Here is a 72,089-nt window from a genome sequence, read left to right as displayed (position 1 = left end):
CTTTTTAAACAATGTCATATAGTTGGAATCAAACAGGCTTAGTCTGAGGAGGGAACCTGAGAAAATAAGTTACTTTGTGATTTTGATTTTTCCTCACATTGTTGAAATTTCAAACTATTTTTTCTTAGTATAGTAATGTCAGATGAAACAGAGAAATAGGAAGTTATCAGTTGAAAAATAATGAGTCAGTGAATCAAGAATATTTGAAAATCACTGATAGGAACATTCCAGGTGAAATAAATTCATCAAACCAACAATGTTCTTTTCAATAAAATAACTGAGTTCTACAGTAGAAGTTCATTATGTTGCACATCTGAAATATATATATCAATTATATCAATTATACCCCAATGAAAATGAATCAAATGCTACATTTGTCTCTGAGTATAGTTTGGGCAGCAAGTTAATTAATAAAAATTCTCCCAATTCTAAGTGATGGACCCCCAAAATTTTGTTGTTTCTTAGTCTTATTCTGGGTACAAAAAATTGCTAAATGCTTTTGGTCCAAACAGAAATGTTCCAGGGCAAAGTCATAGCTACTTCTTAACATAAAAGTGCAAAAGAGCTTCTAAAATTGTTTGCAGGGCTATTTTCCCAGTGAGGGAAAGGGTACAGGTGACATTTAGTTGGTGATGACAGAACAATCCATTGTTGTCATCCTGTCTCTTCCCAGAGACAGGGGTCCAGGAACTAATCGATACAGAAAGACATGGTGATATTTTTGACATGCAGAGAAAATGGTTCAAGTACTGAATGCAAAGGGAGGCCTGACTCTCTAAAGTTTTGTGTCTTGGGTTCTAATCTGATTTATTGATTCAACTGCAGTGACTATACCTGACTCTTTTTCAAATCATGGAGACAGCATGGTCTCTTCCTGCCTCCAGAGTCTTAGTCCCTAATCATGCGGAAAGGGTTTTATATTGCTGAGCATAAGGACTATGTTTCCTAATGAAAAAAGTAACTCTCCTTTGCTACTCTTTATCTGGCTACCGGTTTCTTTCTCCCTGCTGAATATAAAGTATATTTTCCACTTTAAAATCACCCTTTAGAAATTTTGTTCTTATTCACCGTGGCAGAGAGGATAAAAAGTGATTAGAGTTTCCATCCGGAGCCTTGGATCCTGGTACAGCTGACAAGTCTATACTATGGTAGGAATAAAATCTTAAATGATTGCTATCATGCTGGCTTCCTATACAATACAAAGACAAGCTGTGAACCGAATCCTTTTGAAAAATGGAAATATTTCATTAAGTCTCTCCAAGTTACACTCTTGGCGATGCAAAATCATTCTGTCACCAAACCAGTACATTTCTACTCCTTTCTAAGCCCTTGGCTATGTGGAGGTGATAAGCAAACCTTTCTTCTGATCTTGGTTCCAAATGAATAATATGAGAGATGGCATCTCATTATTCACTTGGAACTGATGATACCATCTGTTTTTTGTTTCCAAAACCATGAGGCTGTAACAAAAAAGTTAGGCACTGATGACTTCACTGATGTGTCCCTTTTGATTGACATTGAGGTTGCTTCTAAAATTTTTCCTCAGAGAAAGTTTTTCTTAAGGTGTTGGAACATTGAAAGATCCCAGGTTATGGTTTACAACCACATTCATTCTTTAACAGTGTCCATGGCTGTTTTCATGCTACAATAGCAAAACTGAATAACTACAATAGTCAAGACACACAAAGCTTAAAATATTTACTAACTACCAGGGCACCTGGGTGGCTCAGTTGGTTAAGCATCTGCCTTCAGCTCAGGTCATGATCCCAGGGTCCTGGGATCAAGCCGCATTTTGGGCTCCCTGCTCAGTGGGGAGTCTGCTTCTCCCTCTCCCTCCGCCTGATGCTCTGCCCTCTTGTGCTCCTCTCTCTCTCTCTCTCTTTCTAGAATAAATAAATAAAATTGTAAAAATATATATTTACCAGAAAAGTTTGCTGGCCCCTGGTTTAGAGTCCTGACACTATTTAGGACTTTCTCTTACATTTTGTGTGAACTTTCTATGGCTCAACTTTCTCATCTATAAAATGGGGAGAGAAATAGGAACTTTCTCATGAGGGTTCTTATGAGGATGAAATCAGATAATGTACTTGAAGCACTTAGCACAGGGTCTAGGGAAGCAATCAGCTTCTTGTTTGAAGTTATCAGTTTGTACTATTTATTGTAAAGCAGTTTGTATAAAGGACAAGAGCATCAAACCCAGGCTCAATTTGTATGGCACAAGTTTTTATGCTGTCTTAAGCAACTTATTGTACCTTTATTTCTTATCTAGATAATGAGAATAAAGAAAGCTACCTCAGAGGGTAATTGTACCACGATCTACCAAGGAAGATAGGAGACCAAATACATGCCCCCTGTAAGGTCTCCCAATGTTCAACTAAAAAAGACAATAATAGAGTAAAAAGCCCAAATTCTGCAAAATCTACGGATGCTGGTGAAGAGATGAAGCAGATAAGAAATGTTACCATATATTTACAAGCCAGGAAGCAGATCATGAAGTATGAATGATTAGAGGAAGCTGAAAGCTAAATGTGGATTGTGGGGGGCGGGGGGGGGGTGTGCAGATAAAAAGCAATTCAAGCCCACTTCAAACAATGGAAAGGCTGAAAAATAAGACGAAGAAAGACTTTCAGGAAATAGATGAGCATTTGTATAAGAAGCTATTAGGGAGATCCCTATCAAGATGGCATAATAGAAGGAGCCTGAGCTCACTGTGGGACCCAAGAAAAGAAAAATTTAACTTAACAAAAATCCCCTGCCCCTGGACAAGCAGAGCAAAACTAACTCCATTTCGTGCTACACCCGCCTTCTCATGTAAAACTCCCCACACGACCTGCCTATTGCTTAAGGCACTCCCTCACCCTAGTCTAGCTGCTAAGCGCACCCTTATCGGAAACCAGCCCACATAGGAATGCGGAACCTCTAACCACCAAAAAATGTAAACCCCGTCTTTTGCCCGCCAAACCTGTGCACCAATTCTAACCAGAATGATAGGCTAGTTCAAACGGTCACTATAGGGTAAATTATAATTCAATTGGCCACCTGCGTATCGACCGACATGACCATGCAACTTTCTTTGTGTGTTACAATCTCATTGGCCACTGGCCCCTATAAAACTGCTGTGCTTCTTAGTCTCGGGGTCCAAGTCCCTGCTCCGCTGTGTCAGGTATACTTGGACCCAAGCTCGAGCTTGTGAATAAACCCTCGTGTGATTACATCGGTGTTGGCTCCTTGGTGGTTTCTCGGATTTGCATTCTTGGCCATGACACTCACCTCCTCCCATGGACACACCAAAGCTACAACGAAATGCAGAGCAAACACAACAATGATCTAAAGACTAGCACGACAGCTCTTCCACAGCTGAAGTGTAGCAGGGGTAGGGACCCACACCTCTAGCCTGGTGACCCACAAATAGAAGGAGTATCACAGGCATGGAGGTCCTCCTGAGGAGCAAGCAAGCACCCCCCCCCAACTACCACTTATTAAGCTAGTATAAAGTTAAAAGACAAGAGTAGTACAATCAGTTATATATCTAAAAGTAGTTAAGGAATACACAAAATAAAAAGATGTAAAATTTGATGTCAAAAACATAAAACCCTAGAGGGGGGGTTAAAATTTAGTGCTTTTAGAATGTGCTCATACTTAAGTGACCACTGACTTAAAATAGTCTGTTTTATACATAGGGTGTTATATACGAACATCAGTGGTAACCACAAATCAAAAACCTACACAAAATACACAGAAAATGAAAAGAAAGAAATCAAACATAACACTAGAAAAAGTCATCAATCACAAGAGAAGAGACCAAGAGAATAAATATGAAAACAACCAGGAAATAATTAACAAAATAGCAATAAGTATATACCTATGAATAATTACTTTAAAATGCAAACTGACTAAATGCTCTGATAAAAAAACATAGGGTGACTGAACAGATAAAAGAAGAACCATTTATATGCCACCTATAAGACACCCTTCACACCAAAAAACATATACAAACTGAAAGTGAGGGAGAGAAAAAGATATTCCATGCAAATGGAAATGAAAAATGGTTGGGGTGGCAATACTTCTATGTCACAAAATAGATTTTAAAACAGGTTGTAACAAGAGACAAAGAAGGGCATTTCATAATGATGAAAGGATCAGTCCAACAAGAAGATATAACAAATGTAAACATCTATGCACTCAACACAGGAGCACCTAAATATATAAGCAAATATTAGCAGACATAAAGGAAGAAATTGACAGTGATACCATAATACTGGGGGGCTTAAAAACCACATTTACATCAGTGGAGAGATCGTCCACACAGAAAATCCTTAAGGAAACAGTAGCTTTGAATGGCATATTAGATCAGGTAGGCTTAACAGATAGATACAGAACATTCCATCCAGCAGAATACAAAGTTTCAAAGGCACATGGAACATTGGCAGGAAAGATGGCATGCGAGGCCACCAGACAAGTCTCGAAAAACTTAAGGAGATTAAAATTATATCAAGCCAACTTTTCCAACCACAACAGTATGAAACTAAAAATCAATTACAAGGGAAAAACCTGGGACACCTGGGTGGCTCAGCCATTGAGTGTTTGCCTTCGGCAGGGGGCATGATCCTAGGGTCCTGGGATGGAGTACGCGTCGGGCTCCCAGCCTGGAGGCTGCTTCTCTCCCTGCCTGCGTCTCTACCTCTCTCTCTGTGTCTCTCATGAATAAATAAATAAAATCTTTGGGGGGGGGAGGGGAACAAGGAAAAAAACCTGGGAAACCACAAACATGTGGATGCTAAACAAAACACTACTCAAAAATCAATAGGTCAACAAAGAAATCAAAGAAAAAATTTTTTAAAATACATGGAGGCAAATGAAAATGTTAACACAACAGTTCAAAATCTCTGGGGTGTAGCAAAAGCAGTTTTAAGAGTGAATTATATATGGGTAGCCCGGGTGGCTTGGAGGTTTAGCGCCACCTTCAGCCCAGGGCCTGATCCTGGAGACCCGGGATTGAGTACCCTCTCTGGCTCCCTGCATGGAGCCTGCTTCTCCCTCTGCCTGTGTCTCTGCCTCTCTCTCTCTCTGTGTGTGTCTCTCATGAATGAATAAGCAAAATCTTTAATTTAAAAAAAGAGTGAATTATATATATAATGACACATGCCTACCTCAAGAAGAAAATATCAAATAAACATTCTTACTTTATAAGGACTAGGAAAAAAAGAAACAGAATCCAAAGTTGATAGAAAGAAAATAAAAATAAAGATCAGAGAGGAAATAAATAGGGACCAAAATGAATAGTAAAGATTGATGAAACCAAGTACTGGTATTTTGAAAAGAAGCAAACTTGATAAACCTTTAACCAGGCTCATAAAGAAAAAAAAAAAGGAACCATATAAATCATATCAGAAATGAAAGACAACAGATACCACAGGATAACAAAAGTTTATAAGAGACTAACAACACACTGGACAATTTAGAAGAAATGGATAAATTCCTAGAAACATGCAATCTTCCAAACCAAATCGGAAAGAAAGAGAGAATCTGAATCAAACAATTAATAGTAATGAAATTGAATTGGTAATAAAAAATCTCCCAACAAACAGGTGTAATCCAAGATGGCTTCAGAGGTGAATTCTACCAAACATATAAAGAAGAGTTAAGACCTATACTTAAACTATTCCAAAAACTGGAGAGGAAGGAACACCTCCAAATTTATTCTATGAGGAAAGAATTACCCTGATAATCAAAAAATGAACACTACAAAAAAATAAAAAATTACAGGCCAATATCTTTGATAAACACAGATTCAAAACTTTTAACAGCATATTAGAAAACTGAACTTAATATTGCATTTCAATGAATCATACACCATAATTAAGTGGGATTTATTCCAAAGATGTAAGGATGATTTAACATCCTCAAATCAACTAACATGATAGACCTCATTAACAAAATGAAGGGTAAAAATTGTATTATCATCTTAATAGATGCAGAAAAAGCATTTCACAGAATTCAACATCCATTTATGATAAAAACTCTCAACAATGTGGGTGTAGAGGCAACACACCTCAACATAATAAAGTCCATATATGACAAATCCATAGTTCAGATCATAGGTAATGCGATAAGCTGAAGCCTTTCCCTCTAAGATCAGGAACAGGACAAGAATGGCCACTATTGCCAATTTTATACAATATAGTATGGGAAGTTCTACTCACATTAATCAGACAATAAAAAGATTTAGCATCCAAACTGGTAAGGAAGAAATAAAACTGCCACATTTATAGATGACATGATATTATATACAGAAACCCTAAAGATTCCACTACAAATCTATTAGAATAAATAAATTCAGTAAAGTTACAGAATACACAATTAACAAACAAAAATCTTTCATGTTTCTGTATACTGATAACCAACTATCCAGAAAGAGAAATTAGGAAAATAATCCCATTTATATAATTGTATCAAAACAATGTAATACCTAGGAATACATTTAACTGAGGGGATGAAAGACCTGAGCTCTGAAAACTTAACACATTGATGAAAAAAATGAAAGATGACACAAATAGATGTAATACATACCATGCTCATGAATTAAAATAATTAATATTGTTGAAATATCTGTACTACCCAATCTAAAAAGTCAACACAATCCCTATCGAAAATATCAATAGCATTTTCCTTTTTTAAAAAGATTTATTTATTTATGTGAGAGAGAAAGAAAGAGAGCATGAGTAGGGAGAGAGTTAGAGGGAGATGCAAAGGGAAGGAGAATCTCCAGCAGACCCCCTGAGCACAAAGCCTGATGTAGGGCTTGATCCCACCACCCCAAGACCATGACCTGAGCTAAAATCAAGAGCTAGACACCTAACAGATAACTGAGCCACCCAGGCACCCCAGAAAAATATCAATAGCATTTTTACAGAACTAGGACAAATAATCCTAAAATTTGTGTGGAACAACAAAAAGTCCTGAATAACCAAAGCAATATTGAGAAAGAAGAACAAAGGCAGAGGTATCATGCTTTCAGGTTTTAAACTATACCACAAAGCTACAGTAATTCAAACAGTATGATACTGACACGAAAACAGACACACCCATGCTTATATGGTCAATTAATCTATAGCAAAGGAGGCAAGAATACACAATGGGTGAAAGACACCTCCTCAATAAATGGTATTGGGAAAATTGGACAGCTGTATGCAACAGAATGAACCTGGACCACTTTCTCACATCATGCATAAAAATAAACTCAAAATGGATTGAGGACCTAACTTTTAGAACTGAAACCATAAACCTCCTAAAACAAAATATCAGTACTTAACCCTTGGACATCAGTCATTGTACTATTTTCTGGGATCCATCTCCTCAGGCAAGGGCAACAAAAGCTAAAATAAATAATTGGGACTATACCAAACTGAAAGGCTTTTTGCACAATGAAGAAACCATCAACAGAATGAAAAGGAAATTTAGTGAATGGGAAAATATATTTGCAAATGATATATCCAATAAGGGGTTAATGTCCAAACTATATAAAGAACCTCTACAACTGAACACCAAAAAAAATAAGCCAATTTAAAAATGGAGAGAAGTTATGACTAGACATTTTTTCAAAGAAGACATACAGATGGTCAACATACACATGAAAAGAGGCTCAACATCATTCATCATTGGGAAATGCAAATTGAAACCACAATGAGGTATCACCTCACCTGTCAGAATGGCTAAAATCAGAAACACAAAAATCAATAAACGTTGGTGAGGATGTGGAGCAAAAGGAACCCTTATGCACTGTTGGTGGGAATGTAAACTGGCACAGCCACTGTGGAAAACAGTACGGAGTTTCCTGAAATTTTCAAAAATATGATCCACTAATTCCACTACTGGGTATTTATTCAAGGAATGCAAAAACGCTAATTTGAAAAGACATATGCACCTATGTTTATTGCAGCATAACTTATAGCAGCCAAATTTTGGAAGCAGCCCAAGGGTCCATCAATAGATGAATAGATAAAGATGTGGTACATCTAGACAATGGAACATTATTCAGCTATAAAAAAGAATGAAATCTTGCCATTTCCAATGATGTGGTTGGAGCTAGAGAGTACAATGCTAAGTGAAATAAATCAGTCACAGAAAGATGAGTACCACATGATCTCACTTATATCTGGAATTTAAGAAACAAAACAGATGAAGGAAATTGATTTTCAACCAGAATGTTCTCTTTAGCCAAACTATCAACTAAAGATCTATATAAAGTAATTTAAGGAATGCAAATTATAAAAGAAAATAAAAACTCCCATAATCTCGTTCTTGGTTATTTGCTGTAAGAAGTGCTGAACAAGAAAAAAATATTAACCAAAAAAGAAGAGACATCATGGTTTCTGGAGACAATCCAGGAAGATAGAGGGTTGCAGTATAGATTTTAAATATCCCTGAATTAGCCCTAAGGAAATAGCAAATGGGATAAACCAAGCAAAACTAATGAGAAATGTCTCCAACAAAATTGAGTGACAGTGTACCTCCCTACATCATGAAGTATGAGTGATTGGGAAAGAACCACTAGAACAGCAAAGACCTGAATTTTATCAGCAGCCATGTGGGAGGACATATATGGTGCAGGGCAGGGGAGACAAAGGACTTCTGATGGCCTTCTAGCTAGAAGACCTAAACATTTATACATTTTCTATTGGATTCCTGCTCTCAAATTAGTTAACAACCTCCTCTCCCTGCCCTCTTCCCCAGCATCTAATTTAAAGGAAATCCTTTTATCCTCAGGAACACATCAAAGGCAATTATTAGGCTCATGCTAATTTGTATAAACTCATCCAGTGCTCCCCCCATCATTATTAAGTTGTATTATGTATCTGTATTGTTAGATCATATTGCCTTTACACATGCTACGCCTCCCATAACTCAAGGACATTCATATAATTTACTAAGTCAGAAAAGTTTTGAGAGTTAAGGGACCACTATTAATCAGGCCAGGACAAAAGGCATAAACTAGACTCTACTGGCAATTTGCATATGTCATTATCTTACTTATAATAATCATTAAGTCTTAGTACTACAAGTACATGTCTATTTCATGCTTATCACCTGTCCTTACACTGGTATCTCTAGTTATTCTCATCTTTTAAAACCCATTGTCTAGTAAACTCTGCAGGAAAAGCTCACGATGACAATATACCTGAGTCTCTGCCCATTCATGGACATTCTATCCAGCCATTATACTTGAAGTTCAGGTAAAATGAAGATAAAATGTGTTTCATATTTTCTTTCGTTAGTAAAATTTTTATACCAGCTTTATTGAGGTAATTCACCTATAGTACCATTCAACTATTCAAAGTTTACAGTTCAGTGTCTTTTAGTATATTCACAAGGTTGCTCAACCATCATCTCAATTTTAGAACATTTTCATCACTACGGAAGAAGCCCTGTCTCCATTATCCATCATCGCACATTTCCTGTCAATGTTTCCAGCTCTAAGCAACCACTCTTTTCTGTCCCTATGATTCACCTGTGATGGGCATTTCATATAAATGGAATTATGCACTATATGATCTTTTGAGGCTGGTTACTTTTACTTAGCACACTGTTTTCAAGATTTAGCAATGTTACAGCATGTACCAGCACTTTATTCCTTTTTATAGCTGGGTAATATTCCATTGTGTATGTAGAATAAAATGAGCAAAATTAACATTTGAATGTAAATAAGAGCTGACAAAAATTTGTAAGAAATGGTTTGAATCGGAGCATCTGGGTGGCTCAGTGGTTGAGCATCTGCCTTTGGCTCAGGTCATGATCCCAGGATCCTGGGATCGAGTCCCACATCGGACTCACCATGGGGAGCCTGCTTCTCTCTCTGCCTAAGTCTCTGCCTCTTTCTGTGTGTCTCTGATGAATAAATAAGAAAAACTAAATGGTTTGAATGATTTTTTCTTTTATCAGCATTGTCCTTGATATGGTTATCACATTAAGTATAGGGCATATATTCATTTAACATTTAATACATAATTAATAACTATATGATATATTTAATATAATAAAGGACATTTAATATTTTAATAAGAAGTATCTTATACTTTATTTAGTACAAACTAATGCTTATTTTAATACAAATTCAACACTTAATTGAATTAAAATGTTGTGTACCTTATGAAACCAACCACAAATGCAATTATCAATATGGAGGAGTAATAAGCCCTGTTCAAGGTTCAGGCATAGACACAAGAGATGATAGAAATGTGGTTCATGGATTTTTTTTCTGTCTACAGGGGAAATACTCTCAATAAAATCATATTTCAGTATACCAATCACTATCACACCTTAATCATTGCAGTTTTTCCAGAGCAAAGGAACTTCATATTCAGTGAACAAAGCCCTGAGTGGGCTAGGTTTCTAAGTGAGAAATGGTTACAACTTTTGAGGTCAAACATATATGTGAGAAATAGTGAACATATCAATTATAATAACTGAGGCATAAACTATTTACCTCTTTGTGCTTCTTTTCTCACCACCAGTAATAACTATAATTTTGTTCCACTGGTATTTAGAGGCTTCTTAAAATTTAGATTTAAATATTACTGTAGTACTATCATTTTTTTTCACTTTAGTTATATGAATACTAAAATTTACTCAAGTCAGGTATGGTAATCAGGGCATGTATGTGAAGAAGAACATTATACCATGATCATGACTTGATATAGTTGTGTTCTGCAGAGAGGAACAGTTTTCAACACACACAAGATATTTGACTTTGTGGAGTTTTTAGCCTAAGAATGGGTTTCCAAGCCTGGCTGCTCATGGAAGCCTCGCTATATCTAGGGAGCTTTTAAAACATTTTGAAACATGAGCTTCACCCTCGGAGATTCTGGCTTCATTGGCCAGAGGTAGGGCCTGAGCATCAGTTTGGCAAAAGCAGGCCAGCTCATTCTAAAATGCAGCCAAGGGTTGAGATCCACTGTTCTAGAGGGACAGACAGACTGAGCAATACAGTTTAGAGCCATGGAGTAGATCTGGCCCTTCAACACCATCCTCATGTATTTTCAACAGCAATGAATGGGATGGGATGGATGGAAAGGGAGGATTGAGGGGAACTATCACTTAGTGACCTTTATTGTCTCCATGAAGTTAAAGGTAAAAACTTTCACTGAGAGTGAGAAACGGAAGAAAACTTAAGAAAAGGACAAGGGTGTAGACTGGTTTGCCCCAAAGGTTGGGAAGAAATGACAGCTACACAACAAGAATTGAGAACCAGATAGAGAAAGAAATCTTGAATTTATATCAACCTACCTGATTTGTAGCTAGGCTGGACTTTCTGTTCCAGATGATAAGAAGAATCTATGTCTTACTTTACCAACAAAATGTGAATTATTCTCATTTTTATTTTAATATCTGAGCCCATGGGGTGATGTTGGCAATATTATCTGCACAGACTCAGTAAGCAGTATTTAAAGGCCAGGAATCCAGTGACACCTCCAGCATAATGAATTCCCATTGTAGATGCTTGTTCTGACACACACTGCCTATATATCAGCCTCTTCCGGGTCTTACATATATATAAATCACTTCTGACTCAGATGGGGCTTTTGGTTTTTAATGACTAAATTCGCTATTACTTTGATTCTTTGTGATTAGACATTCCCACTCCTTTCTAGCAGGTAAATGACAAGCCTGGGTAAGTTTAGAGTACTGGGTATCACTGGAGAGATGGATACCATTTAAGAAAACTGTCTAATGTTTTCTTTCCTCAAACTGCCCTCCAGAGGTAAACACAAACAGACTTAACGTTCCTGAAAGTCATTCTGAGAGAGACAATGTATTAGGAATGTTCCTGTTTGCCTTTCCTTCAAGCACAAGAAAACATTACAACAGCAAATTAAGAAAGGCAAAGGGAGCAGACATGAACGTCCCCAGACAAGATGTCTAACAAAGGTGCTGAAGATGTTAAAAATGAAGCAACATGCATTTGCTGAGAATTTACCAGTCATTCTGCAAAGATCACTCAATTTAATAGATATGGATATAGAAAGTTGGCCAACAAGGCAGGGCCACTGAAAACAACACATACACCATGACCAGAATCATGGAATTCACCTTGGCCATTCACTATTGTCAATTCCTCCTTTTACAAATGAGGGGGCTGACTCCTACAAAAGGTAAAACCTTATTTAAGGTGTGGTTAGTCCACTCTGACAAACAAGGCACCCGGTAGCCATGTTATTTATGGTGGTGAGAAAGTGAACACAAGGCTGTCTATATGTTCAGAGAACAGTTACTATCAGAGGTCTCCTCAGAGACCCAGGTCATGCTATACGCCAAGCAGGAGCTTGTCACAAGGGAGCTAGGTACAAATACTCTTTCCTAAGGTCCCACCAAGACCAGCTTCCAAGACAGAATCCACCACAGATACCCACTAAATACATATTGAGTGCAGGAAATAGCCTACAAAAATAAAGAGGGGTATGGTGAACAGGCACGTATGCATCTGGCTGGGCACAGCAGAAGAAATTGTAAGTGAGAAATATGGAAGAAAAGGCTCACAATCCAATAGAGCAACTAGGGTCTTGCTGATGGGTCAAAAGACTGGCTTGGCTGGCGTGGAGAGACCCAACTGAGAAGGAGTAGAAAGTGAGAGGAAAAACACAGACTGGGGGCGGACCTGTGTCAATCCTTGAGTCTGAGGCTGGGATCTTTTCATTCTACTGTGTGGGCAAAAGAGAAGAAAGAGGGTATAACAAACAGCTGAAAATCATGGTGACATCAGTATTTGAGGAGGGCTGCTGTGGCCTTATGAAGGATGGACTGCAGTCAGGAGAGGGACACAAGGGGCCCAGTCAAGGAACTGCTATCCCAATGCTGGGTGAGCTGTGATGATGGCTGGGACAGGCTGAGGAGGGTGATGCTGGGGAGGGAAAGCAGGCTATTCAAGAGAAATTCAAAGAAAAGAAGAATGACCTGGATCTGGTGCTGAAGAGATGTGGGTGGAAGGGAAGTAGAGGACAGGAGAAAGAAAGGTGAGTTGGAGAACCAAAGCCTGGGGCAGGAAGAAAGATGGTGTCACTGAGAGAAATAATGGGCTTTGGAGATATGAATGGAGAAAACAGGCAAATTTGGTATTTGACACATCAAATTTTGGTATATCTTCACATCAAAAATGGAAATAAACACAGAAAGGTTGGAGATTAGGAATTAATCTTGGAAGAAGGGAGTATGTCTTGGGGCACCTGGGTGGCTCAGTGATTGTGTGTCTGTCTTTGGCTCAGGGCGTGATCCCGGGGTCCTGGAATCGAGTCCTTAATCGGGCTCCTCGCAGCGAGTCTGTTTCTCCTTCTGCATATGCCTCTGTGCATGTGTCTCTCTCTGTGTCCCTCATGAATAAATAAATAAAATCTTTTAATAGTGGGGGGTGGGGGGAGTATTGAGAGCTCCAGATGTGAAAGTTCATGTATTGGGGGCTGAGAGTCCAAGTCACAGAAACAGGTGTCTTGGTGAGGCAAGTAGGCAAACAGAGTAAGAATATTCTTGTTTCAGATGGAATTGTCTACTTGGTACAAATAGAAACAAAGCAAACAAACAACACAATCAGAGAAGCCAGATTAAAAACCAACTAACTAGCATTTATGAGAATTTTTATAAACTTTGACCTTCAAGTCTTTCCTTTAATTGAACTATAAGGAACAGTTACAGTAGGCAATCACTAGTTGGTACTATTTAGTACATTAACAAGCTTGCTTTTGAAAAATAACACTTTCTCTCTCTGTACCCTATCCAATTATCTGTAGGAGGCAGATGCCTTTGAAAAGGAATGACTTAGCTAATTTTTTAAAACCCTGTAAGTATTATCACTTACAGTTTTTAATATACCGTTGAGAGCAGTGAGAATGTGGATATTTTAAATTAGGTGTAAAATACTGAGAAAGAAGTATTGTCTGTAAAATAGAAACTATCCTTAAGTGAATTATATTTAACTCTTCAATTCATTGGGATTGAAATAAGTTCCCATAGGTCCATTTGGGGGGGCTTCTTTCCAAAACAAGAAATCTTCTGAAAGGTCTTTATTCTGGTGGTTTGTTTTGCTTAATATTCCATTTTCATTTGTGATGATTCTATTGTATTGCTCTCCTTTACTAACCACAGTGACCAAGGCTCATTCCTTTTCATTCATGCTTCTTTTCCTTTTTTTTTTTTATAGGTTATTTAATACTACATAATAAGGTAATTAGGCCACAACCCACTGCATACCAAACAGTGTGGGAATGATCCCAAAAACACAAAATAAAGTTAATATAACATAAAAATGACTGTGCAGCATATAAAGAAATCATATTACTGGTAAATACTTTAGTGTCATTAGAATCCACAATAAAGCCTATTAGCAAACTTAATATCTTTAGTGTCTTCTACATGGGGTGATTTTAACCAGACTCTTTTCAAATGGGTTTTAAAATATTTTTCTAAAAAGACAGAACCTCAAGTTTAAGTGCATTTCCTATTAGCTTTCTGTGCTGCCCAACAACCAAAATTGAGTCCATTTTACCTCTACACAGAGATGGACAGTGTTTTACCAAAAGACAGAAGTGAATTAGAAGGAAAAAACCTGAAGAATCTTCTCAGGCTTTGGGCTCCATTTAAGTTTGCTCTTTCCTGCTACTCCTCAGAGGGCTTAATAGGCATGGTGTTCTCCTTAGTTCACATTATCAAAGAATTCTGCAAATTGCGTTCACAGTGACTCTTCTATGCAACAACGGCTAGAAGTGATCTCTTCTCCTGAGCTTTGGAAATTATATTAAGGACAGAGCAGGCGATGCCGAGGTAACAAACTGACCTTGCAATCTCAGGGGATTAACACAACAGAGTTTTATGACTTTCTCACTCTACCTGTCTAAAACTGGCAAGCCCAGTGATCTGCTCCATAAAGTCACCCAGGCTTTTGGGGGCTCCACTGTAAGGTAACCCTTTGCTGTGGCAAGGAAGGCAGGCCATGATGAATTCTTACCCCAGAAGTGTTGAACATTAAAAACTATCTTTACATCCAGGAAGTTACCTCTCCTGGAAGGTAGCTCCGTGAGCTCAAATAACGACAGGACTTGGAAGCAAGAGACCTGTGGGACTTTGGACAAGTCACTTGGTTTTTCTGGGTCTTGTCCTGAACACTTAGGAACTTAGATGAGATTGTGGGAAGAGGAACATTAAGATGTTAGAACTTTGTCCTGTTACACAAGGCTCAGGGCTTTAGATGCTGAGTTTCAATACAGTTTTTGGGGTTTTTTTAAGGTTTTATTTATTTATTCATGAGAGACACAGAGAGAAAGGCAGAGACACAGGCAGAGGGAGAAGCAGGTTCCATGCAGGGAGCCTGACGTGGACTCAATCCCGGGTCTCCAGGATCAGGCCCTGGGATTGAGCCACCTGGGCTGAGCCACCTGGGCTGCCCTTAGTATAGTTTATGACTCAACTTACAATAATCACAAAAGGTGTGATGCTAAAACAGAATTAGATGTTAAATCCAAGGGAGCCAAAAAATCTGAAACTTTCTTCCCTCCCTCCCTCATCCACTGCTTGAAAATATTTTCCACCCAGTGAAAGAGCCTTGAATAGCAAGCAGGGCAAATATGTAATGGATTTCCTTTCCTGTTAGGTTGGAATTGCTTTGTTAAACCTTTGTCAAACGAGGATGCTTTCAGAGTTTGGACCCAATTAGGTCCTCAGAAAATACACTAGAAAAGATGAAGGTCTCCTCCTTGTTTGTGGTACAATATCTGATACTTATGATTTTTTTTAATGCTAAACAAAAAGTACTATAATGTCCAATAAAACCAGGATTCTTTAATGTTTTTGGTGGAAACTGCTGATTGTAAATTACCAGGAACTCACAATGACAAGATAACTTTTTAGAACTCTCAGAATAAAAAAGAGAAGGGGCCCCATGTTGATAGTGGAGTGGTTCTCTATTCCCTACCACCATGCTTATTGCCATTATGTGGATATGGATAAAGTGTTATATTAGAAAATTATCAGAACTAATAGGAAAGACCTAGAAAATTGGTTTAATTTGGGGCATAATATGATATTTTAAAATACCTCTTTCTCTGAGTCATGATTAGCCTGGTCTTTGCTTGACTCTCATAATATGGGGAAAGCCCCATGTCCAGTGAAATTAATTCTATCATGCAAATTATTTCTGCCTTAATTCCAACCATAGGACCCATGGCTACTGGAGGGAAATATAATTAATACATTATCAAGATTATAAAGCTGTATACTACGTCTGGATTGGGAGTGATATCTCTGCTCCAGTATTAAATCCAGGTAGGAATCAGAGGCCGTTACCGGGTTTGGTCTAAAATTTAATGCCATGTAACAAGACATTGCACAAGCAAACCAAAGGATGTGATGGTTTGCCTGAGTAAGGTTCCAAGATACTGTCCCCAAAGTGCTGTCTGTGGAAGCTCACAGACAATAGTACATCACTGTTATATACGAACCAGAGCAGATTCAGTATAATGTTATCTACAATTTTTATCAGATTCAGACTCCACATAAATCTCAATGAAGCCATCTGTGTTCATGGAATAGCTAAGAACTGGCAGACAGTGAGCCCATAGAGAAGAAGCTATTTATTGAATATACCTCTACAATTCCATTTCAGGTTACTAACACTGAAATGATCTTCTTATAAAAATAAATCATCAAACCAAGAGTGAGACAGGAAATAGAAGGAAGCAAAAAAAAAAAAAAAAAAAAAACAACCATGGTATTTCAGAATCTTTAAAAAGGAAGGAAGGAGCAGGACTTTGCAAATGAAGGAGTAAGGAGCTGGGCGGACTATCTCCCGAGAAAAACAACAATTAGTGCAAATTATAAGAAAACAACGATTAATCATTCATGTGCTCTGGAAATCATCCTAAACGCATACACAGCCAGTAGGGAGCCATTCACCACCACCCCCAAAATCTACTACATCTCACTAAAAAAGAGAAACTGTGGTATTTGAGCTGTGACTCAGTCCCTTATACCCATTCCCCAGCTCCCAGGAAGCTCAGCTCCAGGCATGTGCAGCCAAGAAGACAGGAGCTCCCTTTGTTCTACCAGCTCGCAGTTTGAAGCTCTGGATTCACCACAGGAGGACTAGGTTTCTGGCACTTTTTGTCTCCCCCTCTCACAAGCCTCATGTTGCAGAAGTTCTGTTCCAGGCAGATGAGGCCAGCAGGACTGGGTCTATATTCTCCACCCAGCTGCCACTCGAGGTGAAAGCTCGACCCCAGGCTCTGTTGGCAGAAAGTGAGGGGGCCTGACCCCCCCTGTCTCACTCACTCATAGGCTAGACATTCCACACTGAGAGGGGCAAGGTGAAAAGGAACAGCAGGGAAAAATAGCCAATTCAGCAATGATAGTTGGAAACTTTATTACCTCACTTCCAACAATAGGTGGAACAACCTGGTGGGAGATAAACAAAGAAAGATAAGACTTGATGAATTCTATACTCCAACCAGAACAGCTCTCCCTAGAACATTCTACTGCACAAGAGAACACACAGTCTTCTCAGGCACACACAGAATATTCTCCAGAGCAGACAATATACTCAGCCATTAAAAAAATCTCAATGTATTAAGAATAATTGAAAGAATAGAATGTATGTTTTTTGATCACATAGGAATGAAATCAGAAACCAGTAACTGAAGGAACTTAACCATGCTAAATAACCAACTGGCCAAAGAAGGAATTACAAGGGATACTAGAAAATATTTTGAGATGAAGAAAATGAAAAAAGTCAGCCAAATCAGTGTTCAGGGTGAAACTTATAGCAGTAAATGTCTATGTTTACAAAGAAGAAGGATCTCAGTGAGTAGCATCATGTTCCATCTTAAGAAACTACAAAAAGAAAAGCAAACCAAATGAAAAGACTGAAATTGGGCTAGTTCCTCACATCATATACAAAATTTAACTAAAAACTGACCATAAAGCTAAAATTCTAAAACTCTTAGAAGAAAACAAGGAGTCATCTTGGGCAAGGTAATGGTTTCTTTCTTTTTTTTTTTTATTTATTTATGATAGTCACAGAGAGAGAGAGAGAGAGAGAGAGAGAGAGAGAGGCAGAGACACAGGCAGAGGGAGAAGCAGGCTCCATGCACCAGGAGCCCGAGGTGGGATTCGATCCCAGGTCTCCAGGATCGCGCCCTGGGCCAAAGGCAGGCGCCAAACCGCTGCGCCACCCAGGGATCCCAAGGTAATGGTTTCTTAGATGTGCCACCAAATACCCAAGTGACAAAAGAAAAAAAATACAAAAATTAAACTATACTAAAATTTAAAACTTTCACACGGCAAATAAACAAGGGTTGGGGGAAATGTGGAGAAACTGAAATCTTCATATGCTGGTAGGAATGTAAACATGATATAGTCATTTTGGTGAACAGTTTAGCAGTTCCTCAAATGGTTAAACAGAGTTAGCCTAAGATCCAGCTATTCCACTCCTAGGTATTCCACTCCTAGGTATTTCCAAGAGAAATGAAAACATATGTTCACATAAAAACTTGAATATGAATATTCATAGCAGTATCATTCATACAAACCAAAAAGTGACCAACAGATGAATAGATAAATAAAACATGCTATATTCATATAATGGAATATTATTCAACCATAAGAGGAATAAAATACAGATACATGCTACAACATAGATAAGGCCTGAAAACATGCTAAATGAAAGACGCCAGTTACAAAAGACCAAGTATTGTATGATCCCATTTTTATGGGATTTTTATGGGATTTTTATGAAATCTCCAGAACAGACAAATCTAAAGAGACCAACACCATATTAGTGGTTTCTTAGAGCAGAGTGAGTCAGAAAAAGGGGAGAGATGGGAAGTGACTATTAATGGATATGGATTTCCTTTACAGGGGATGAAAATGTTCTAAAATTATATTATGATGATGGATGCACAACTATAGAAACATTCTAAAAAATATGGGCTTTTACAGTTTAAGTGGGTGAATTGTATCACTTATGCATTATATCTCAATAAAGTTGCTTAAATTTTGAAAAAAAAGAAAAATGTATAATTTTTTTTCTAAGTATAGTCAACATGCATTGTTATATTAGTGAAGGTGTAAAACTCAGTGATTCAACAAATCTACATTTTTTTAAGATTTATTTATTTATTCATGAGAGATATAGACTGAGAGAGAAAGAGAGGCAGAGACACAGGCAGAGGGAGAAGCAAGCTCCTTGCAGGGAGCCCGATAAAGACGCGATGCTGGATCCCGGGATCATGACCTGAGCCAAAGGCAGGTGCCCAACCGCTGAGCCACCCAGGCATCTCAACAAATCTTCATGTTAAACTTTGCTCACCAAACGTGTAGCTACCATTTCTCACCATACAATACTATCACAATACCATTGACTATATTCTCTATGTTGTACCTGTATTTCCATGACTTATTCATTCCATAACTGGAAGTGAGTATCTCCCACTTCTCTTCACCCATTTTGTCTGGACAAAGAAGATGTGGTAGATATATACAATGGAATATTATTCACTGATGAAAAGGGTAAGACCTTGCCATTTGTCACAATATGGATAGATCTAGAGGGTATATGCTAAATGGAATATGTCAGAGAAAGACCAATACCATATTATTTCACTTATATTTGAAATCTAAAAAATGGACAAATAAAAAAACAAAAAGCATAATCAAACCTATAAATACAGAGAGCATAGGACATATTTTTATTTACTAAATTTGTGTCTTTCTTAGCATTTATGTTTGCTAACTATGGCAACTTTAACCTAGTGGATGAAGCTAGTTAATGAAATATCCAGACAATCACTTGGCATTCGTAAAGGCTGGAGAATAAGAGAGAAGCTCCAAGAGATGAAGACTGGGACAGAAGGAGAAGATGGCTGGGGCAAAACCCGGAAGAGCCTATAGCAGTAGCAATTTAGAGGACTTGGTAGCTCCATTTTAAAGCCTTGTGTAAGGAAATTACTAAAGATACATATCTACTATGGATAGAACATGGGATGGTTTGATTTCTTGGCTGCATGTTTAAGCAATATAAGCAATATGAAGATTATTTCCTGGCTAACATGTGACCACTGGTAATAGTTACAAGAACCAGCACTTTCAGGGAATCCCAAATGATGACCCTTTTTTACTGGACCTCTCAAAAGTGTAAAGTCCTATATTCCCATTCCCAATGATCCTGAGACATCTCTAGAGCAGCTACCCTATGAAATCCTCTTCCATGAAAGAAAAATCGAACTCTCACTGCCAGCTGAAATCCTCAGAAACAAGAGAATGAAAAAGGAAAAGCTGTCAAAGTCCACACATACACAGGAATGAGTTGTCCCCAAGAACTTGAAAATAGAGTAGGTACCCTCAGAATTAAACTAGCAAAATCTACCCTAAATCAGTGTGATTTACCACTTGGGGGAGTGAGCGAAGAAATAATGTGTCACCGACACATTAGAAAACAGTCAAAAAATTCAATCAAAGGGATAGGAGTGTGACTTCCAGGAGGCAGACATGGGAGAGGCATCTAGAATGCAAATATAACGGAATTTGTCAAACATACACACCCACATAAATAATTTCAGAAGGCAAAGCTAGTGGTATCCATTAAAGCAATGTTGTAAAAGTACACATCTTGGTTAAGTATACAGAGGTATTAAAATTTGTTTGACTGGAAACTCTCCAGGAACTTTGTTAATAAGTTGAAAATGTACTGGTCAGACTGATCTAAGTACTCAGGTCATTGTAAATCAATAGTCTACATTCTGGCTTGTGTACATTAGGCTCTGTGGGCTTAGTTCAATGTGACTCCATCCCTGAGAGGCAGATCCACTCTCACCACATTACTAAACCAATCTGGTTAGTGTTTCACAATTAATGTTTCATAGTTTGGAACACTCAAAGCCATCTTCCAAGCTGTGGTGAATGGCCCAAGGAAAGCCTTTGGTGTCCTGTGGTCAGCCAGCCAAACTTCACAGGGCAATGCCTCAGGGCTCACTGCCTACTTCCTTTGAACAAAAATGCACAGAATCCCTAAGCCAAAAAACATTCCTTAAGTGATTTTACAGGCTTAAGTTTCCTACTTATTGCAGGCAAACACTCCAAGCCATAAATAAAGCATGGGGATGCTTTGATGGAAAAGCAAATGCCTCAAATAACAGATCACTGCTGACAAAGAGGTAACGTATCTCAGACAGTTTCTAAACTTCCAGCTCTTGATTTTCAGCCTTCATCTAACTTCCAAAGACTTACAGAAGCTTTATGCCTTGTATACAATCTGAAAAATTAAGTCCAAATCTACAAATAACTCAATTCATATAATACTACCAACAACTACCACTGAGCATTTGTAGAGTGACAGATATTCTGCTCCATTCCTTACATCTATGTCTTGCCCTGTTCTTATTGAAAGAATCAAGGACAGTCATCAGGGGTGTGTTTGGAGCATGCTAGCTCCAGTCTGCAATATCAATAAGGTCTGTACTGCTTGCCTCATGATTTCATCCTAAAAGGGTCCAGTTGTCTACTTTGAGAGCCAGAAACCTTGGGTTCCATGAGTACAGAAGGGGCTATAGAAAGTCATAGCTCACTCCCTCTCTTAAATTCTCATCCTTCTCTCATCAATAGCTCATCAAAACCATGACATGCAGATGAAAGAACCATGACTACCCCAGTTTGTCTCTATGGTGCGATTTTTTTTTTTGTATTTTATTTCAATCATTATTTCATAATTATACATGAGTAAAGATGGTTATATTTTTAAAAATCTACATACTTGTTACCCAGAAGTAATAAATGCTAACATTTTACATTTACTCTCATTGAAAAAAAATCACTAGAGTTATAGTAGAAGCTCACAATATATTGTTTCAAGTTTTCTTATATTTCTACATTCTTAAAATTTGTGTGTTAGTAAGTGATATACAAAATGATTTTTTGTGTTTATAAAAGTAGATAAATGATATTTATACCATATGTATGCTCTACAACTTGCTCTTTATCAATTTTTTAAAGATTTTATTTATTTATTCATGAGAGGCAGAGCCATAGGTAGAGGGAGAAGCAGGCTCCCCATGAGGAGCCTGATGTGGGACTTGATCCCAGGACCCCAGGATCACGACTTGAGCCAAAGGTAGACACTCAACCACTGAGCCACCCAGGTGCCCTATCACTCAATATTTTGGAGGGCTGTATCTAGGCTGAGCCATATAGATTAAGCTTATTAATCTCAAAAAATTTCAGTTATCTGAATATGTCGTTACTTATTTATCTTTTCATCAATTTGATTCTTGAGGGTATAGTTCAGGTGCTTTCAATCTTAGGTGATTTCAACAGAGCAGCCATGAAGATATACAAGATTCCCTGTAATGTATCTTTTTAGAAGCAATATGGCTAAGTCATAATGTATGTACATCTTCAGTTTGTTTTGTAAGGAATAACTCAGTTAATATATTCAAATGATTAGCAGTACATGGCAGGGAACAAGCTTGTTTGAGGTACAGGGCCACAGATGTTTTACACTTTGATGTAACTATCAATCCTGGTGGGGTCTTCTGTATCTTGTCTTAGAGAATTCCTTCCCTACCACAGTGTTACAAAGATTTTTTACATTTTTTGGTCAAGTTTCTGAACTTTAGTATTTCACTTTGAGATCTGTAATTCATCTGTAATTTGCTTTGGTATATGTTATGAGCTAAAACAGCAATCATCACAATACCATCTTCTCCCCAACTGACTGGCAATGCTGTCTTCATCATCCTATCCCAAGATTCCGTGTACATGTGGCTATTCCCTGGCTCTCTATTCTATACCACTGGGATAAATATTCAGGTTTCTAACTTTAGTGAGCCTAGTTTCATTTTAAAAATGGAGATAAGGGATCCCTGGGTGGTGCAGCGGTTTAGCGCCTGCCTTTGGCCCAGGGCACGATCCTGGAGACCCGGGATCGAATCCCACGTCGGGCTCCCGGTGCATGGAGCCTGCTTCTCCCTCTGCCTATGTCTCTGCCTCTCTCTCTCTCTCTGTGTGTGACTATCATAAATAAATAAAAATTAAAAAAATAAAATAAAATGGAGATAAAAATCATACCTATTTCATAGGTTACTGTGAAAACTAAATAAATTCACATATGCAGAGTGCTTAGAACAGCACCTGGTAGATTGTGAGTAAAATATACAAGTTACCTATTGTGATGGTTAATTTTAAGTGTCACTTTGACTGGACCATGAGGTGCCCAGATACTCAGTCAAATATTATTCTGGATGAGTCTGTGACAGTGTTGCTGGGGAAGACAAACATTTGATTCTGTAGACTGTATAAGCCAGATGCTCTTCCTAAAGTGCGTGGTCCTGACCTCATCAATTGAAGACATGGATAGAACCAGAAAGCTAAATAAGAAGGAAACTCTGCCTGAGCTGGGGCATTGGTTTTCTGCACTCAGGCAGAAAAGTCATACCATCTGCTCTCCTAATTCTCAGGCCAGGGGATGCAGAATGGGAACTACACCATCAACTCTCCTGGGTCTCAGCCTGCTGACTGCAGATCTTGGCCACTTCTCAGCCTCCATTATTACAAGAACTACTCATTATACTCAATCTTGATCCATCAAAATCTCTCCCTTCCTCTTTCCCTCCCCTCCAGTATTTCCATTTCTCTGGAGAACCTTAAGTTTATATTACTTCTTGATCTTTGGTATTGTGAGTTTTCTTTATTTCTTCAAAGTTTTTCTTCGTTTACTTGGGCCTTCGCTCTTTCATATGACTTTTGGTATCAGCATTTCAAATTCCTCAAAAGGGCGCTAGGGATTTCAATCAGAAATGCACTCGGATCACAGATTCGGGAGAACTGAGATTTCACAAAACTGAGTCTGACCTCATGACTAGCTTCTATCTCTTTCTTTGAGTCTTCTTTTATTTTTCCAATTAAATATTCTGATTTTCCACATGATGAACTTAATATAGGTTTCTATTTTTTTTCAAGATTTTATTTATTTATTTATTCATGAGAGACAGAGAGAGAGAGAGAGAGAGAGAGAGAGGCAGAGACACAGGCAGAGGGAGAAGCAGACTCTCTGCAGGGAGCCAGACATGGGACTCAATCCCGGGTCCCAGGATCAGGCCCTGGGCTGAAGGCGGCACTAAACCACTGAGCCACCTGGGCTGCCCTAATACAGGTTTCTTTTGACTTATTTTTTTTTTTACTGTATATTGTTTTTATTGGAGTTCTATTTGCCAACATATAGCATAACACCCAGTGCTCATCCCATCAAGTGCCCCTCTCAGTGCCCATCACCCAGTCACCCCATCCCCCCACCCGCCTCCCCTTCCACTACCCCTTGTTCGTTTCCCAGAGTTAGGAGTCTTTATGTTCTGTCTCCCTTTCTGATATTTCCCACACATTTCTTCTCCCTTCCCTTCTATTCCCTTTCACTATTTTTTATATTCCCCTAATGAATGAGACCATATAATGTTTGTCCTTCTCTGATTGACTTAATTCACTCAGCATAATACCCTCCAGTTCCATCCACGTTGAAGCAAATGATGGGTATTCGTCCTTTCTAATGGCTGAGTAATATTCCATTGTATACCTAGACCACATCTTCTTTATCCATTCATCTTTCAATGGACACCGAGGCTCCTTCCACAGTGTGGCTATTGTGGACATTGCTGCTATAAAAATGGGGGTGCGGGTGTCCTGCCATTTAACTGCATCTGTATCTTTGGGGTAAATCCCTAGCAGTGCAATTGCTGGGTCGTAGGGCAGGTCTATTTTTAACTATTTGAGGAACCCCCCCCCCCAGTTTTCCAGAGTGGCTGTACCAGGGCACATTCCCACCAACAGTGCAAGAGTGTTCCCCTTTCTCTGCATCCTCTCAACATTTGTTGTTTCCCGTCTTGTTAATTTTCCCCATTCTCACTGGTGTGAGGTGGTATCTCATTGTGGTTTTGATTTGTATTTCTCTGATGGCAAGTGATGTGGAGAATTTTCTCATGTGCTTGTTGGCCATGTCTATGTCTTACTCTGTGAGATTTCTCTTCATGTCTCTGCCCATTTTATGATTGGATTGTTTCTTTGCTGTTGAGTTTAATAAGTTCTTCATAGATCTTGGATACTAGCCCTTCATCTGATATGTCATTTGCAAAGAGATGGAAAAATATTCCATGCTCATGGATGAAGAATAAATATTGTGAAAACGTCTATGCTACCCAGGGAAATTTACACATTCAATGCAATCCCTATCAAAATACCATCGACTTTCTTCAGAGTAGGAACAAATAATCTTAAGATTTGTGTGGAAACAAAAAAGACCCCGAATAGCCAGGGGAATATTGAAAAAGGAAACCAGACGTGGGGGCATCACAATGACAGATTTTAGGTTGTACTACAAAGCTGTGATCATCAAGACAGTGCGGTACTGGCACAAAAGCAGACACATAGATCAATGGAACAGAATAGAGAACCCAGAAATGGGCCCTCAACTCTATGGTCAACTAATATCCGACAAAGCAGGAAAGACTATCCACTGGAAAAAGGACAGTCTCTTCAATAAATGGTGCTGGGAATATCGGACAGCCATGTGCAGAAGAATGAAACTAGACCATTCTCTTACACCAGACACAAAGATGAACTCAAAATGGATGAAAAATCTAAATGTGAGACAAGAATCCATCAAAATCCTAGAGAAGAACACAGGCAACACCCTTTTTGAACTTGGCCACAGCAACTTCTTGCAAGATACATCCACGAAGGCAAAAGAAACAAAAGCAAAAATGAACTATTGGGACTTCATCAAGATAAGAAGCTTTTGCACAGCAAAGGATACAGTCAACAAAACTAAAAGACAACCTACAGAATGGGAGAAGATATTTGCAAATGACATATCAGATAAAGGCCTAATACAGGTTTCTAAAAGATTTATTTCCTAGCTACCAGTTTTTCATTATTACGGATGAAAATATTTTACAAATTCATTTTTATATTGGAGCTGCACAGGATCCTGTCAAGTCTTAGGTACAGATCTTGTGTTCAACAAGCTTGCTGAATTTTTTATTGCTTTTTAAATTTACTTTAGTTTATTTTTTATTTATTTTTATAATTTATTTGAGGGGTACTCTGCATGTTCTGTGTACACACTGTTTAGACTGCAGTATATGCCAGGGCTGTCTTTCTCTTTTTTTTCTTATCCTTTTACATTTTTAGTATTCTTATCTTTTGCATTAAGACTTCCAATAAAACTTCAATACTGGCCTATTATCAATGTCCTAGCCTTCTAAGACACACAAAAAATGTATATGACATAAAGATGATGTTTGCCTTTATGTCATATACATATGTCATATACATGTTTGCCCCTGGAATAGGTTGGCAGGGCATTTGTCGAGTTAACTGCTCTGATCTGAAAGAAACAAGAGGGCCAAGTGGTTATAGCCTGGATGGGTTCCCCAAGCTAGGTCCCACCACAGGGAAGATTGAAGCCCTATCACCCTGAGTATTTACATTTCAACTGGTATGAATGCCAGACCTTGAGCACCTACATCTCTCAGTCTTAAAAGCCGAAACATCAGCCATTTCTCTGGCCCTTGGAAACACATATTTGCATTTCAAAGGTAACACTGAGAATCAAGGTTCCTTTCTATCCTCTCGAATGAGTAAAAATACATTTCTTTTCTTGCTTCAGGGCAGGAGAGTAGCTGTCTCCTGTACATAAAAGGAATACATCCATTGCTCTCCATCTCACACATGAGTCTCAAGGCTACTCGCACAGGAGTTTGTTCCATGTGGGTTTTACTCTGTTACCTTAGGGGCAGAAGGGGAAGCAGAGGTGATGTGCTTATCATTCACTATAAGATAATAAATAATATATCTGTCTCTCATCCAAAACACCTCAGAGGCCATTCAGGATACAACTAATAAATATGGTTATTAAAAATTCACATTAATAGATTTAATAGATTTTTCTAATGTTAAATGTTTCGCCTTCCTGAGCCAAACCCTAATTGATGATGAAATATATATTTCATTTTAAACATTTTTTAAATTTGTTTAAGTAATCTCTACACCCAATGTGGGGCTCGAACTCATGACCCTGAGATCAAGAGTTACATGATCTTCTGAGCCTGCCAGGCACCCCTATTTTAAGTATTTTTAGTTTGGATGAAGCAACATTTTATTTAGAACTTCTACATCAATGTTCATGTACAGAATTTCTTATGAATTTATGTCCTTATTTTATCAAGTTTGGTATTAAGGTTATACTAGCTTTATAAATGGTTGGGTGGCTTTAGCTTCTTTCTCTCTAACACTGCACAGAATAAAAATCACCTGTCCCTTGAAGGATTGTTCTAATATATTCTGTAAAACCACCTGTACTTGGTGTCTTGATGAGGAAGACAGGAAAGGGCATCTCCAGGTTCTAAATCTTTAGTGCATAGTGTTCATTTAAGTCATCTTTTATCATGTGTGGTATCCAAAGAAATTGTGCATTTCATTTATGCTTTCAAAATTACTGTCATAAACTTTTATACTAGGTTCTAAGACCAATATAATTATGCTTGTGAGTTTCCAACTTTGGCACATTAGACACCTTCCTGGATTTGCATTAACTTTGGTATCTGGGATCTTCCTTTCTAGCTTTTGAACTCAGACTGATTGACTAGTTGATTGATTGACTGCCTGACTGGGCTGACTTATTTACCTTCTGTTATATTTTATCCAGCCTCTAATGTGTCTGGAACATGAGTGACATTTCTGGTTTCAGCTCATTCATTCATCTTGACCAGAAAAGTACACTTCATTTTTCTCTCAGTGACTCTGGTTTTAGTCCCATTTCTCAGCTCTTTATTTCAATTTCTGATGAGTTAATGTTTATAAAAGTCTATTTTCAGGGCACCTGAGGGGCTCAGTCAGTTAATCATCTGACTCTTGGTTTCGGCTTAGGTCATGATCTTAGGGTCGTGGGATGGAGCGCCACCTTGGGCTCCATGCTCAGAGTGGAGTCTTCTTGGGATTCTCTCTCTCCCTCTCTCTCTGTCCCTCCACCTGGTCACGTGTACATAAGCTTTCTCCCTCTAAATAAATAAATATATATTTTTAAAAGTATATTTTCTACTATCAAGTACAAAAGTTTTTCATTTGACTTTTCTGGGGTTACACTACTGTAGCCAAATCTAATGATATCAAATTCCTAGGCAAAAAAAAAAAAAGTTTATAAACATGTACTTAATTAGCATAATTAAACCGTAATTTGTCAGTAAGGGACAATGAAGATGGCAGAAATTCCACAATTCCTCAGTCAAGTGAAAGAGGAAGGAAATTGACTTAGATTTGCTAGAAATTGAATAATTGATCAGCAACAAGAAAAGTATAGAAAAGGGAACAATATGAATTATATCGGTTCATATTCTGCCCTAAAATGGCCTCAGCTACTGAATTTATCTGAATTACACGTAAATCAGAATTTTCAACCATCTCTATAATAAAGTCACCATCCTATTTCAGCCTGTTCCCAACACAACAGTCTTCCACCAGGTCAAACCAAAAGTTTTACCCAAACCAGCTGATAAGCACCTCGTAGCAATAATCCTTTCACTTTGGCCCCTCCTTACTGTTAGTCAAATTCCTTGAATTCTGGGCAATCATCCAAATTTTGTTGATGAAAAAGATTCATCTCATCTCCCTACTGAATCAATCACTATCTTATTTTTTCAAGATTGGCATATGGCCTTTAATAATGTTCACATATAAGGATGAACAGAATCTCAGGTCTAGTAATTATAATTAACATTTGTGTTTTTGGAAGAGTATATTAAGGCCAAAAAGGGCTAAATAGGGGATCCCTGGGTGGCTCAGTGGTTTAGCACCTGCCTTTGGCCCAGGGTATGATCCTGGAGCCCAGGATCGAGTCCCACGTCGGACTCCCAGCATGGAGCCTGCCTCTCCCTCTGCCTGTGTCTCTGCTTCTCTCTCTCTCTCTATGTCTATCATAAATAAATAAAATCTTTAAAAAAAAAAAAAAGATTCTCTTTAAAAAAAAAAAAAGGGCTAAATAACTTGCACTGGGACACATCCATGTATACAATGTCAGAGCAGGCCTTGAACTTGGTTCTACTTACTCCTGGTCCTGTACCTTCCCCACTGTATCACATTCCCTCTCCTTTTCCTTTTTCCTTTTTTAAACTGCAGCAATTTGAATCACCTACAAAGTAGTACAAGATGCTCATGAAAATTCAGAGCCATATTTATTTGCCAACAATCAGCCATCTTTTGAAAAACTGAAATAAATGCTTATATTAGCAGCATTTAAACACCGAAAAGGGCTTTGCTAGACTCAAGGAGATTTATGGTTCCTTACAATTAAAATTTTCTGTTGTAAACAAGAGATTAAAATGAATGCTGCTACATAATGCACAGACATGTTACAAAAAAAACGTACACAATGATTATACCTGTTACAAAATCAAATCCAAAAGGAGTTATATTAAGGACAGTCTGAAATCTCACAAATTATGGTTAATCTGGTTAAGAGAAAAGGAGAAACTAACATTATTTGAATGTTTACGTTGTGCCAGGAGAGTGGGGAACATTTTTTTAATAGATTAATTTTTTATTGGTGTTCAATTTACCAACATACAGAATAACACCCAGTGCTCATCCTGTCAAGTGCCCTCCTCAGTGCCCGTCACCCATTAATCCCCACCCCCCGCCCTCCTCCCTTTCCACCATCCCTAGTTCGTTTCTCAGAATTAGGAGTCTTTATGTTCTGTCTCCCTTTCTGATATTTCCCACACATTTCTTCTCCCTTCCTTTATATTCCCTTTCACTATTATTTATATGAGAGTGGGGAACATTTTATATCATTTGGCTCAATTAATCTTAAAACAAATGGGAATACTAGAACTACTGAAGTTATTATGACCTTATTTTTAAATTATCAACATATAAACTTCAATATAAACAAGCATTCTTAACAAATGTCACAGCACAGAGCCACACCATAATAAAGTACAACTCATATTGGACATTTCAAACGTTTCTCAAAACTTCTGAAAAACATAGCATATAGTTTGTTCATAATTACAGAATTTGCAATGAAAACATCTTCAAGTTCCAAACATTTCTTTTCTTCCTATATATTTTCTTATAATGTTTTGATTTGACTAAATTGCTTTATTTGCCTGGCACTGCCAGGAATTTCTCAACATTGTTACCTATCTGATAACATTTTTGGATTTTTCCAATTACAAAATCACTTCTGAATTCCTCACCAACCAAAGCATTTCCAAATGCTCCAGGGTAGTCCTGGTGATTTACAGTATTTATTTATCAGCTAGGCATTGTTTTTAAAACACAATGGTACTCTGAGTCCTTTGAGTAAAGTTGAGCTCTTCACCTTTCACAATCCTTAGGAACAAACTAAAACATCTAAGTAACTTAGAAGGCTGTAGATGTAAAGACAGGGAAGGGGAATTAAGCAATATAATCCAGTGGAAGGAACACTGAACTAGAAGCTATTAGGCCATATCTGAGACCTAACTGTATCACTACCAAGGTGTATATATCCTCTGGAAAGCTATTTTACTTTTATATGGCTTCATTCTTACATTAGAAAAGATGAAAAGTTTAAAATCAATGACCTAATTTTTCACCTTCAGAATCTATAATAATAGCAAAGCAAACTCAAAATAGAAGGAAGAAAATAGTACAGATCAGATTAAAGAAATTAACGACATGGAAAACAAGTAAACAACAGAAAAAGTATAAAAACTAACAATTAGTTCTCTGAAAGATCAGCAAATTTAAAACCACCTTGTTAGTTTGGGCAAGTGAAAAAGGGAGAACACACAAATTACTAACAACAAGAACAAAAGTAGTGTTGCAACTACAGATCCTACTGAGATAATAAGAAAATTATGATAAATTTTATACAACAAATTTAACATTGAGATGAAATGGACATATTCTTTAAAAAACACAACTTACTAAAACTGACAAAAGATGAATTAGAATATCTGAATATTTCTATATTTATCAAAAAATTAATTTAGAGGGACACCTGGGTGGTTCAGTGGTTAAGTGCCTGCCTTTGGCCCAGGGCATGATCCCGGAGTCCCAGGATAGAGTCCCACATCAGGCTCCCTGCATGGAGCCTGCTTCTCTCTCTGTCTATGTCTCTGCCTCTCACTCTCTCTGTGTGTCTCTCATGAATAAATGAATAAAATCTTTAAAAAAATTAATTTAGAGTTTGAAATTTGTCCACAGAGAAAACTCCATGCAATGATTGTTTTACTACAGAATTTTTCCAATATATAATGAAGGAAAAACACCTATTTTACATAAAGTCTCATTAAACACAGAAAGAATTCCAAACTTATTTATGAAGGCACCATGATCCTGATACTAAAAAAATGAAAAAGATACTCCAAAAAGAAGACTACAGATAAATAACACTCAAAGTCTTAAAGATATTAGTCAATTAAATCTAGCCATACAAATAATAAAAATAATATATCATAATCAAGTGAGGTTTATTTCAGAAATGTCAGATTAGTAGAGCACTTGAAAATAAATCAATTGTGATTCATTCTATTAATATTATAAAGGAAAAAAAGTTAGGAAAATTTCAATAGATTCAGAAAAAAATATTTCACTAACTTCAGCTTCCCTTTATGATGAAAATGAAATAGTCTCAATGAACCAAGAAAAAAAGATAGGTTCACATTCTGCAAAAAACCTACAGTTGACATTACATTTTAGGATGAGGTATTAATGTTTTCCCCCTAAATTATAGAACAAGAAAATAATTTCCAGTCTCAAAACTTCTATTCAACATCATACTGACAGTTGTAACCACTGCAATAAGTTAAGAAAAAGGAATTAAATTCATAACCATCAGAAACAAAGAAGTAATATTGTCACTATGTGCAAATGGTATAACTGTTTATGTAGAAAATCCTATAGAATAGAAAAAAGACTACTAGAAACTAGTAAGTGAATTTAGTAAGGCTGAGAGGTAAAAAATCAATTGTATGATTTTATAATAGCAGCTAACAGTTGGAAATGAGTTTAGAAAAACAATTTTTTACTCTTGTGCAAAAACACATAAAATATTTGTAATAAAATCCTCTATGCTCAAAACAGTAAAATATTTCTGGAAGAAATTAAAGAACCCCAAAAGAAGTAAAGAAATACACACTTTTAATGGATTAAAAGTCCCAATATTGTTAAGACATAATTCCTTGTCTGTAGAATCAGTTCCATCGTAATCTTGCAGTCATTCTGATTTTATATAAAAATATAAAGAACCATGGATTCATAGCAATACATTTAGAAAACAGTGATGTTGAAGTCACACTATTTGATTTCTAGGCTTACTATAAAACTAGAGTAGCAAAGATAGATCAACAGACATGATCAATAAGTAGATCAATGGAACAAAATAGAGAACTTATATAGGATCCATACCTCTAAGGACATTTGTTGTTTAACAATGATGTCAAGGTAATTCAAAGGAGAAAAGAATGTCTTCAGTAAACAGTCCTAGAATAAATGGATATCCATAGCTTTAAAAAAAATAACACAAGTTCCACCCTCACACCACACACACCACAAAATTAAATTGAGGTGGATCATAGATCTAAACATAAAAACTATAAAGATTTAGAAGATAACAGAGAATATCCTTGAAACTTCCATAAATAGGAAGCAGAAAGCAATAATTATTTAAAAAGTTGAGAAATTAGACTTTATCAAAATTAGAAATTTTGGCTCAACAAAAGATATCATTAGCAAAAATGAATATACACTGGGGAAAAAAATTAATGCACAAAGGACAACCATCCAGAATTTAAAGAAGTCCTACAACTCAATGATAAAAAAATTTAGCAATCTAACAAAAAAAGGCAAATTACTTGTAAAGATTTCACAAAGAAACAAATAGTCAACAAACACATTTAAAAGTACGCAGTATCTAATATATAGTCAATAGTATTGCAATAGTGTTGTATGGTGACAAATGGTAGCTATACTTGTGATAAGCACAGCATAACATTTAGAGTTGTTGAATCACAATGTTGTATACCTGAAACGAATGTAACAATGTGTGTCAACTATACTAAAAAACAAAAAAAGTACCCAGTATCTTTATTCATCAAGAAAATGGAAATTAAAACTGCAAGGAGCTATCAATACCTCCTATATATGGCTAAATTTAAAAACTCTCAAAACCATTTAGAATGGCTAAAATTAAAAACTCTCAAAACCAAATGTTGGCAAGCAAGTATATTACTATAAACTGTCATGCAATGATACAACCGTTTTGAAGGAAGCTCTGAGAGTTTCTGAACAACGAAATATACTAACACTAAAAACATGTCTACTGTACCATCAAGGAATTTCAGTACTCTTTACCCAAGAGAAATAAAAGATATGCCCATAAAAAGACTTGCATGAAAGCACGTACAGTGGAGGAGGGGCAGGATGGCAGAAGAGTGGGGTCCCCGAGTCACCTGTCCCCACCAAATTACCTAGATAACCTTCAAATCATCCTGAAAATCTACGAATTCGGCCTGAGATTTAAAGAGAGAACAGCTGGAATGCTACAGGGAGAAGAGTTCGCGCTTCTATCAGGTAGGAAGACCGGGAAAAAGAAATAAAGAAACAAAAGGCCTCCAAGGGAGAGGGGCCCGCGAGGAGCCGGGCTGAGGCCGGGGCGAGGGTCCCCAGGACAGGAGAGCCCCGTCCGGAGGAGCAGGAGCTGCACCGACCTTCCCGGGCGGAAAGGGGCTCCCGGGGAGGTGGAGCAGGACCCAGGAGGGGGGGGATGCCCTCGGGCTCCCGGGGACACTAACAGACACCTGCGCCCCGGGAGAGTGCGCCGAGCTCCCTAAGGGCTGCAGCGCGCACGGCGGGACCGGAGCAGCTCGGAGGGGCTCGGGGGCGGCTCCGCGGAGGGGGTTGCGGGGCGGGAGCAGCTCGGAGGGGCTCGGGGGCGGCTCCGCGGAGGGGGCTGCGGGGCGGGAGCGCGAATCCAACAGCGCAGGCCCCGGAGCACAGGGCGCCGGGACACAGCCCAGGATCCAGCCTCCCCCCAGGACAGGCAGAGGCCGGGAGGGCCCAGGACAGCGAGGACGCTCCTGCCCGGAGAGCTGAGCAGATCAGCGGCCCCGCCCCGGAGCCTCCAGGCCCTGCAGACCGAGAGCTCCGGAGCTACTGCGGGGGCTGACTCCAGGGCTCCAGAGCTGGCCCCGCCACTGCGGTTGTTCCTCCTGGGGCCTCACGGGGTAAACAACCTCCACTGAGCCCTGCACCAGGCAGGGGGCAGAGCGGCTCCCCCAAGTGCTAACACCTGAAAATCAGCACAACAGGCCCCTCCCCCAGAAGACCAGCTGGACGGACAAGTTCCAGGGGAAGTCAAGGAACTTGAAGTATACAGAATCAGAGGATACTCCCCTGTGTTTTTTGTTTTGTTTTTGTTTTTGTTTTTGTTTTTTGCTTTTTTATTTTTTGCTTTCCCCACCCTTTTTTTCCCTTTCTTTCTCTTTTTCTTCTCTTTTTTACTTTCTTTTTTTTTTCATTTTCTCTTTTCTTTCCTTCTTTCTCTCCTCTCTTTTTCTCCTTTTCCCAATGCAACTTGTTTTGGCCACTCTGCACTGAGCAAAATGACTACAAGGAAGACCTCACCTCAAAAGAAAGAATCAGAAACAGTCCTCTCTCCCACAGAGTTACAAAATCTGGATTACAATTCAATGTCAGAAAGCCAATTCAGAAGCACTATTATACAGCTACTGGTGGCTCTAGAAAAGAGCATAAAGGACTCAAGAGACTTCATGACTGCAGAATTTAGATTTAATCAGGCAGAAATTAAAAATCAATTAAATGAGATGCAATCCAAACTAGAAGCCCTAACGAAGAGGGTTAACGAGGTGGAAGAACGAGTGAGTGACATAGAAGACAAGTTGATGGCAAAGAGGGAAACTGAGGAAAAAAGAGACAAACAATTAAAAGACCATGAAGATAGATTAAGGGAAATAAACGACAGCCTGAGGAAGAAAAACCTACGTTTAATTGGTGTTCCCGAGGGTGCCAAAAGGGACAGAGGGCCAGAATATGTATTTCAACAAATTCTAGCTGAAAACTTGCCTAATCTGGGAAGGGAAACAGGCATTCAGATCCAGGAAATAGAGAGATCCCCCCCTAAAATCAATAAAAACCATTCAACACCTGGACATTTAATAGTGAAGCTTGCAAATTCCAAAGATAAAGAGAAGATCCTTAAAGCAGCAAGAGACAAGAAATCCCTGACTTTTACGGGGAGGCGTATTAGGGTAACAGCAGACCTCTCCACAGAGACCTGGCAGGCCAGAAAGGGCTGGCAGGATATATTCAGGGTCCTAAATGAGAAGAACATGCAACCAAGAATACTTTATCCAGCAAGGCTCTCATTCAAAATGGAAGGAGAGATAAAGAGCTTCCAAGACAGGCAGGAACTGAAAGAATATGTGACCTCCAAACCAGCTCTGCAAAACATTTTAAGGGGGACTCTTAAAATTCCCCTTTAAGAAGTTCAGTGGAACAATCCACAAAAACAAGGACTGAATAGATATCATGATGACACTAAACTCATATCTTTCAATAGTAACTCTGAACGTGAACGGGCTTAATGACCCCATCAAAAGGCACAGGGTTTCAGACTGGATAAAAAAGCAGGACCCATCTATTTGCTGTCTACAAGAGACTCATTTTAGACAGAAGGACACCTACAGCCTGAAAATAAAAGGTTGGAGAACCATTTACCATTCAAATGGTCCTCAAAAGAAAGCAGGGGTAGCCATCCTCATATCAAATAAACTAAAATTTACCCTGAAGACTGTAGTGAGAGATGAAGAGGGACACTATCTCATACTTAAAGGATCTACCCAACAAGAGGACTTAACAATCCTCAATATATATGCCCCGATTATGGAGCTGCCAAATATATCAATCAATTAATAACCAAAGTTAAAACATACTTAGATAATAATACACTTATACTTGGTGACTTCAATCTGGCGCTTTCTACACTCGACAGGACTTCTAAGCACAATATCTCCAAAGAATCGAGAGCTTTAAATGATACACTGGACCAGATGGATTTCACAGATATCTACAGAACTTAACATCCAAACTCAACTGAATAAACATTCTTCTCAAGTGCACATGGAACTTTCTCCAGAATAGACCACATACTGCGTCACAAATCAGGTCTGAACCGATACCAAAATATTGGAATTGTCCACTGCGTATTCTCAGACCATAATGCCTTGAAATTAGAACTAAACCACAACAAGAAGTTTGGAAAGACTTCAAACATGTGGAGGTTAAGGACCATCCTGCTAAAAGATGAAAGGGTCAACCAGGAAATTAAGGAATAATTTAAAAGATTCATGGAAACTAATGAGAATGAAGATACAACTGTTCAAAATCTTTGGGATGCAGCAAAAGCAGTCCTGAGGGGGAAATACATCGCAATACAAGCATCCATTCAAAACCTGGAAAGAACTCAAATACAAAAACTAACCTTACACCTAAAGGAGATAGAGAAAAAACAGCAAATAGATCCTATATCCAGCAGAAGAGAGTTAATAAAGATTCGAGCAGAACTCAATGAAATCGAGTCCAGAAGAACTGTGGAACAGATCAACAAAACCAGGAGTTGGTTCTTTGAAAGAATTAATAAGATAGATAAACCATTAGCCAACCTTATTAAAAAGAAGAGAGAGAAGACTCAAATTAATAAAATCATGAATGAGAAAGGAGAGATCACTACCAACACCAAGGAAATACAAACGATTTTAAAAACATATTATGAACAGCTATACGCCAATAAATTAGGCAATCTAGAAGAAATGGACGCATTTCTGCAAAGCCACAAACTACCAAAACTGGAACAGGAAGAAATAGAAAACCTGAACAGGGATCCCTGGGTGGCGCAGCAGTTTAGCGCCTGCCTTTGGCCTAGGGCGCGATCCTGGAGACCTGGGATCGAATCCCATGTCGGGCTCCTGGTGCATGGAGCCTGCTTCTCCCTCTGCCTGTGTCTCTGCCTCTCTCTCTCTCTCTCTCTCTCTCTCTGTGACTATCATAAATAAAAATTTAAAAAAATTAAAAAAAAAAAGAAAACCTGAACAGGCCAATAACCAGGGAGGAAATTGAAGCAGTCATCAAAAACCTCCCAAGACACAAGAGTCCAGGGCCAGATGGCTTCTCAGGGGAATTCTATCAAACGTTTAAAGAAGAAACCATACCTATTCTCCTAAAGCTGTTTGGAAAGATAGAAAGAGATGGAGTACTTCCAAATTCGTTCTAGGAGGCCAGCATCACCTTAATTCCAAAACCAGACAAAGACCCCACCAAAAAGGAGAATAACAGACCAATATCCCTGATGAACATGGATGCAAAAATTCTCAACAAGATACTAGCCAATAGGATCCAAGAGTACATTAAGAAAATTATTCACCATCACCAAGTAGGATTTATTCTCGGGACACAAAGTTGGTTCAACACTCGTAAAACAATCAATGTGATTCATCATATCAGCAAGAGAAAAAACAAGAACCATATGATCCTCTCATTAGATGCAGAGAAAGCATTTGACAAAATACAGCATCCATTCCTGATCAAAACTCTTCAGAGTGTAGGCTTAGAGGGAACATTCCTCAACATCCTAAAAGCCATCTACGAAAAGCCCACAGCAAATATCATTCTCAATGGGGAAGCACTGGGAGCCTTTCCCCTAAGATCAGGAACAAGACAGGGATGTCCACTCCCACCACTGCTATTCAACATAGTACTGGAAGTCCTAGCCTCAGCAATCAGACAACAAAAAGACATTAAAGGCATTCAAATTGGCAAAGAAGAAGTCAAACTCTCCCTCTTCACCGATGACATGATACTCTACATAGAAAACCCAAAAGCCAAAAAAGAAAAAAATAAAGAAAAAAAAAAGAAAACCCAAAAGCCTCCACCCCAAGATTGCTAGAACTCATACAGCAATTTGGCAGCGTGGCAGGATACAAAATCAATGCCCAGAAGTCAGTGGCATTTCTATACACTAACAATGAGACTGAAGAAAGAGAAATTAAGGAGTCAATCCCAGATACAATGGCACCCAAAAGCATAAGATACCTAGGAATAAACCTAACCAAAGAGGTAAAGGATCTATACCCTAAAAACTATAGAACACTTCTGAAAGAAATTGAGGAAGACACAAAGAGATGGAAAAATATTCCATGCTCATGGATTGGCAGAATTAATATTGTGAAAATGTCAATGTTACCCAGGGCAATTTACACATTTAATGCAATCCCTATCAAAATACCATGGACTTTCTTCAGAGAGTTAGAACAAATTATTTTAAGATTTGTGTGGAATCAGAAAAGACCCCGAATAGCCAGGGGAATTTTAAAAAAGAAAACCATAGCTGGGGGCATCACAATGCCAGATTTCAGGTTGTACTACTAAGCTGTGGTCATCAAGACAGTGTGGTACTGGCACAAAAACAGACACATAGATCAATGGAACAGAATAGAGAACCCAGAAGTGGACCCTCAACTTTATGGTCAACTAACATTCGATAAAGGAGGAAAGACTATCCATTGGAAGAAAGACAGTCTCTACAATATATGGTACTGGGAAAATGGACATCCACAGTCAGAAGAATGAAACTAGACCACTCTCTTTCACCATACACAAAGATAAACTCAAAATGGATGAAAGATCTAAATGTGAGACAAGATTCCATCAAAATCCTAGAGGAGAACACAGGCAACACCCTTTTTGAACTCAGCCACAGTAACTTCTTGCAAGATACATCCACGAAGGCAAAAGAAACAAAAGCAAAAATGAACTATTGGGACTTCATCAAGATAAGAAGCTTTTGCACAGCAAAGGATACAGTCAACAAAATTCAAAGACAACCTACAGAATGGGAGAAGATATTTGCAAATGACGTTTCAGATAAAGGGCTAGTTTCCAAGATCTATAAAGAACTTATTAAACTCAACATCAAAGAAACAAACAATCCAATCATGAAATGGGCAAAAGACATGAAGAGAAATCTCACAGAGGAAGACATAGACATGGCCAACAAGCACATGAGAAAATGCTCCGCATCACTTGCCATCAGGGAAATACAAATCAAAACCACAGTGAGATACCACCTCACACCAGTGAGAATGGGGAAAATTAACAGGCAGAAAACCAAAAATGTTGGAGAGGATGTGGAGAAAAGGGAACCCTCTTGCACTGTTGGTGGGAATGTGAACTGGTGCAGCCACTCTGGAAAACTGTGTGGAGGTTCCTCAAAGAGCTAAAAATAGACCTGCCCTATGACCCAGCAATTGCACTGCTGGGGATTTACCCCAAAGATACAAATGCAATGAAACATCAGGACACCTGCACCCCGATATATATAAACATAGCAGGAATGTCCACAATAGCCAAACTATGGAAGGAGCCTCGGTGTCCATCGAAAGATGAGTGGATAAAGAAGATGTGGTCTAGGTATACAATGGAATATTCCTCAGCGATTAGAAACGACAAATACCCACCATTTGCTTCAACGTGGATGGAACTGGAGGGTATTATGCTGAGTGAAATGAGTCAATCAGAGAAGGACAAACATTATATGTTCTCATTCATTTGGGGAATATAAATAATAGTGAAATGGAATAGAAGGGAAGGGAGAAGAAATGTGTGGGAAATATCAGAAAGGGAGACAGAACATGAAGACTCCTAACTCTGGGAACTGAACTAGGGGTGGTGGAAGGGGAGAAGGGTGGGGGGTGGGGGTGAATGGGTGACGGGCATTGAGGGGGTACTTGATGGGATGAGCACTGGGTGTTATTCTGTATGTTGGCAAATTGAACACCAATAAAAAATAAATTTATTATTAAAGAAAAAGAAAGCATGTATAGCAATTTTATTCATATTCATATAAACAAAAACTGGAAATGGCCAAAATGCCCATTTACATGAAAATGGATAAACTGATAGATTCATACAAAGGAATACTATCCAACAACAAAAAGGAACCTTGGTGAAAGATCTCAAAAATATTACAGCGACTGAAAGCAGTGTTAAACCATAAAAGTACATATGGCATAATTCCATTGATATGAAGTTCTAGAACTGGCAAAATGAGCAGGACAAATTCAGATCAGTAGCTATCTCTGAGGGGTTTGTGGGAAATGAGCTGAGGGAATTTTCTGGGGTGATGGCAATATTCTGATTCTTATTAGGGGCTTGGGTTGCAGAGGTATGTATGTACACTGTTGGAACTTATCTAAGTACATTTAAACATTGTGCCTTTGGTATCCTTAAGCTTTCTGCATTTAACTGTATATAAGTGTAACCTTAAAAACAAAAGAACCATAAAAATATGCATGCTAAAGTATGGTGGTGGTGGTGGTGTACTAGTGTCCACAATTTACTGTATAATGAGTTAAAAATTCAGTAAGATGATGGATATACAGAAACAAGGATAGATGGATAGTGATGTGATAAGGGTAGTAAAATGATAATTTTAGAGTTAGTGTAGTAGTTTTTCACTGAAAAATTTTTGACCTTTCTATATCTTTGAAAAATTTTAAAGAAAACATTAGAAAAACTATGACTAAGACCTACTTGATTTGGAAGGTACAATCATGAATTTGATAAATCTTCAGGATCCCTTCTAACCCTTACTATTTCTTCTTCAAATCACTTAGAGTGACATTAATCATTAAGAGATGTTAGCTTTCCGAATGCACAATATTCATTTCAAATTTTTTATCCCTGTTCACATATTTGATTTTCTCCATTTAAATCTGTGCCCCATTTGTTTTCTACAAATTCTCTAGATAAGTTGCAGAGTATAAAGCACAGAATTTTTAAAATATTTTATTTATTTATTCATGAGAGACACACACAGACAGGCAGAGACAAAGGTAGAGGGAAAAGTAGGTTTCCTGTGATGAGCCTGATGTGGGACTCAATCCCAGGACCCCAGGGAACATGACCTGAGCCAAAGACAGAGGCTCAACCACTGAGCCACTCAGGTGCCCTAAAGCATAGAATGTTAACCCAATGGCCTTCTTAGTGGACAATCATAATTATTTAAGGAATATACATATACTTTGGTCAAATGGATGCAAGGGATGGGAGTAGTTCAGAAACCAATTTCAACAGAAAAAAGTGAAATGTGATCTTTTGAGATCATTTATATCAAAGTTAACTCTTGTAATTTCTATATTAAAAGAGGGCCTAATTCTACTGAGAAGAAGATAATTAGTTTTGGTGAAAGATTTTAAGCAGCAGCATTAGAAATTATAGGTCAAATAAGTATTTTGTGTATTTTTGTTGTTTTTCTTTCTTTTAAGAGGAGTCTTTTTTTTAGATTTATTTATTTATTTGAGAGCAAGAACACATGTGTGGGTGGGGGAGGTAGAGAAAAGAGGGGCAGAGGGAGAGAATCCTCAAGCAGACTCCCCATTGATTGTGTAGCTCAATGCAGGGCTTGATCCCAGGACCCTGAGATCATGATTTGAGCTGAAATCAAGAGTCAGATGTTCAACCAACTGAGCCATCCAAGTACCCCTTAAACACTTATTTTGGATGGGATTGTGCTTAACACTATAGTCAGTGCCAGAATGAAATAAAATTGAAATTAAAGCTGCATTACCTTTACTAAAAAAAATGATTAAAATAATAGTAAAGAAGAGAGCCCATTTCAATAATTATGCATTGGTTACAGAACTTTCCAGAATTATAGACATCTTTACTAATTTAAAATCAATGAATATAAGAGCTTATTTGAGCTATTTAACTCCTCTGTCTTTTTGGATCCTAATTCAAACAAATGGATTTTAAAATGACATTTCTGATATCACTGGGGAAATATTAATGGACTGAATCTTAGGTGATATTATGGAATTATTGCTAATTTGTGTGTGTAATAATGACATTTGGTAATCTTCAAAAAAAAATTCCCACTGTCAAAATAGTATAAAATGTCTGTTATTTCCCTAGTCCACTCTATTGTGGAGATCCTACAAATACAGTTGGATAGCTCTGATTTATGTAGAGGATGTTGTGGTGCACCAGCCAGCTTGGTCTTGCTTCAAGACCAAGCCACTCATTTCCCCCAGCTGTGGGAGGACTGGTTGCTAACAACTCACAGCTGAGTCCCTTCACAGACACCGAGCCCTGCTGAAAGCCCCGCCTAGCCTAAGGTTGTCCATCTGCCCCTGGGGGAAGTCTACTTTCAACGACTGTCTGTTAATGGAAGACAAAACCCCTCGCCTCGCTTAAACTAGGCACGATTCTCAAAGTCCATCTCAGACTAATGCTCCCGCCAGGATTGGCTTGGCCTCTGTTACAATTACATCTAAATTCAACTTGTTCTGCTCAGTCCTGCTTCCTCACTCCATTAAGAGTGTAGCTCCCAAGAGCAGTCCCCACCCATGCATACAAATCTTCATTCCAGAGTCTGTTTCAGAGTTCCTTTCTCAGGTAACCTGAAACAGACACAAAAAGGTAGCAAAAATGTTCACGGATGGATTGTCCCCAACAAAAATTCTTCTTCTACAAAATAGAAAGAGAACAAAACTAATATTCTGTCCTCCGTTTGGCTGTGATGACTCTTTGCTTCCTGCCATCAGTAATAATCAGCCACTAAGCCCTTTCTCTGTAGCAATCCCAGTTGCCAAAAGTAATTCCAGTAGCTCTTCAGGGTCATGGACAAGCATCCAGAATGTTTCCCTGATCCCATGCCTGAGTGGAAAAACCCCTAATTGCCCCTTAGCATCTTCTCACAGCACAGTGAGATGTCTAGAGTTCTAAGATCCTAGGGAGTGATAATCAACGTGGTTGGAGCAGAGATTTCACAGTTCATGCCAAGCCAGAACAAACCTCCAATCTCCATTTCTTTCAGGATTCACAATATGCTCTGTCAACCCCTGTAGGCCAAGTGTGCTTCTCTAACCTCTGCTCCAAAAAACCTTACATCGTGAGATCAGGAATTGAGCCTGGTTAAAGGCCTGAAATAGAGGCCCTCAACCAGTGTGGTTGAGGACAGCCCTAGCCTTTTGTAAAAACACTACCTCTGATTTCTTTGCTTAAAAGCCCTACAATGTAATTGCTTTCCAAAAGCATGTGTCACACAGTCTCTTCTGTTTCTTCATCATAGTAGTTTTATGATCATATCTACATAAAAGTAATTGGAGAAATAAAATTGTTTTTATTTTCATATAACATGATCACATACATAGATGACCACATATCTACATATGTGTATATAAGAAATCTACATATGTGTGTGCAAAAAATCTACAAAAACATGTAACTAAGGAGGAAATGTGGGAGGGTGACAGGATATAAGGTAATGTACAAAAATCAGTAGTATCTTTTACATATTAGCAACAGACAATTAGAAAATGAAATTAAAAACCCATTTCATTTACAGTAGCATAAAAGCCATAAAATATTTATGAATAAAGCATGCATCCTTCTCATATTGCTAGAAAAATTAAAGAAGACAAATAAGTGGATCCAGTGCTATTCAGATGTCACTCTTCCCAATTAATAACCCAGTGGACATTTTTTATAGAAATTAATAGTTTAATTCAAAACACATATAGAAATGCAAAGGTCATAAAAAATTAAAATTAATCTTGACAAGACTGAACATCCAATAAAACATCACTAATCAAGAAGTCAGATATTCATTATAGTAAGTGACAAAGTAGGAGAATGCAGAGATACAGACTTACACAATAAATTGATTTTCAATAGAAGTGCTAAAGCAAAGTCCTTTGAACAAATGGCAGGGGAACAACTGGTTATACATACAGGAAAAAAAGATGAATCCTGATCCCTACCTCACACTGTAAAAAATATGAATTCAGGGTAGAAAATAGACTCAAATGAGAAAACTAAAACTATAAGCCTTTTTACAAAAATAGAGTATCATCTTGAACTACAAATAGGCAAATATTCCTTAATTCAGACACACAAAGTAGTAATCATAGGAAAAAAGTTTAAATTATATTTTATCAAATTAAAAATTTCCCAACTAAAGATGCCATTAAGAAAATGAATGCAGTGAATTCATTAACTGAAATTACACAGCTAAGACTTGTGCCTTACAATGTCAGTAAATTTTACCTACAAAAGAAATCACTATTTAATAAGAATAAATATGAAAGCTTAAATAATTGATAAGTGTCACTCCAGCAGAATTCCTCAGAGAGAGCTTCCTGGCTAGCCTTTTCCCATCTTCAGCTGGAGTATTCAAGCTCAATCCATAAATTCAATTGAGATATTAATGGGAGGACTTTCCGAGTGTGTGTGTGTGTATAAAAACTTCCCTATCCAACATTTTTCAAATTTCTCACTTCTCTACCTCATTATACACGTACATATAGCATGTATATATAACATATATAATGTATAATATATAACATGTATATATAATTTATATATATATGAATTGTATTCTGACAATTACCATGGAACATTTAAATTAATTTTCCAGGGAAATATAAAACATTAGCCTCCACTCTTTTTTAATATATACTAATGTTTTAAATTCTTTTAAAGAAAATGTATGCTTTTCTTCACTGATTCAAAAACATCCTTTAAACAGTATCTTCAGTTCTCATCACAAGGACAAAATTCTTTTTCTTTTCTTTTCATATCTATGCAAGATGATGGATGTTAATTAAACTTACTGTGGTCATCATTTCATGATATATGTAAGTCCAACCATTCTGCTATACATATGAAACTTATACCATGTTATATGTCAACGATATCTCGAAAAAACTAATGTTTTCTATAACTTTCTAATCATTCCATGTCACAATTCAAAAATAGTATCTGGATAGCCAGGTTTTTGAGGTAAAATAGTAATAGTATCCTCATCAGCTAGGTTTTAAACTAAAAAGAGGGGCAGCCCCGATGGCCCAGCAGTTTGGCACTGCCTTCGGCCCGGGGTATGATCCTGGAGACCCAGGATCGAGTCCCATGTTGGGCTCCCTGCATGGAGCCTGCTTCTCCCTCTGCCTGTGTCTCTGTCTCTCTCTCTGTGTCTGTCATGAATAAATAAATAAAATCTTTAAAAAAAATTAAACTAAAGAGAGGAAAAATATTACCTATCACAATCAGCCTCTTTAATAGAACTCAGGTGTGTAAAGCTAATTTTATTTTATTTTATTTTTTTTAATTTATTTATGATAGGCACACAGTGAGAGAGAGAGAGGCAGAGACACAGGCAGAGGGAGAAGCAGGCTCCATGCACCGGGAGCCCGATGTGGGATTCGATCCCGGGTCTCCAGGATCGTGCCCTGGGCCAAAGGCAGGCGCCAAACCGCTGCGCCACCCAGGGATCCCTAAAGCTAATTTTAAATCTAGAAAGAATACTTACTTGTTCCTCTCTCATTATGTATCAGTTATAATATTTCAACATTAATTACAGGAATATAAAGAAAAATAGTCAATTCAAAAATAGTTCATCAATGATGAAAAGCAAAAAGCATACAAGAAAAGACAACCTACTGAATGGGAAAAGGTATTTGCAAATGATGTATCTAAGAAGGAGTTAATACTCCAAATGTATCAACAACTTGTACAACTCAAAACCAAAAATATCCATTAAAAATGAGCAGAGTAAGACATTTTTCCATAGAAGACATGCAGATGGCCAACAGACACATGAAAAGATGCTCAACATCACTCATCATCAGGGAAATATATATCAGACATATATCCATAGTGACATATCACCTCACACCAGGCAAAATGGCTAGTATATACAAGACAAGAAATGAAAGTGTTGGGGAGGATGTGGATATAAAGGGAACTCTCATGTTCTTGGTGAGAATGTAAATTGGTGCAGCCACTACGGAAAAGAGTATGGAGGTTCCTCAGAAAATTAAAAATATTTAATTGTATTAAATAGGATAAAAAGTTCTGACATTAACCACCGGGGGTGAGTGTAATAATTTAACAATTTCTGATTGGATATAACATGCAAACCAAATGCAAAGAGAACTCAATTCGAGGGACTTTTTGGTATTGCTATCTTACATTCACATTTGGACAGAGACAAACCTCTCTGCTTCAGCAAAGTTTGCTCAGAAAACGTCTCAGTGGCCTTACACACATTCAGGACAATCCTGCTGTCACCCACTTAGGCTTTTAAGAGTGCAAAGCTTGAAATTGCTTATTTCATCTTATATGTTCATAAATAATTTATGTCAATTCCCTATGATCGCATGCTATTTAATGAGTTCTAAAGATTTTTCTAAAGAGAAGTGAATAAAATCTGTTTATGTGATAAGTTAACTCATTTTGTAGAGTATTCATGCTTGGTTTATGCACAGCTGGCAAAGAAAACCACCAAAGGAGAACCATTTCAAAATAACTCTGAGGCACTGATCGAAGGGGTGTGGAAGCAGTGCGAATGCCAGAGAACTTTCCTAGGAAGACTCTCCAAAGCAACAGAACTTCAAACCTGGTCTTTCTCCTACTCTGAAACTTCAACAAAATGTCAACCACTTCAATTACTGAGAAAGAAGTAATTCTTCAATTATTAAGAAAAATGGATTCACAGCTAAGTACTTGATTTTCTTCATAGATTTGTTCTTTTAAACTCTGATGAAGCCTTCAGATGCACATGTAACTAGTGCTAACTTATTCTTTGATATTAATATGACAGTGGCTTAGAAACAGTATTTTTACAAGGAACATTGCTTTTATTTAACTTTTCATTTAAAAGTAAAGCAAGGAGGAGCCTGAGTGGCTCAGTTGGTTGAGCATCTGACTCTTGATTTCAACTCGGATTGTGATCTGAGGATTGAGTCCCCTACCCCACCCCATTGGGCTCCACACTTGGGGTGGCAGTTGCGGGGAGGGGAGGGGAGGCTGCTTGGGATTCTCTCCCAAGCACAACCTGCAACTGTGTTCTCTCTGCACAACCTGCTCTCTCTAAATAAATCTTTTTAAAAATGAAAAATAAAAAAAATTAAAATAATAAAATGAGAATAAGAAGGCTAATATTTCTCTTTTAAAATTCTCATTAAAACACACACACACACACACACACACACACACACGAGCTTGTTTAAATGCAAAGCCCCCAAAATTCACTGTGTATAGGGTTAGCTTAAAAGATAAAAGCAAAGGATTCAAGGAGGATTATACTTATTAGGATTATAAATATTGCCTGAAATATATTGCCAGCTGTAATTGTGACAATAAAGGAAGAGATTAAATATTAGATATAGCAAAGTTTGTTCCTAGACAAAATGAGACTTGGTAGAAGTGACTGAATCAAGTTCTCTGTGGTGACCAAGGGCTCAAGTTGAGACTCGAAGGGGGAAAAAAAATGTCCATATGGATTTGGGAGATGGAAAGAGCAGCACAAGTGTGATGAGTGTGTCCAAACTATTTTGCTATTTCTTATTCAATGCCGCTCTTACATTCTGTTTTGTTTTATTATGCAAAATCTTGGTAAATTCCAGTAAGGGGGCATCTGGGTGGCTCAGTGGTTGAGCATCTGCCTTTGGCTCAGGTAGTGATGTCAGGGTCCTGAGATCAAGTCCTGCATCAGGCTCCCTGCAAGGAGCCTCTGCCTCTCTCACCGTGTCTCTCATGAATAAATAAAATCTCAAAAATAATTAAAATAAAAAAATAAAACTATTACCAGAATTAGAAAAGATAGAAGGTCATAGATAAGAAAAAGAAAAGAGAATTCAGCTGCCAAGTATTTCTGGTCATAATTCAGAAAATACATCAAGCCAGAACAGGAACATACAACCTAAATTTAATACACCCACAAGGGGGAATCCCTGAGTGGCTCAGCAGGTTTGGTGCCTGCCTTAGTTGGGGGGCGTGGTCCTGGAGTCCCAAGATTGAGTCCACGTCCGGCTCCCTGCGTGGAGCCTGCTTCTCCCTCTGCCTGTGTCTCTACCTCTCTCACGCTCTCTCTGTGTCTCTCATGAATAAATAAATAAAATCTTTAAAAAATAATAATAATACAGCCACCAGATGTGACCTCAACAAAATGACAAGTGAAACTGTAATTCCATGAGTAACCTAAATTCCAGCGCGAGATAAAATGCAATGGGAAATTAACTGCCGTATTCTTGGACTGTTAAGAGGAAGCACTTAAAAATACCAAAAGAAGAGTGTAAAAATATCAAAAGAATAGTGTTATATAAAACCAAGCGAAGCCCCCTTAAAGACTAAATGAATTGAAGTGGGAAGGTTATGCATTTAAGATGTTCCTATCACAGGGGACATAAACAGAACAGGCTTTGGAACAGGCTTTGGAGGAGGGAAAGGTGATTGTATCTGGAATTCTTCATCTACAGCTTTTGATAATCTCCTGAAAGCTCTGAAAATTGTTTTACTTCCACAAAAACTGTCTTCAACACATCGGATCACACAGTCTACCCTGAAATGTAAGATGATTTCACAGCTGTGCTGTGTGTGAATCCACTTGTCTTCAGATGGTCACGTTCAACCACCTGATGAAGTAAATCAGACCAAAGAGAAAAGCAATTGCCAGTCAGCAAATAGTGTACGGAACTATTGTTGGTCTTCCCTCCCTCTGTATATTGTAAATATGAACTTATGAGCCTCTGTAGAAGTCCAAAGATATGTACATCAAGAAGTCTGTATATTTCTTATTTAAGTGCTGACAAGGGACGCCTGAGTGGCTCAGTGGTTGAACATCTGCCTTTTTGGCTCAGGTTGTGATTCTGGGGTCCAGGGATCTAGTTCCATATCAGGCTCCCTGCAAGTAGCCTGCTTCTCCCTCCGCCTATGTTTCTGCCTCTCTCTGTGTGTCTCTCATGTATAAATAAATTTTAAAATCTTTTTAAAAAGTAAGTTGGATTGTTTAAAAAATCAAAGAAGCCACTTTTAAGGTCAGTTTTATTGTCTTTCACGACTGAATGAAAAACACTACCAGGCATTAAAATTGCAAAGGTGGTCTAAATTTGATGGGCTTCTCTAAAATGGACAGATTTGGGCAGCCCGGGTGGCTCAGCGGTTTAGCGCCGCCTTCGGCCCAGGGTGTAATCCTGGAGTCCTGGGATCGAGTCCCACCTCAGGCTCCCTGCATGGAGCCTGCTTCTCTCTCTGCCTGCGTCTCTGTCTCTCTGTCTCTCTCTCTGTCTCTGTATCTCTCATGAATAAATAAAATCTTTAAAAAAATAAAAAATAAATAAAATGGACAGATTTCTGCACTTGGGTCATAACCTCTGCTGTTTTGCAAAGACCTCAAAAGTATTTCTTTCAAAGGCCTTTATTTAAAATAACGTCTAACTGATCAGAATTATTCCTTTCCTTTTCTGTTCTTTCCTTTTTGTTTATTTCCTTGAGAAAAGAGTATTTTCAATAAAATATTAAAACAGAATAGTAGGATAAGTTCCATCCTGATTAATTACCCCATTTTAACTTTGGAAGTAATTCTAGGTTTCCACTGAGTTAGCACAATTTTAATTAAAGCACTCCAGGGAAAAGCTCTAATTATTATTGTTAATAGCTTAGACTTACTAATGGTCTATTTTTCTGGACCAATTTTCACACGTTGCATCATATATCCCAAAGAAACCAGTTAATGTACCAAATTTTACCTTAGGTCCACTACAGGAGCACACAATTATTTCGATTCTAGTAATCCATCTTAATTTTCTTGTGTAAAGTGTGACATGTTAGCAGTATTATAACCCAACATTTGATATCTGGGATCCAATAATCCAAAGATATTGGATGCCTGATTTTAGGGTGTGGAACACAGATGCAGTCACTGTGGACCATTTATTCAGTATTTCAGAGGTGAGTACAGAGATACATTTTGGGAAAAAAAAAAAAAAAAAGCCTGTTTCCCCTGGTACAATGCAAAAGAATGGATAAGAAGTTGCTCTTTGGAGAGACATACGTTCTGGAGGTGGAACAGTTTACCTTAAGAAAGAAAAATATTTCTACCTATGAACAAGGAAATGTTTAAACACTATTAAGAATATCGATTAAAGATCTGAGATTTAGTGAAGTTCCATATTAACTTGTAGACTTTTATCTTAATGCTCTTAAGACCAGTCTGGTATTTTACTGGTTCCCTTATTAATTTATGTGTTGAATAAAAAATGGTTGGCATGTATTAATTTTATATTTAAATGAGAGTCATGACTAATAACTTACAGAACTACTAATAATAAGTGATGCTAGCATTGCCTTATAAATGCATCGTCAAAAGCAATCCCATTCTTCTCAGTCATATGGGTGATGTTTTCTTCATGATATTTAGAACTTGGAAGCATCTGAAGAGCTCTGGCCCCCACATGAGTAAAATGTTTTATGAACTACACTTAAATATTCAACCTTATAAACTTGAACGCTTCCAAGCCCTGGAAAAAGTAGGCTCCAGGATTATTTCACAATTTTCTTTGACATGAATGAATAACCAATTATTTCCAAATGAACAAGAGCTTAAGGAGCAGGGTAGTGAAAAATTTAGAATCAGACATGGTATAAATGCTTTGTCTGCAGTGGTTCTCAAATTTTTACTCCCCAGAGGACACCTGACAACATCTGAGGCCATGATTAGCTGCCACTACTAGGTGGAAAGTGCTACTGGCATCGTGTGGGTAGAGACAAGGGTTGCTGCTAGGGATCCTATGTTGTACAAGATGGCCTAAAATGTCAGTAGTGTTAATACTGAGAAACACTGGTCTATCATACCAAGGCAAAGTGAGCAAAGAAATTAGCAGGCAAAAAAAACAAGGGAGAAGGCAATTACAAATGAAATATAATTCTCCCCAATAAAAACTATGTATGAGAATATTACATCAGCCCAAGAAATAGTACAGCAATTACCTTCAAAACCCACTGTTTTCAGGTAATATAACTTGTGATTCAGTTCAGAATTGATGTAGAACATTAAGAATAGCAAATTATTTTCATTTTTCACAATAACTTTGGCAAAATGGGAAATTATATGGCAATTCAACTCAAGTACAATTACTACTTGTTTTATGGACGATGTTAACTCTAAAAAAATGAAATATTTCATAGATTCAATTTCTTTTGGTTATTTACTACATGAATTTTGAGGCCAACTATCTGCTTTCCCCCTGAAGGGTATGTGTCCTTAAGAATACCTATACATTATGTCTCCTTTCATCATTTGAAACTAGATTGAAAAATGATTTCATCTATAGAATCATAAGCACTTCCACCAGGGTTGTCATGGTAAAGAGAATCCTACCAGACTCTTCTATTTGAGCACAAAGAAAACCAAGAAAAGCCTCACCTTTTCCAAGCTCTGTCTATGCCACCATATTCAATTATAAATCTTTTTCATCTTTGTACATACCCTGGATTTTTTTTAAGAATCCATTCCAAGATTCATGAGCACATTATTTTCAAGAGGAAACAAAAGTCCTTATGTTCATAACATCACAACTTAATGTTGCAGAGTCTCAAAATCTAGAAAGGTAGTTTGAGGCAGAAACTGACCTCCAACCTTCAGGGAGATACATCGAAGGTGGGGGAAAGTAACATTTTCCGTATGTGTCAGAAGAATATTAAATTAAGAATTCCAAAAAATCCTCACCTATAGAGAAAATGATTGATAACATTCCAGTCTTTTTTAGAAAAACATGTCTAAACCGTTGCCTGAAACTACCTCTCTCCAAACATCACATGGTGGCAAGTAAAATCCCCCTGCAATAAATACCAGTAGGTGTTAAAAGTGAATTGGCATTTGAGGGAACTAAGGATTTTTAATTATTTCCTGATGGAGCATACAACAAGACTCACAAAACCCACTGAGGAGGCTTTGATTTCATATCCTGAGAGGTCAAATGATAACTTCCCATTCCCTGCCTTGCCTTGAACTGGATTTCCTGTCCAAAATTATCTCAGGGATGGAACATATATTAACCCATGACCAGAGGAAGCTGGCCTTTTGGATCTAATGAGAAATTATATTTCATGAAATGCTATTTCATTGTGAAGGAAAATGGACACATTCGTCCGCCAGGGCATGCCAGATACAGAGGTTTTCTGTTGCATCTGAGCAAACAGGATGCCTGACTGTAACTGAACTCTTTGAAATACACATCAAAGCCCATACAGTGAGGAATAAATTATTCTCCTGTTGTGGGTTAAAGGATCTTCCATCCCTGTTGTGGGTTAAAGGATCTTCCATTTCAGGCAAAAGTTGGTTAAGAAGTGAAGCATACATACTAGAAAACTTCCACGGTACACAGTTAATATGAGACCCAGCAAAGGTCAATTCCTATAATCTACTCTGAGTGGTCTTGTCTAGGGTATTCTAAACCCTGTAGCTCAGTCATTAGGCATCTACTGTGCATCTGTTTGTGACACTGCTTGGATTGAAAGCACATTTATTGCAGGAGGCAATTCTGTAGAAACATTTTACAAGTTGTTTTCTATCAAGTAGAATAAAAGTTTCCAGCAGAGCTCATGTAGCTTGGAAGCCATAACAACCATTAATAGCTTATAGTGGGGCACCAAATTTGCCAACGGTCCTGGGTTTTCTAAATTCATCATCTCTTCAACACTTTGGTTTCAACTGTCCTTAATTTTGAGCTACTGGAAGAGAATAAGAGTCATAGTTATGTTATAAGAAATGTTCCATTTAAAAGGCATCTCAGGAAAATGTATCCATTTAGAACTTGTTTGTGAAAACCAGACACATAAAAGCTCTTTCCTTATAGTCATAGAGACATTTTAGGAGAGTTAAAATAAAAAACATTATTTCATAACTACATTCTTATTGAATTCACCGTCCCATTGCCAGTAAGACTGATGATTTTCTCAGGCATTTTTTTCATTTGGTACTTTTAGGCAAAAGGATGGACAACAAAGAACAATTTAATTAAAATACTCCATAACATTTTGAGCACTCATCAATCCCCTCAAAGTGAAGCATTGATATTTGAAGGTCACACAAAGAAAATACATGGAAAGTCTCTCTTCTGAGAAGGTAGCATTGTTTCCATTGGAATTCTTCAGAGTTTCCCCCTTTTGAATTTCTGGTATATTAAATATGAATTCATAAAAATGCTACAAATTCAGAGATCAGTCAATGCAAGACCTGAAGATCATACAAAGTAGTGTATGTAATGATAGGTCTTCAATCTTCTTCTTCTTTTTTAATTTAGAGAGCAAGAAAAAAAAAGTGTGCATGCACAAGCAGGGGAGAGGAAGAGGTGGAGGGAAAGAGAGACTCTGTGCTGAGCATGGAGCTGGACATGGGGCTCTACCTCATGACCCTGAGATCATTACCTGAGCTGAAAATCAGGAGTCTGAAGTTCAACCAACTGAGCCTCAAGTCTTCAATCTTCTGCTTCTACCTATAGGTCCTAGAGATGTTCCTGAATATGGTCACTAAGAATTAAGTCTAAGTTGTTAGCTGTAGCACTATTTGCAATAGGAAAATGTGGAAATCACTCCAATGTAATTAATAAGAGGATATGTAAATAGACAATATTATAAACTGGAAGAGACATCGAGATAGTCACTTAGACTAAATTCACATTGAATGTACCAATGTGGAAACATTTTAACATATATTAAAGTGAAGGGACTAAGTGGAAAATTCTATGCATACATGCAGATACACTCCGTATACAATAATGTACTATGTATATGGAGCTATGTATGCATCATTCCTCTATGTTTCTCCCAGTTGAAAGCTTCCATTGTGGAGTATGACTCCCACATGCCATATCTCTCCTCATCTTCACAAGGCCAGGGTCATTCTCTGACAAGAACCTGTAAATATTCTAATGACAGATAAAAGAAAGATGAGGGAGGACATGCCTATTCTTCCTACCCTATAAAAATCTGTTAACCTATGACCTTTGATGCATAGATATCTGTTAGTGGGAGAATTCATGATTAAAATAACCTAGTAGGTATTAAGAAGGCTGGAATAAAGGGGGGTGGCTCAGTTAGTTAAGCGTCTGCCTTCAGCTCAGGTCATGATCCCAGGGTCCTGGGGTGGAGCCTCCCCAACAGGCTTCCTGCTCAGCGGGGATCCTGCTTCTCCCTCTGCCCCTTCCCCCAGCTTGTGTTCTCTCTTGTGCATTCTCTCTCTCTCTCTCTCTCTCAAGCTTGCTCTCTCTCAAATAAATACATTTTAAAAAAAAGAAATCTGGAATAGCCCAAGACTCTAGCTTCATAGTTTATACTGTAAGTTTTAGAATATCAAAAATGAGATAAGAACCCTAGGAGGGAAAGCACCATTCCTACCTCCTTTATTAATATTTATTAGGTGCTTTGCATGATGCCTTGCCCATAATAGACACTAAATAAACATCTGTTGAAGTAACAAATGGTGCTGCAGTTCACTCTAAGGTATACATTGTTATGCTGGGATAAAAATGAGGGTCATGCAAAATTGAGAAGCAACCAGAGAAGCCATTACAGTCTTCTCCAAGGGATTGTCTACAAAGTCTCTGTAAAAAGTTCCCTTCTCTTCCTCAAGCTTGGCATGGGATGGCATCATAAGATCAATATAATTTCCTAAGTTCCTATGACCCAGACCAGATTCCATGTTTTTCATTTTTACTATTTTACCACAGTTAGAGGTGCCAATACCATACACCCTGCAAATTGGAAACATAGTAATAAGTTTTCTTCCCATTCAAAATTTAGCTCAGTTTCAGGCTACCTAAATTCAAAGAAGTCATAAAGACTTCAGCCATAAAATGACCATTCATAGGTCAAAGAGTACACCATGCAAAAATCATTAATCAGTAGTCCTCCAGGTATTCATAATTAGGGTCAGGCATCAGGGAAAAAGGATGCAAAAATATGCATTTTGTTGTTGTTGTTGATGTCTTTTCTTAACATCTTCCATGGTGTGGCCTCCCAGCTGAGGATGAAGCTCCTCGAATGCCTACCTCCTTCATAAAAAATGGATTTTGCTTTGGTACTTTTAGACATGGTCATTGATGCATACAAGAATATGAGCCCCCAAAAATGAAAAATTAGGGACCAGTGGAATATCAACACAAGAAAGTAAGGATTAGTACTTGAAAGTCAGACCACAAGGTCTTATTCAATTGTTAAAGCTGGGGTAACAAATATGACTTCGAGCCTCCTTGTAGGCCAAAGCATAAAATGAAATACACTCAGAGCATACATAAAAGAAAACAAAACAATTCACAAAAGAAGAATATCTTGAGATCTTGGAGAAATATTTTTTGTAGATTTTCATAGGAAGCACACAGTTATAGTCCAAATAAGCTGATTTGTAAAGGTCTGACCAACTTCATGGACACAACTAAGGACGTCAGAATCAATTTGTATAATGAAGGGTTTGGAAAAATTGAGAGATTTTGAGTTTGCATTCTCAGATAAGACATTAGGTACATAAAGGCATGCAGAGATTGTAAGTGAAACGATGGAGAAAAATATTCCATGCAAATGGAAACAAAAAAGAAGCTGGAGTAGCAATACTCTTACCAGACAAAATTGACTTTAAAACAGAGATTGTAACAAAAGACAAAGAAGGGCATTACCTAATGATAAGGTGGTCAATCCAAGAAGAGGGCAAAACATTCATAAATATTCATGCATCCAGCAAAGGAGCACCTAAATACATAAAGCAAATATTAACAGACATAAAGGGAGAAATGGACAGTAATACAATAATAGTAGGGGACTTGAATACCTGATTTACATCTATGGAGGATCAATTAGGCAGAAAATCAATAAGGAAAGATTGGCCTTAAATGACACATCAGACCAGATGGACTTCACAGTTATAGACAGAACATGTTATCTAAAACCTGCAGAATATACATTCTTTGCAAGGGCACATGGAACATTCTCCAGAAGAAAACACATGTTAGGCCACAAAACAAGTCTCAGTAAACTTAGAAAACAGAAATCTGTCAAGCATCTTTTCCAACCATAATAGTATGAACCCAGAAATAAATTACAAGGAGAAAAGTAGAATAAACACAAATTTGTGGAGGTAAATCAACATGCCACTAAACAACCCAGTGGGTCAACGAATCAAAGAAGGCATTTTTCATATGCCTCGAGACATATGAAGATTGAAACACAATTTTCCGAAGTCTATGAGACATAGCAAAAGTGATTCTAAAAAAAGAGGGAAGTTTATAGCAACATAGGCTTACCCCCAGAAACAAGAAAAATCCCAAAGAAAATATCTAAGTTTATATATAAAGGAACTAAGAAAAGAAGAACAAAGCCCAAAGTTAGTAGAAAAAGGAAATAAAAATGATAGCAGAGGGGCCTCTAGGTGGCATAGTCAGTTAAGTGTCCAACTCTTGGTTTCAGCTCAGGTCATGATCTCAGGGTCCTGGGATCGAGCCCTGTGTTGGGCTCCATGCTTAGCCTGGAGTCTGCTGGAGATTCTCTCTCTCCTTCTCCCTCTGTCTGTCCTCCTACTCACATGCTCTCTCTCTCTCACTTGATCTCTCTCTCTCTCTCACTCTCACTCTCCCTCTCTCATAAATAAATAAATAAATAAATAAATAAATAAATAAATAAATAAAATCTTTTTAAAAATCCTAACAGAAATAAATGAAATAGAGACTAAAAAAATAGGAAAAAATCAATAAAACAAAAAATGGGTTCATTGAAAACACAAATGAAATCAATAAACCTCTAGCCAGATTCATCAAGGAAAAAAAGGGCCCAAATAAACAAAATCAAAAATGAAATAGAAGTTACAACTGACATGTACAGACTACAAAGAATTGTAGGAGACTATGACAATTATACTCTAGGAAATTGGAAAATCTAGATGAAATTGATCAATCCCTGGAAACACAACCTTCCAAAACTGAATCATGAAGAAACAGAGAATTAAATTGAATCTCGTTTAAAAAAAACCCAATAAACAAAAGTCCAGGACCACATGGCTTCACAGGTGAATTCCACCTAACACTTAAAGAGTTAATACCCATTCTTCTCAAATTATTCCAAAAAAGTTGAAGAGGAAGTAATGCTTCCAAATTGATTCTATGAGGTCAGCATTATGTTGATATCAAAATCAAAGATCACACACACACACACACACACGCACATTACAGGACAATATCTCTGATGAAGGTAGATTGAAAATTGTCCAAAAAAATATCAGCAAACCAAATTCAACAATGTATTAAAAGGACTATACACTATAATCAAGTGGGATTTATTCCAGGGATACAAGAATGGGTCTATATGCACAAATCAATGTGATATACCGCACTAATAAAATGAAGAAGAAAAAATCCCCATGATCATCTCAGTAGGTGCAGAGCAAGAATTTCACAAAATTCTACATCCACTTATGAGAAAAAAAATCTCAACAAAGTGAATATAAGTATACAGGCAACATACCTTAACATAATAAAGTCTACATATGACAAATCCACAGCTAAGACCACTCTCATTGGTGAAAACCCAAAAGCTTTTCCTCTAAGAAGTCTGAATACAAACACTTTCTCAATGAAGTTTAGTAAAAGGGAATCTAACAGTGGCAAGCTGAAATGACTAATTCCTATTCCTCATGAAGAGTATTAGCCTGAGAAACAGAGGCTTATGATTTGTCAAGGATGGAGCTGCCTTTGTAATTAAAAGAAATGCTCAATTAATTTGAGGTTTTCATTTTAAGAGGCTCAAGGAGCCTCTTTTAGACAAAAATAGTCCAGCCCATTTTGAAATATATGATTAAGGACAAGAGGCTTTCTCCATTATAAGACTCTACTATAGCAAAGTGGCATGGGCAGAGAAAAAGAAATTGGCCATCAAAGCCACACATATAGAACTTATAATCAGCCTCATGTATATGTGGAAACTGGTGTGTGTGTGTGTGTGTGCACACACATGCATCTGTACACACATATGTATATTTGGCATTTACAACACTACCTAGATTATGTGTATATCTAAAAACTGTAAACAAGAGGCCATCAGCAAAATGACTATACATCAAGGAATAGCTATACAATGGCATAATATTCAGCAATAAAAATTATGAACAACTACTATTTGCAATAGCATGAATCAACCTCAAAAATCACGACGCCAAGTTGAGAGAACCCAAGCAAGAGAGTACACACTAAATGATTCTATTTATACACAATTCTACAGCATGCAAATTAATCTAAGGCAACAGAAAGACAGTGGGTTGTTGCATAGGCATTGGGGTCAAGTATGGGATGGACTGCAATGAGCAGGATGAAATTTTTCAGGATACATATTCATTATCTTGAGTGTGGTGGTGGTTTCTTGGGTGAATACATAACTTAAAACAAGTCAATATGCACATTTTCACAGTTTGTACTCCAATTACAGCTCAATATTGTTTTATGAGAAACATCTGATTCAAAGAGAAGAGGTTCAAACTATAATAGAAGGCATCATAATGATTATTAGTTCATCAGCAAACTGGAATGGGTTACAAAACCAAGCAGAAGTTCTTGGCCTAAAGTAAAATAAGAGGAGAGGAAAAGAGAATCCATGTACATATAGACAGATTTGCTGGAAGCAAGACAGTTTTCTCATCTCATTACTTCTACTTGACCTGAAGCTAGCAAGATTACCTGCCCAGAGTGAGCGGGAGAGATGGGAGTTAAAAAAAAAAAAAAAAAAAAACAGGGAAAGCATTGCAGTTGCTGTTACTGTAGAACAAATCAAACATAGTGGCATAAGATAGCAATCAATTTATTATGCTCAAGAATAGTGTGTGTCAAGCATATGAGGAGGGCATGGCAGAGATAGCTTATTTCCACTCGAAAATGCTTAGGATGTCAGCAGTTCTCTTGAGAGAGAGAAGAAACTCAATGACTAGGGCATGAAGTCATCTGAAGGTTCACCATCTCACATGTCTGGAGATGGATTCTGGCTTTGGGTCAGGTTTCAGCTGAGGTTATTGGCTAGACCATCTACATATTGTGGCCTGGAGGCTTTCCAGAAGACTACCTGGGCTTCCTCACAACACAGTATTTGGTTCTAGGCCAGAACAAAGTCTCCCAAGAGAACCAGGTAGGAATTGCACCACATTTTATGACCTACTTGAAAGCTACTGCTTTGGGGATCCCTGGGTGGCTCAGCAGGTTGGCACCTGCCTTCCGCCCAGGGTGTGATTCTGAAGTCCCAGGATCGAGTCCCATGTTGGGCTCCTTGCATGGAGCCTGCTTCTCCCTCTGCCTGTGTCTCTGCCTCTCTCTCTCTCTCTCTCTGATGAATAAATGAATAAAATCTTAAAAAAAAAAGAAAGAAAGAAAGAAAGCTACTGCTTCAACAACACACCTGCCCAAATTCAAAGAAAATGAACACAGACCACCCCCACCCCCACTCTGATGGAAGAAATAGCAAACTCCCATTATTATACCAGCCAGTGAGATATTGTGGTGACCATCTTTGGGAAAATCTGATTGGCTACAGAAAGTCTGGAAAAGTCGTTATATGTGGAAGAGTAGTAGTGAGTTACATACTGCCAGGCTCCATCTAAGACCCGTTAGTGATATCTAAATATAGTAGCACCATCTGCTCTACTGTGTGACTTTCCCTGGCAGTTGTAAGTTGCTATGGAATAAATACCAAGAAAGCAAAGAGCAGAGCCCATCAGGAGCAAGGGTTTGCCAGATGTGAAAGACCAGAGCGGAAAGAGAATTAAGAAATCCTAGCAAGAGTATGTGAATCATAGAATTAAAATAGGTAAGAAGAAACTTCTTTGAAAATTGAGGATTAACAACTAATGAGACAATACACAGATTGCTTATTCCTATCAACTGGCAAAGTTAATAAGGAAAAAAAAAACATTGGCAAAAATCAGAGTATGCATAGAACTGGGATTAACAGCACAAAGCCTGAAGCCAGACTACCTGGGTTTGTACCCAACCCTTACCACTTACTTGCTTTGTAGTTTTAAGCATGGCAAACTCTCTGTGCCTCAATTTTTGCACCTGTAAAATGGGATAATAGTACCTTCCTCATGGAATCATTAGGAATACCAAGTTTCTCATTATATGCAAAGCCCTTAAAACAGTGCCTGGCATATAATAAACATGAAATAAGTGCATTATCAGTATTAGAAAAGGCCTAAATAATTCTTGGTATGTAACAGCTTCATCCAATGCCTTCTGCAATTATACTTTTAAAATGGGCTATAAAGCTTATCCCTAATAAAAGAGAAGGCTGAATTATTCTCAACTAATAGGACCCTTGCACGTCTAAGTTTAAATATGTATATCTCAAAAGTGCACCTGTCTTAAAAACTCATTCCTAGTCACAGAATTATAGTTTTCATGCACATATGCTAGCTCCTTCTTAGGATTTGTTATGCTTGACTTTTCTTAGAGGCAATATCATGATTGTCAGATAACATGAATTTGGTAAATTTCCAAGGCTACTGCTTCTTAAATACATTCCAGTTTCATGTCACCTCAAGATTGTCCAAAATAAGTTTAGAATCCAATAGTCCTGATTATCCATATCAGCATCCACATAGAAAGGATATAGTCAGTTTAACTTACCAATAATTGTTTAATTAGAAAAACTATAGCACGTAATTTTGATGTTACAATGGAAATATAAATCTAAATGGTTTATGACTAAGGTAACAACAGATCATCTTAATCCAGTTAAAGGATGCATTAGTTCTTAATACTGCATGGTACAAGTACTCCTTATGCTAATTTTTGACTCAACCCAGTCCCAATGACATGCATTAAAAACATTTCCTGAATGAATCTGATTTTGGGGCCACTAATTTGTTCTAAATATTTCATACTTTTTAAAAATTTTTTTATTGGAGTTCAATTTGCCAACATATAGCATAACACCCAGTGCTCATCCCATCAAGTGCCTCCGTCAGTGCCTGTCACTCAGTCACTCAAACCCCCCACCCACCTCCCTTTCCACCACCCCTTGTTCGTTTCCCAGAGTTAGGAGTCTCTCATGTTCTGTCACCCTCACTGATATTTCCCACTCATTTTCTCTCCTTTCCCCTTTATTCCCTTTCACTATTTTTATATTCCCCAAATGAATGAGACCATATGTTTGTCCTTCTCTGATTGACTTATTTCACTCAGCATAATACCCTCCAGTTCCATCCACATCTAATTCATACTTTTAAGTTGGATTTACTATGAAACATCTCTCAAGAAGGTAATGTCCAGGTATCTTTCTGAATATTTCTGTAATCCCTCATGTAAGATATAGTACAATTCATTGGAAATTGGCAATTCATTTATTCTGAGAATCAAGTTCATTCCATAAGTTCCAAAAGACAACAGACCCTCCCCACCTCAAATAATGAAACACCTACTGCTCCCAATATTCTGCACCCACAAATGAAGTAAAGCATATGAAAAATGAGGCACAGTAAACCTGCTAGCTCCCAGTTAATATCCCAGCAGTAGAGCAATACCGTGTCTTCTGACCACGTCAATAATTACAATTCATTGACCACGTAAATATCTGTAAAGCATTTCATATGCATTTTCACCAATGATCTTCACATGGGAATCCCTTAGCCAGGCTAAACTGTACATATGAGAGGGCACACACCCTGCCTCCCAATGTTGCCAAGACCACAAGGGAGAGCAGGAAGAAACAACCTTCCTAACGCTTTGGTTGAAGGGGAAAAGACCATGAAAGCAGTCAGTAGTAAAATCCACACAAAACAGACATGCAAAATGCAAAAAAGCAACATGCAAAATATTCCCAAGGGCAAAACATCCTATTTCCAGATACAGGCAAAGTAAGAATATACCTATAATGTGATCAGTCATCATAATGCACCTGAAAAAATTCTATGACATACAGAAAGAAAGATGTACAGAGGGATGATCTGCTCACAGGAGCCTGGTTTTGGAAATATCTTGTGTAGCAAGCAACCCAAAAAAGCAACTTTCAGTGACCCAGAAAAAAGCCTACAATAGACAATGCTGATTTACATATACCACCTGGATGGCAGTCCTATATTTCTCCCTGAAAATAAGTAAACTGGCGTTTCCAGCATTTCTAGAAAGAGGTATTTGCAGTATGCTTGTGGAATCAGATTTCTAAGCCTGCAGTGTGGGCAACAAAATCAGTCCAGAGGTCTCAGTCTTACATCCTGACTGTCCTGTGGTCCCACCCCCCCTACAGCACACCTTCCCATCTCGCCAGAACCCTAAAATGGCTTCAGTGTCAAACCTCCTAATACAGAAGGCTTTTTACAAAATCTGAAAGTGAAGTTTTTGTAGTGACTAACATCTCTGTTGTGGATTCCTATTTCCCTACACATGCCATCACAGTGGTATTCCTCAGGGTCTTCCCTTGCCCTTTCTTCTGATGCTTCACCCTCTCCTATCCCATAACCTGGTGATCTGGGTGTCATCCAGGATCCTAATAGCAAACAGATGGCACACTCAAAGTGGGGCAAATCATGAAGAGGTCACCTGCAAAGAAGCTATTCACAAAGAAGTGGACAGGAAATGAGGGACCTTTACATGATAGCGCAGTAAGCTGGGTCAGGGCAAAGGAAGAACAATCACCAACCCCAGACCTCCAGGGATTAAGAGCATGATGACTGGAACGTTGGAGAAGGCTGTGTAGAGAAGATCAGCCTGAGAGAAGTGACCTTCAATTGAGGGACATAACCAGACCTAAGCAATCTCCAAGGGAGAGTAGTGGGTAAATAAATAAATGTGATTTCACTCTCCCATTGGCTCCCAATGATCTCCTTCTGGGGATCATTGGAGAAATTCTCCATGGGTTGTTCCTATTTCTCACATCTTGAGAGCAGAGGCACTGACTGCCTTTGTTAGAGACTCCCTTTCCAAAGATGCTGGGAGAGCACACAGTCTTGGAAGATAAAGATTATTGTCTCCCTCCAGAGTCAAAGGCAGGCATACTTACTGCCCATTATAAAAGATTCAGGTTTTTAAGCTCACAGATTTCCTGTACTGGTGCCACTGGCCTTCTTCACATTGTCTTGTGGATACATTACAGTTTGGGGGACAGACATAATCAAATGCTGATCCTCTAGCTACCACTATTGCTGTAAGTGATATAGTTTATTACTGACCAGGAGCCCAGAGTCTCCTTAGCTTCCGTGGTGAGCTAACTCGTTCACTAATAAGTAAGGCAAAATCTCAAGCCCTTCATAGTTCTTGACAGAGGTCCCTATGGGCAGAACCTATTCTGAAGTCAGAGGGCAGAGCTATCATCTGATTGATCCATAGAGCTCAGCCTTCTGTAAAGCAGAGAAGCACATCTGAAGAGGCAAGTGCATCTGCCAAGGCATCTGCCACATCATCTAAACACTACTGACTGTCAAATCTTTATCTCTACACCTGATAGAGTATATCCTGAGCTTCTGACTCATACGTCTAATTGCTCACCGGCTGTCCCAAGGGCATCTGACTCCCAAGGTTTCCAATTTCAGGGAATGACACCACCATCTATCTGTCCAGTTGCCCAACCTGTGTTTTATTCTTGACTCCTCCTCCTCCTCCTCAAATCTCATCTTGTCAATACAAATCGCATCTAGTCTGTTCCTTGCTTTTCATCTCTATGACCACCAGTGTGCCAGGGCAACACCATCTCCCTGTTAGGAGACATATCCCCTTGAGCTCTCTCAATACTTCAGCCACATTGATCTTCTTCCAGGTCCTCCTATTGGCTCTGCTCCCTCCCCTTGGCATGTCTTTTATACATGCTGACTTCTTTTCAGGAACGTTTTCTCCTTCTTTTTGTAGGTAATTCCTATTCATCCTTCAGTCCTCTGGTCGAGTGTTTCTCCCTTAGGGATATCTCCTCCAGCCCCTCAGCTAGGCCATGTCTTTCTTTCCCCATGAGGCTATGTTCTCTATGAAGGAAGGAACCAGTTTATTCTTGTTCACCATGATAGTGCCAGCTCCAAACACAAATGCCTTCACAGAGTAGGCTCCAGTACAGATATGTCACATTGACGAGTACAATGAAACACAGTGGTCAGGGTCAAGGTCAAATAAAGTATCCCTCCAATATGCCTATTCTGTCAATGCTCAATGGAGCAATAAAACATCTGACTCATCTAACATAATATTGGATCAGAGGATCGCTTTTTGAGCTGCTGGGAAATTCTTAGCAAAATGGGAAAATTGCCAAAGAAATATTTTCAAGATGTATGAAACACAGATAAAATAACTTTTAAGTGTTCATTGTGCTGAAGTAAAATTTAATATCCAAATATTTTTCATGATCTTCTTGACATTTTTTGAAACCTAAAACATCACTTTTTAAAAAAATACATGACATTTCTCCTAGAGCAATTTGAACCTAAATTAATGTAGCAGAAACAGAAATGGTAATTAGAACTATAACTGAGCCATTTTTATTCCTATTGCAAAGTATTTATTCTCATCTACAGTGTCTGAGCTTTGACTTTCTGGTTTAATATCTTTTTTATATTTAAAAAGAAATGCGTAAAATGAAAAACAGGGACCAGCTCCACTTTAGTAAGAACACAATATAATTTATCTGTCACTATCTTATTGCTCTAAGAACAGGAACAGTTTCATTTCCTTACCTTTATCTACAAAGGTACAGTGTTAACATTGCATGAACACAAACATTGGTATTCTCACTCCCCTTTTTAATTGAGAAATGTGATAAGGAGCCTATTCCCTTTAGTACCATGCAGAGGTTTTATTTTTTTCCACAGTCCCACCAATCCCAAAGCCAAACACCTGAACAAGGCATCAGAAACACATCTTTCCACCTTCAAATTTTCAGTTCTGGGTCAGCAGCAGCAGCTAAAATGGCAACCCTAGGACAGCTTGGCCACCAGTTGAGAAGCAAAAAAAACAAACAAGATTCCATGAAACTTTTTATTTTGAGGAGAGGGCATTCATAGTTCTTCATATGCTTAGTTTGATTGGGCTGTTCTTTGAACTGATCAATTTATTTTCAGGACATGTCTCTCTTTTATGTTTTTTTTCATTGCAGCTGAAGCTGTCATGGACAGCAAGGGCAGATCAGCAACACCAAATCTAAAACTGATTTTCCTGACATTTCTCTTTTCAACCCACCTTCTGCCCCAATAGTAGTGGGGGGTGCCTCTGGAGCCAAAGAACAGTGTAATAAAGAAATATTGGGTTAATGAAAGGGAATCGGTGGTATCTGAGTTTTGTCCCTGACCTGTCACCACATAATTTTAAACTCAGTTCCCAAAATTTAAAAAAAAAGGGGTGACAAATTTAACTCTACAGTCCTTTAAGCTCTGTGATTTCTATTATTATAAAGATACAGCCAAAAAATGAAAAAAGATCACTTCTTTCTCAAGTGGAACTTAGAAATGTTTTTGGTCCTCAAAATTTGTCACTGATATTTGGTTTTTAAAAAATAATGAGGATGATGGTAGCTTTTTTGCAACAGACTATCTGGTATCAAGGTATCAAGAAAAAACATTTTTGTTTTTTTTTTTCTTTACAGCCATTGATAAGTACACATTTTAAAAAAGCAAAAATTCCAAAGTGTTCATAAGCAAATGTCATCCGACAAGCATGAATTATTTGTGTAATGTTTTGCTTGCTTAAGTCAATTTCCTTGCTATCAAACTAGAAATTTACACTGTGATCAAAGTAGGAATTTCTATCTAAAATTTAGGTGGTAAAATGCAAAGTTCATTTATATGGATGGTGACAAATATGTGAATCAAATTACACACAGAGCCTTTCAGGGACTCATTATTCCACAGCTAGACATTACTTTCATACCAAGTACCTTTGAGGGGGTAAACATCTCAGAAAGAATATGTGGGTACAAAGTATGGACAGCAATTCCACAAAGCCCCTAACTCTGTGAGATCAGGGTATCAGGCCAGCAGGGAGCACTAAATCTAGTGACTAGACACAGACTTTCCAGATCTAGCTCCAAACAAAAGGTTCATTGAGGGGCTATCAAGCTACTTGAAAATAAACCTCATACTGTATGCCAACAAATCCCCAAATTTTACTCTGAGGATCTCTGTAAAATGTTAAAAACTAGTGAGGAGCCCAGGAAAGCCTCCATCTCCATGGGCTATATCCAGTATTATTTACCACACAGGAAACTAAAACTGAGCAATCTATTAAATATGTATGTATTAATTAGTTTTAAAATAACAATAAGAAACCATAGTATATCAGAAGAGAGATAATAGTTATATGAAAAATAATATTGTAAAACAAAAAAAGACAGTAAGTGGCACCATTTCACACATTTTGCCAATCTGTGTCTGGCTTAACAGGAAACAACTGTAATTGTCTATGTGCTTCTGCATTTGATCCATTAAAATATGTTGCTTTGGTTGAAGCATATGAAAAAAAAATATGGTCTAGTCCAGATATAGTGTTAGAAAGCAGGAATATTTTGACTTTTCATTCAATTGTGGATATTCTACATAAACTCTTGAATGAACCTAAAACAAAGTTTCTGATAATTTGTTAGATTTAAAAAAGCAACTTGTTGATCAATATGTAGAACTTCTGATTTTTGAAAAATAAATGCCCAAATGTATATATGAATGTGTAAATATGGTCCTGAAAGCATACAGAAAAGGTCCTGAAAAGTAAATACTATATTTATTTAACTTCTAAAATACGCATCATATATTATTGTATAATATGTTATATGTGAATATTACTATTTAACTTCTCTGGTAATTTGGAAGAAAATGGTGGTCCCAAAAAGAATGACAAGCAAATTATGGATATGTTTTATTTTCTTGTCGGGAGTCTCTGTGCCTGTGTGTATATACCTTTGTTTTTCAAATTTAAAAAAAAGGGGGAAGGAGTGGGTTGGACAGGAAGCCAGGCCAAGTTTCAGGCTTTTGAGCAGTGCCTAATGCCAAAAGACAATGGAAAATTTACAAAGTCTTGGTAAAAATGGTTTTTCTCAAAATTCTATCTCTATCAAATAACTTACTAATATTTGAAAACAAGACAAAGTTCTCATATAAGCAAAGTATACAGAAGAAACACCATCCATATGTCCTCTTGAAAAGCACTTTAAAATGTACTCTAGCCAGGTTAAAGAGGAAATTCCAAGTGAAGAATAGACAGGTTGCCACGTACAAGGATTAATCACTAAACATGCTGTCCTCTACTACAGGATGTCGTGCATTTCAGGTACTATTACAGCAGCTCAGTTACTCAAGTTAAACATATAAAATAGGTACTGGGACAAGCAGAACTTCTAGTGCAGAACCTATGGCACATATTTCCTTGGCTTTTGGAACTCTCTATACCACTAGTCTGTCAGAAAGTGTAACCACAAGTCAACTAAAAACCCTTCCGACAAGTGAAAGTTCATAAAGGAAAAATCTAGAAATAAAACTGAAAATCGGGACCCTCTGACCAGTGTTTCTCATTCTCCTTTGCTTTGTCCTCATGTATATAACTCTCCTCCTCCTCCTCCTCATCCTCTTTTTTTTTTCTCCCTTACAGATGTCAAAGTCCTATCCCAGAAAATCTGCTTCAGCAGACTGAGTGGAACTTGGCTATCTATATTCATTAAAGTTTCTCATTCAGGTTTGAGAGTATGGAGATCACTCCAAATGGAGGTTATCTTGGAGGAGTAGGTCAAGTTAATAGTAATATCGTTGTCTATTCATCTAAAACTATACATTCCACATCTCTTTCAGAGGAGAAAGAGATTTGAATTTGCCATTTAGTTACTAAACCTATGATCTCAATTCAATTGGAAGAGTAGCACATACAACTTCAAGGAAATCTTATTTTCTGACTCTTGATAAAAAAAGTACAGAATTGTATAAGTCATTCATCTACTCAAAAAATGCTTAACGAACACCTGTAGGTCCCAAGTACTGTGCTGGATGGTGGAAATAGTATGGTGCATAAAGTAGATACATACCCTATTCTCCTAGAACTAAGATTCTTTGTCATACTTTGTCATAGATAAAATATTAACTCACTCAAGACAGCAAATATACTTACAAAATATTCTCTGGAGATAGAGAGTATATCAACACATTTCTTTGAACAAATGTACCAACAGAACATTCATTGGATTCACTGTCAATCTGTTTTCTGACCAAAACAATGCAAAATTTCAACAGTTGGTCTGAAATTTTCTCCACATGTTTGAAAAATATTAATGTTTTTAGCTATAAATTTAGATATTAACATGATAAAAGATATTAATCTAAATAAGATTAATGCAAATTTTGGCCACCTGGCCAACATCTAAGATAAATGTATTAAGTTAATGTATTTTCCAAAAATTCTGTTCTTTGGAAGGTTAAATTTACTTAGTTCCATTTGAAATATTTTTAAATATTTCCACATGTTCTTCATAGCAAGTGACTTAAAAACAACAAACTTCAGTGTATTTTTCAGCGTTGTAATTATTCATCCCATTTCCTCCAATTTTTTCTTCCAATGTTTCCATTTTCCCCAATATGCAATACCATTATATGTCTTTAACATTATGCAGTAGAATGCAAGCCTCCCAAAACAGGCCTCTTTGGCATAAGTATTCTTTGAGCTGAAGGCAATCAAGACCCTGCACACTCAGGAAAAGGTTTTTACCTTGGGAAGGGAGTGGGGGTGGAGGTGGTGCTGTTCCATTAAGAGAGCAATTACCATTACCAGAGATTTTTTTTTTTTTTTCATTTAAAAGACTTAATCTACATGTCAGGGCAAACATCTGATTACCTAAGAACTCCATCTTTTCCTCTTAGCTTCCTATGAACAGCCTCCCCAATATGAAGCCCTAAACCCTATACTTTTCCCTAGCTCAGGATGGCATTTAAGCCTCAATTGCCTGCCTGCCTTTGAGTCTCCCATCTTTATGGGGCTAGGGTAGAAGTAAAATTATTTTTTCCTATCCTATGCCTATTTATTCAAGCAATTCTTGTTTAATTCATTTCTTTTTAAGATGTTTTATTTATTTATTCATGAGAGACACAGAGAAAGGCAGAGACATGGGCAAAGGGAGAGGCAGGCTCTCTGCGGGGACTCTAATGTAGAACTCCATTCCAGGACCCTGTGATCACGACCTGAGCCAAAGGCAGGCGCTCAACCACTGAGCAACCCAGGTGCCCCTATTTAATTCATTTCATCTTTCCTCATAAATCCTTTTGCTGGCTCCTTATAATTCTTATGGCTCTTTTCTGATTCCTTCTAGAGATTTCTGGAGCCAATGAAGTGGTCAGTGCTTAGCCTGTTGCATTTCTTTGAGACTTAGGTAAGAATTATGACCACTCGGTCCTAGGTCATGTTGTTTCTGTCTATAAGATAAACTATCATATCAAAGCTCCATGGTGCTATGCTAAATTTTCATAATTTAATCTAACTCTTAGGTATTTTTTGGCAGCCTCCTCACACAGGATAAGATCTATGTGTCTGGTTTACTTCAAGTCAACATAAGTTAAAATGATGTGTCCAGTGTCTACTCATCTGTTCTCTGATGTGTGCATGAAGGATTTCTATGTACTTAGAAGGGAACAGGGGAAAAAAGAGGCAAACATAATGGATCTCTTACTGAAAAAAAAAACTGCCATAGTGTTTTAAGAAATATTTTGGGCATATACTTACAAGTGTGGGGTGAGTCAACTATTAGTTATTTTTTTAAAATAGTGTTTCTCACTACACATTGACTATATTCTTTTCCCTATTACATTAATGGAAATAGGTGAACATCATGGTCTGTGCATATAAAGAGCCAATGATTCAATTGCAGGGAAAAACTATTGAACTGACAGCCAATATTAGAATATTGGTCCTAATATTAATAATGGCCTATCATGAGTTTGGTGCTATACTAGATACAGCATGAGAATGAAAAAGCAGTTTCTACTGACAAGGAAGAGCAGGAAAGAGCAGCCGATATGGTTGTGAAATGTGAGCCCGGGCTCAGACTCTGAATCAAATGTGGCTTTTATGCTTCTTAGCAGTTTAACTTTGAACAAGTTCTTGAACCCTGCTAACTCTAAGTTTCTTCCTCAGAGGCTCAGAAAACATATAAAGCTAAATTGAATGCCTCCCATTTACTACAACTTACTTAAGGTTAATGCTTCCTATCATTATGCGATTTACATAAATTATCTCATTTAGTTATGATTTGTCTTGTGAAGCTGGAGAGCTGAAGTCACACAGGAAGGAAACAACAGAAGTGGGACTGGAACATGCTGTTTCCTTCTGTTTTTCATTAAATTTGTTTTAATCGATACACCAACACAAAGGTTTATAAGTCGTTCTAAAGGGATTATGAAAACCATTCATCTTTATAGGTCTGCCTTCCTCAATCCCCAAAGTTGGCTGCCTAGAAGTCTTTGAGCTATCTCTCGCTTTGCATTTACCTTTGCATCAGTAAATAATTGTGTTTATGTCTCTGTAAATGGTAGGTGTTCATCCTTTCTGATGGCATGGATGGAACTGGAGGGTATTATGCTAAGTGAAATAAGTCAATCAGAGAAAGACAATTATAACACTTCCACACCACATCCACCATTCCCTCTCCTACCAATCTCATTGGTAGAGTAATACATTCTATTCAGCATTTACATCATCATGACAATTTAATTTAATATTAGTGCCTTAGTATACTTTGATTATATTTTTCTTGCACAACCTTCTTGTTTTCTTCAAGGCTGTTTTCACTTCCCACATGCTTAACATTACTGTGTTTCCACTCCTGTTGATTCTCTAAGTCTTTCAATGTATCCAAATATTCCAGGTATTCTTTGTTGTCACTTTTTTCTATTGGAGACATTGCTCTCAGAGCTTTCTGATCTGTTCCACTCCAAAATAGTGGCCCTCTATGCTGACCTCTAGCCTGAGTCTGTGCACTCTCTTCATCTCTTCCTTAAATTGGATTCCTTATTCCCTAAATCTCATTAGTTGCTCTTTCTTTATGTACTCTCTTATTTTAGTGAAGCAACTCCCCCCCTGTGGCTTCCCAAGAAAGAGTTCTTAGGAGTTAAAATGTTTTAAGGCTTTGCATGCCTGAAAATATTCCAGTCTTCCACACTTTACTGATAGTTTTGACGGGTATACAATTTTTGGTTGGATATAGTTTATCCTCAATACTTTGAAGAGATTACTCCTATTTTCCAGCTTCCAGTTGCCGTGAGGAGCTCTGAAGTTCTTCTGATTTCTGATCCTTCATGTGTTACCATCACCACCTCCATCCCTCTTTGTGCTTCTAGGACCTTCTGTGTGTCTCCAGGGTTCTATTTCAGGATGCTACACCTTGATGTGAGTCTATTTTCATCTGCTATTCCAGGAAACTCAATTGTTTGACTCTAGAGATTTTTCTTGAATTAATTTTTAATTGTTTTCCTCCATTCTAGTTTCTCTTTCAGATATGGTACTTTCACTACTGAATTTCTCAACTGACTTTTCTTTCCAATTTCCCATATGTTTATGTTAATTTGCAGGAGCTTTTCTCTGAATATTACGTCAAAAACTGTATTTTGTTCTTCCTTCACAGAGCCACAGTATTTTCTCTTACATCTGAGAAGTAATGATCAATTTCTCTAAAGCTTTCATTTTCCTTACTAGCCTCCTGTAATTTTTATAGTCTTTTTGTGGGTTTTGTTTTGAACTCTTTTATGTTAGACACTCCCTCAGGTATCTGTTCATTATTGACTATCTGCTCATATCTAAGAAACTGACTGGAAATTCTGTGGGCTGCCCAACCATGGTCTTTATTTAAAAAAAAAAAAGATTTTATTTATTTATTCATGAGAGACACAGAGAGAGAGGCAGAGAGAGAAGCAGATTCCCCATGGGGAGTCTGATGCAGGACTTGGTCCCAGGATCCCTGTATCAACCCTGAGCCAAAGGCAGATGCCCAAACACTGAGCCACCCAGGTGTCCCTACAATGGCCTTTATACAAGGGAATCTGGCTCTTATTTTATTAGAGAAACCTTGGTATCAAAATATTTAAATATTGTTCTTAGACTTGTTAGAAATCCCAGAAAATAATCTTCCAGTTTCATTTTGTGAATGCAAGGGGGGAAAAGGTCTGCAGGTGAAGGGATCTTAATATTCATATGTAACATTGCATTTAATATCCATGT

This window comes from Canis aureus, chromosome 10 (assembly GCF_053574225.1).
Source record: "Canis aureus isolate CA01 chromosome 10, VMU_Caureus_v.1.0, whole genome shotgun sequence".
Taxonomy (NCBI): Eukaryota; Metazoa; Chordata; class Mammalia; order Carnivora; family Canidae; genus Canis; species Canis aureus.
The sequence above is the reverse complement of the archived record's forward strand: the minus strand, read 5'-3'. Positions refer to the sequence as shown.